This window comes from Cydia fagiglandana, chromosome 9, assembly GCF_963556715.1.
Source record: "Cydia fagiglandana chromosome 9, ilCydFagi1.1, whole genome shotgun sequence".
Lineage (NCBI taxonomy): Eukaryota > Metazoa > Arthropoda > Insecta > Lepidoptera > Tortricidae > Cydia > Cydia fagiglandana.
Genome location: NC_085940.1, coordinates 15,076,642 through 15,148,730, shown reverse-complemented (window position 1 = coordinate 15,148,730; position 72,089 = coordinate 15,076,642). Strand labels below are relative to the sequence as shown.

At 38.2% G+C, this 72,089-nt stretch overlaps 4 protein-coding genes across 4 annotated transcripts; 2 read left to right on the top strand and 2 right to left on the bottom strand.

Annotated features, from left to right (window-relative positions):
* Positions 1–406: 406 nt before the first annotated feature.
* On the bottom strand, positions 407–3,379 carry LOC134667708 (alpha-(1,3)-fucosyltransferase C-like). The gene is made up of 2 exons (XM_063525131.1): positions 2,337–3,379; positions 407–698 (listed from the first exon to the last, which is right to left on the bottom strand). Exons 1-2 carry the CDS (start codon positions 3,272–3,274, stop codon positions 425–427), a joined length of 1,212 nt encoding a protein of 403 aa, XP_063381201.1. The 5' UTR covers positions 3,275–3,379; the 3' UTR covers positions 407–424.
* Positions 3,380–18,018: 14,639 nt separating this feature from the next.
* Positions 18,019–19,032, top strand: LOC134667783 (uncharacterized). Its single transcript, XM_063525193.1, has one exon. The coding sequence runs from the start codon at positions 18,019–18,021 to the stop codon at positions 19,030–19,032; it is 1,014 nt and encodes a 337-aa protein (XP_063381263.1).
* Positions 19,033–40,647: 21,615 nt separating this feature from the next.
* On the bottom strand, positions 40,648–45,114 carry LOC134667453 (alpha-(1,3)-fucosyltransferase C-like). Its single transcript, XM_063524869.1, has 2 exons — positions 44,029–45,114; positions 40,648–40,966 (listed from the first exon to the last, which is right to left on the bottom strand). The coding sequence occupies exons 1-2, from the start codon at positions 45,039–45,041 to the stop codon at positions 40,687–40,689; spliced, it is 1,293 nt and encodes a 430-aa protein (XP_063380939.1). The 5' UTR covers positions 45,042–45,114; the 3' UTR covers positions 40,648–40,686.
* Positions 45,115–64,288: 19,174 nt separating this feature from the next.
* LOC134667656 (uncharacterized) lies at positions 64,289–65,506 on the top strand. The gene is made up of 2 exons (XM_063525078.1): positions 64,289–64,534; positions 65,213–65,506. The coding sequence occupies exons 1-2, from the start codon at positions 64,289–64,291 to the stop codon at positions 65,504–65,506; spliced, it is 540 nt and encodes a 179-aa protein (XP_063381148.1).
* Positions 65,507–72,089: the final 6,583 nt, after the last annotated feature.

The window sequence follows — 72,089 nt, the reverse complement described above, 5'->3', positions numbered from 1 at the left end:
CCGAAAATCGCCAGGACAGAGGTGAAAATTTTTGTATGAAAACTTGCAACTTTAAATGCATTTTTTATCGAAACTATTGCATTCTAAAATGAAGTCAAAATCAGTCCATCGACTCAATTTTTTGCAAGCTTTCTAATGGTACCTCACACGATTCTTACAATTGAAAATAAAATTCAGCCTACCCCTCTTAACCCCTAAATTTCCCCCTAAAATCAGAAATAAGCAGTTTCGACTTATTCACAGTGTTAGTGATGGTACTTGCCATAACTATTCCAAATTTCAGGTACCTACATCAAACGGTCTTTGAGAAAAACGCATTTAACCGATTTGCAAGACCGAAGTGATCCCATAAGAGCACCGTGAACAAAGTTTTGTACGGTGCTCTAATATATAGATTCTCAAAATAAACACAGTAATCAGCCCATTACAAACACCTACTATGTGGATCATTCCACCACTCTTTAAAGTTCTTATATATAGAGGTCTTTTCCACCATCTCTTCGTTGTTGAGGAGGCTGCAGAAACCGCAGTAGTCATCTGTCTCTGCGTTGTCATTTCTTCTGTAATAGGAATAATGGTTCTTCCATCGGAAATATTCTTTATACTGATCGGGATTGTCTATTAGAAATTTCATTTTCTTTGCCAAAGCTGTAGGCCCTAGCTCTCTTGCGTTCAAATAAATTCCATCTGGCATGAATCTGAAAAAGAAAATAAAAGCATTTAAATACAACGATTTCCTCGGACTTTAGGACTTGCATTGTCTAAAATAAAATGTCTTTGTTGAAAAGTAATCCAGTAAGAGGGTAGGTCGCTTGTGGGTTGACCAGTGTCCTGTTTATTAAAAGCTTGTAACTTGTAATACACGTGGAAGTCCCTTTTTAACAGCTTCTTGCTTCAGCTCAACTTGTAATAAAAGGGACTTCCACTTGTATTACAAGTTACAAGCTTTTGATAAACAGGCACAGATCTGAAAACCCGCAGCACGTCATGTGGCTACTCCATGAAGATGATACTTGCGACATATGGGACCCTAAAAATAACTAATATACCTACATACATGGTTAATACTCCGATTTTAGGGTTCCGTTAAGTTAATTAAACTTATAGTTAGCAGTTCCAGTTATTATTTACTTGTTATATCTCACATTGCAGATAAAATAGTAAAATACAAACTGCACAGGTCTTTTAAAAATTATTGGGGTTATCTATGAAAATATATTATGCTACCTAAGATCTGCTTCACTTGTGTGGCAGACAGAACTAGACGATTTAATTTTAGACATAATAGTTGTACAATCGACGTCCAAAATATATTTACATTTTTCGCCTTGTTACGAAGGAATAAGTGTAAACATATTTTTGACTTCGACTGTACTACATTTGTACTGTATATGGGGCATTATCTATGAAAAGGGACCTTATTGTCGATGGTGCTTACGCCACACAGCGTCGCGCGGCATTGTATTTATATCGGAGCATCGTTAATAATGGCGTAAGAGCCATCGACAGTAAGGTCCCTTTTCATAGATAACGTCACATATTTTGCCAGTCTTACGGCGTATTAGTCAGCATTAAATTGTTGGTGCCAAAAGAAGCCAATTATATCGACCTAGCAACCCGCCCCGGCTTTGCACGGCTTAACGAATTATACACAAACCTTCCCCAAGAATCACTGTATTGATAGGTGAAAACCGCATGAAAATCCGTTCAGTACTTTTTGAGTTTATCGCGAACATACAAACACACAAACAGACAGACGCGGCGAGGGACTTTGTTTTATAAGATGTAATTTGCAACACAACCTCATTTCCATGGCAACAAGGGTGATTCCGATTGCTAACTGCGCATTAAAGCACAACTTGGATTGAAATTTAAATTTTAAAGCGAAAATAATCAAATTAACTTTCATTAGCGCGAATGCCCCATTAGGACATTGTTACTTTCTGGTTAGCCAAGACAAACGCATATATGCCCCTTGTGGCGCCGTTCAATTTCAACGTATGGTTCGTTTTTTTAGCATTGGAAAGAACTCCACGGAAGCAAGCGTGCAGTTTTATCAGGCTCGTTATTTGTTAATAATTATTGAATTATCTAATGTAGCATGGTCAATACATAGGTATAATTTACTTCAAATTATTACCGCTAAAAGTGCCGGATTTGGAACCACAAGCTTACTTCTACGAAGTTCTTTCTAATGCTAAAAAAACGGACTATAGTTGCAAAAACAAATATGCAAGGGAAAACGTTAACAGAATAAAAATCACAGGAAGCGAAACGATTGCATGCTGACCACCTAATTTAAATGCGTATTTAAACACAATGAATATGTAATGTACCTAGTATAATTAGCACCTCCATAGACAATAGGTATTGCATTGTATTTCAACGCAGATAACAGTTTTTCAGTCACATAATCCTCACTGTGTGAATTCTCGAATGAGAGATAGAAATAATAATCTGTTTTTATTTTTTGAAAACACGCCTCTTCGTCGTCGCGGCTGCATTTATAGGGTCCACATTTTCCGTAGACATCTATCGATAAATTGTAAATCTGTAGTTCTTTTTGCAAATCTTCTGCGTACTTCTCTCGACCACTTCGCGTGTTACAGTTGGACACAAACCACGCTGCTGCCTTGGATTTGTTTTTCAACTGTACATTTAACTCTTCACTCACAGGGTCCATGTCTTCTAACCTCATCCAATGCATATCTTTCTTCGGACCTATCACATTATTATTTGCATCTCTTACTATTATATACCCCCATTTACTTTCTGAGTCTAACTTGTACGTCCACGTCCAGTTAAAAAAGTTATCCAATATGTGAGAGCAGAATGGATAGTTATCAGCTGATTCTATGTTAGTAAAAGCATATTTCTGATGCAGCGATCGCTTTTTAGGTTTTATTTGTTCAAGAGGCCAAGCGATGATTTCGGTTCCCGAAAACGCAATGACGTCAAACTTGGAAACGTCCCCCAGAAAATTCCTATCGCTAGTGACGTAGCAGTTAGTAAACTGGCACTTTCGCTCGATAAACGTCTGCTGGCCCACACCCATATACACAAATGGCACATTTTTCGGATTAGTCCACTGTAAAATATATTTCATTCTCACACTTTTTCCATGTTGTTCATCGATTGTTGTCCAATTTTGTTCTATTTGGAAGATTTTGTCTAACTGTTGTTCTGAATGTTGCCATTCTCTCAAGGTTAAATAAAGGAACAGTATAACGAAAAGGAACGATGCTAAGATGAGTAATTTCGCTAGGTTTCTCATTGCGGAGATCACAGATGCACATGGTTATAGTGAGCGGGAGACGGACGCGCGCGCCGCAACGCTCAGACTAGCACTGACTGAAGAAATAACACCGAAGTAAACATGGGGTATCTGATCACCAACCCAATCATGACGTAAGCTGAAATGTGCCGAAAATATTAGAGCCTAACGGTTTGCCATAGTTATGATGTATTTGGCTGCTCAAACGCGGTTGACATACCAAAGGTCAACATTGTTAGGTGTGGACTTAGCGTTTTTAGAGAATATTTTACAGCGAAAACAAAGACAAGAAAGTCGAATATTTGGATTCTGTACGTGCATTGTGCACTGTTCGGTACTTACTTACATAGACTAGATGGAATTATATTTAATTCACAATGTTTTATTATTTTCTCTAGTTTTGGACATAAAATAGTTCAATAATATACTGTAGTGACGTCACTTTGAGTCATCGCCCTGCTATTTGCGAGCCCAAGGTCAGCGCAGGAGAACCGCCTAATTTGCGAACAAACCGCTATTCATTTCCTTCTAACCTATGAAGTGAACTATATAGTTCCATAGAAACCACGCATTGTGTATCAAACTCAAGCCTTATAAAAATTATCGTCACGCAACCTTCAACAGCCACTACGGGGTGCCTAGTTTGTGCGCATTGCGAATGTTCCGTTATTTCGATTATGACCTTTAAAGCTTAGACGTTAAGGACTTCTGAAAACATATCAGCTAGAACTGTCAAATTGGTAGTTGCCAGACATTGTGGAACCATGGGAGTGAGTACTTACCTAAAGGAAACACGTCCTAAAAAGGATGCTTTCCAAATTCCGATAATATATTAAATTTTAATACGAGTATTTTGTTCATTAGTATAATAATAAAATAATGACGTCAGTAGGTAGGTACCTACTAAAATAAATAATAAGAATAATTTTGGGGTAACAGAGTTTCGGATGGGATGGGATATAGGTAATTCAAAACAGGCGGCCTAGCCAAGGTGACAATCGGTTGAGCTTCGCCTTCGAATCGCTTCGTGTCTCTCTATCGCTCATCCATATTATATTAGTGTGACAGTGGCAGTTGCGCGCGTTTGGATCGTTACGGAGCGGTAGGATCGGATTTTGAAATAGATAGGTATCTATTGATATCTTTTAGACATCACCAAGATACGATAACGATATGTTTAAGATCTAACCTGTCAAATTTAACATTTGGGCGATTCTGGAGATACTCTTGAACGATTTCCACAGGATATGACTTAGAGATCCAATTCACATCTAATAGATATCTTACTCTATCTAACGTAAAAGTGACATTAGTTGCCCGAATTGCGCTGCAAAAGAGAACTAGGTAGTTGATATCTAAACTATAACGTATCTAGAATGGATCTAGTACGTGTCGTCTCTTGTGAATATCTTGACGTTCGAATACGGCAGCGGGCCAGTACTCGTAGGTATGAAATGAAGCCTTACCAACATATAGGTAAGTAGGTAGATCCTACTTAAAGGAAGTTTAGGCGCACTAGTTGCTATAAAATATAATTGATATTGGCTACAATGACCTTGGAACAAGGTATCCCCAGTATATAAACTATTTCTGTAATCTCGGGCATGTTGTGGAACATTGCCAATGTATTTATTTTAAAAATAATTTGTAGTTGCAGGCAACATGAATGATATACCACTACTCATCCTGCAGGCGATAATAATTGATTTAAAAATCAAGATTGATACAGATCAATCATAATGTTCTTAACGATTATGCGACCATGATGCGACCGAAGCGAAGTTAATATATTGCAGTGGCCAAATGGCGTTGGCAACTGTCAAAGGTTTGCATAGATGGCGCCATCATAGCTTGCCCCTTTTTCTATGGGGTAGGGTATTAAAAAATCAAAAAATTGACACAATTCTAGAGATTGACAGGGCAAGCTATGATGGCGCCATCTGCTAAAAACTTCGACCGGCCAACCCCATTCAATGTAAAACTGAAAAAACGGTAAGTACCTAATTAAAAAGGAACAATAGCTTTAATTATGGCTCGCCTCACGAAGCGCTTGCGACAGAAGATAGGAATATCGCGCGCAATAACATCAACATCAACATCAACATCAACAAAAAAGCTTCTGCAAAATCATTCTCGCGCTCAAAACCCCTATGTATTATAATGAACACAACGTAATGGCTCTTCTACACGATGGGCCGACGCCGGCCACTCCAAGGGACGCATTTATGCGTTAGAGGGAGCAAGTAATATTGCTATCTCATTAATATTCTACCGCATGGCTGCGTTCCTTGGAGTGGCCGACGTTGGCCCATCGTGTAGAGGAACCATAACATAAGTTTGGTATCAGATTTGTATAGTGTTTCTTTTCTGAATGCTTTAGGGATGCGTTATTAGTAATTATAATGAAAATTTGAATTCGATCTAAAATTGTCTTATAATGAAATAATTGTAATACATACCTATTAATAATGAAAAGAGGCCCGGATCGCGTGTGGATACATATCTATGAATATTAGATACCTATTAGCAATAGTTCATAGTTCAGGGGCAAACTAGTTAAATTGAAAAAATGGGCCTAAATTGGTCTAAATGGCAGCGCTTGTAAGAAACGCGTTGGTACTGAATCATTACTTATTTATAACGTGGAATAGATAGGAAAAAGAGGAAATCTATGTATATGGATAAGGTAATATCAAAATTAAATACCTAATGTAAATGCTCTATATAGTTGTTCAATGTTGATGTTTGTGGATTCAGTTGCCACAAAACATAATATATGCCGCCATACAGCGCCATTTTATTCAGCTGTCAATTTCGGGGGCACTATTTTTTCTTAGACTTTACTCATCTTCCTATACAATCAATGAAAATTTAATTTTGGTACCTAGGTAATAATATGAAAATTAAGAGTAAGTACAAAGTTGGCTCCTTAGCTAAACTTGGAGTGCCAGGGCTAGGGTTGCCATATGGAAGAATTAAATGTCCTGATAAAAATCCGGACATCACCCTAAAAATCCGGACATTTCTTGTAGCAGAGATTTGGCGTAGCTTGAACGACGCCCCGGCGGCGCGCTGCTCTCTGCGGTGTACTCTATCGTGGATCTACTTTTCCCTTTCCCTTCGCCCGATCCTGTAGATCCTGAGATCCGAGGAGGGGTCCTCGGGCGCGCATTTTATTTTTATAAGGTCATTCCTAAAAATCCGGACACATGGCAAGTCCGGCCGCAATCCGGACAAAGGGTCAAAAATCCGGACATGTCCGGACAAATCCGGACGTATGGCAACCCTAGCCAGGGCCCGTATTAGACAACATGCCAATCGCTAACGATATGTAGCGAACGAAACGCAACTGTCACTGTCACACTAATATGGAAGAGTGATAGAGAGACACAAAGCGATTTGATTTGGATTCGATGGCGAAGCGATTGTCACCTTGTCTAGGCCGCCAGTACGGCTACCACCGCACAGTCAGCAGCAGAAGTTGCAAAGCGGGCCATGTGTTCAAAATGATCTTGACACGACTTTATTGTTAAGAGAATAAGAGCGTGTCAAGGTAATTATGAACAGCTCGGCCGCTTAGCAACTTCTGCTGCTGACTGTACCACCAATTTGGGGAATTTGACACTAACTAACATAGTCGCTAAGCGTGTGCGTACTGCGTACCTAACTTACTTTCTACGTATCTCGCTCGTACTCATATAATTATAGTATAAACAACATTATTTGCGGTATTTGACACATTATGACTGACGTATATAGAGATGTAACTAACGCAAATCGATTGTCACAGCAAGCGATTACGATTGGATGGCACGTAGACTGAGGTATCGAATTGTGACGTATAATGAATTTTTATTTGAGATTTAAATAAAGCTAGAATTATATGGTTTTCCCGCAAGCTAAATGCATTTAATACACCGACCGAGTAGGTCGCACCCACTGTCAAAATTGAAACTAACTGGGGATCTATTTTAAAGTTTATTTATGTTATTTCTGTGTCAAATTTGTTGTCTGTTAAGTGACGATAAATATATCCATATTTACAGTTAATTATCCACCTTTTCCTTATTTTTATTAAAAGAAAAATGAAAAATTCATATCGATTTATTTAGACGACTACCGATTCATGACGGTGGTGTCCGGCCAACCCTAAAATTAAAAAAAAAAAGATGTAGAACGTAAACGTTCGCAGTGCAGTTGTTTTCCTTTGTGATTTCGATGTGCAAGACATTTTACGTAGTATTGCTGTTGTGAGTGACAGACGTCAAATACCTCAAATAATGTTGTTTACACTATAGTACGAGCGAGATGCATTGAAAGTAAGTCACGCAGACGTTAGCTTATTAGCATGTGTATTGTAATTATTATGTCAGTTTGACACTGCTAAGGCAATCGTGGCACAGATAATAGTGTATAACAATTTTTCATCGTATTTTCACGGAAACGTACGAACGTGTCTTGCTATTTCAGTCAGTCTCAGTACAAAAATTACTGAGGTTGACTGAAGTAGCATGAAAAATACGAACGTTTCCGAGAAAATACCTACGATTGAAAACAATTCTGTGGCCCTAGTGAATAAGGGTACAAGTCTCAGGCAGCGCAGGAGCAAAAGGATGTAAGTTCCACGTAACACTTATGCCCTTTTACACCTAATCTGTGTGAGACTTGTACCCTTTTTCACTAGGGCCACAGAATTATACACTACATCTGTAAGCCTTTCTACAATACTGATAAGAATAAGTGGATAAAACTGTTTTATAAGTAGGGACTTATATTTTGGGTTAAAAGGGCTGAATCTCAGCTTTTGATTTGTTTTTGAATTTGGAACCTGCACCACGAGTCGCTGACCTTCGGCGCGATTCGAACTTTAAGGCGATATGATTCGACTCATCAACGAATCTGAGGGGGTGAGGTGCGCGGCAAACCGTGAAGCCCCGCCCGCGCGTCCCGAACCGCTCGACGAGCAACGTGAGCGCGCGCTGTGCGCGGCGGCGATAGCCAACGGGTCACAGTATAAGGATCTTATGATGGCAGTATTTTAACCATACCGTGCAAGGGTCACGTTTTTATACTTTTTATTGTATATGTATATATTTTTTGCATTACGTGTTTCTGATCATTATATTTAGAATTATTATTTTTACAGAGCCATGTGTACTTATTATTTAGTGATCGGTAACAACGTTTTAATTTAATGACAGCGTAGTAGAATTAAAGTACCGAAAGGAAATAAACATTTTAAGGTGACGGTCAATTAAGGTAAGGTATTGTTCATATAAAGGTAAGGTATAGGTAGGTAGGTAGGTAGGTAGGTAAGGTAGGTAGGTAAGGTAGGTAGGTAGGTAGGTAGGTAGGTAGGTAGGTAGGTAGGTAGGTAGGTAGGTAAGGTAAGATAGGTAGGTAGGTAGGTAGGTAAGGTAAGGTAGGTAGGTAGGTAGGTAGGTAGGTAGGTAGGTAGGTAGGTAGGTAGGTAGGTAGGTAGGTAGGTAGGTAGGTAGGTAGGTAGGTAGGTAAGGTAGGTAGGTAGGTAGGTAGGTAGGTAGGTAGGCAGGCAGGCAGGCAGGCAGGCAGGCAGGTAGGTAGGTAAGGTAGGTAGGTAGGTAGGTAGGTAGGTAGGTAGGTAGGTAGGTAGGTAGGTAGGTAGGTAGGTAGGTAGGTAGGTAGGTAGGTAGGTAGGTAGGTAGGTAGGTAGGTAGGTAGGTAGGTAGGTAGGTAGGTAGGTAGGTAGGTAGGTAGGTAGGTAGGTAGGTAGGTAGGTAGGTAGGTAGGTAGGTAGGTAGGTAGGTAGGTAGGTAGGTAGGTAGGTAGGTAGGTAGGTAGGTAGGTAGGTAGGTAGGTAGGTAGGTAGGTAGGTAGGTAGGTAGGTAGGTAGGTAGGTAGGTAGGTAGGTAGGTAGGTAGGTAGGTAGGTAGGTAGGTAGGTAGGTAGGTAGGTAGGTAGGTAGGTAGGTAGGTAGGTAGGTAGGTAGGTAGGTAGGTAGGTAGGTAGGTAGGTAGGTAGGTAGGTAGGTAGGTAGGTAGGTAGGTAGGTAGGTAGGTAGGTAGGTAGGTAGGTAGGTAGGTAGGTAGGTAGGTAGGTAGGTAGGTAGGTAGGTAGGTAGGTAGGTAGGTAGGTAGGTAGGTAGGTAGGTAGGTAGGTAGGTAGGTAGGTAGGTAGGTAGGTAGGTAGGTAGGTAGGTAGGTAGGTAGGTAGGTAGGTAAGGTAGGTAGGTAGGTAGGTAGAACCTTAATCAATCGGGGTGAGAGATTAGCATTTTACTCTTAAATACGACAACCTGATAAGAAAACGCAAACATAATCGAAAAGTTTGTATACTACATTGTAAAACACCGGTTGAGTAAAGAGTAATTTTTTTTTATATGACAAATGGTATTCGGTTTTTGAGTATCAAGGCATACCTAAATAAAGAACACTATTCAATAAATTTCAGCAAATCGCTTGAATACATCCCGAAAAACAATACATTAAAGAAAAATAATAATAAAATCATAAGTCAAAAACTGTCACTAGTAGGATGTTGATACTCAGCAAAAATATCCTTCATTATAAGAGGTACTCACAAAAAAAATAATTTAATTTTTTTTTATCGGGTTTAGGGAAAACTCAGTTAAAGGTCAGATGGAGGAGCGGATGATGTAATTGAATTGATTGGCAGAGCTAGACAAAGATAAGTCTGCAACGATTCTGATTTGGTCTAACTTTTAACTTTTTTCATATTATGAGAAAGCCACATAGTGCTTTCGGTGGGGGGTGTTTAGTATTCATCCTTAATACCTACTGCTATACTGATTTACTTGAGGTAGCGAGGCTACTGGCCGGCGACACACAAGCAATGGTCTAAAAAGTAATAACTAACGGTGTCAGTGTCACCAAAACATCGCGACAGAAAGGATATCTGAATTCGCAAAATATACCATAAAACAGTGCCTTGAAATAACGAGGAAGCCAGCAGCGAGCAATCCACCCGCCGAGGCCTCTGCCAGCTGCAGACCACAAAATCCCGGTAAGCCCTTCTACAATCTGGTAAAGCAGTATAGTGTAGCGAAGGAACTAACTTAAAAAACTACAGTCCACTGGCTTTACGCCACACGTACATACCGTAATGTAACAAATTATTTTCAATATTATGTTTTGTTTCTTCCAAATATCTATTAAATAATTAACTGATTGTTGTTGAAAACCTGTTCAAGGACGCCGAATTTATATCTACTATTCCACGTCCTTGAACAGGTTTAAAACATCAATCACTTTCTTTTTCTACCAGATATGGTTCAGTCAAATTAATTTCTTCTACCTTTCTTAGATAAACTCTAGTTCTACCTAAATTAGCCAGACTCTAAAACCAGTACAGGCAGCAGCAGAAATAGATAAGCAGAATAACATGTTCAAAATGATCGACACAGACCTTATTATCTTGACATTTCCGTGTCATCATTTTGATTACTAGGCCCCGTAGCTATTTCTGCTGCTGACTGTACAATCCAGTAAATTTTAGTGAAACTTTTATATTTTTATTCAGTCTAGCGTATGCTTTATGTTTATTTATTACTATCGACCCGCCCTGGCCTCGCGCGGGTTAACAAATCGCTTAATAATCCTATAAACTTTTGTATAGGATTTTGCTTTGTTCGTCATTCCCGCAGCTCGACTTTCGGCCTCGCCCAAAATTACTGGGGGTGGAGCATGCTTGGACATTCGAGATAAAGCTCCGGGCCTGACGACCCTCCGCGGGGTCGGCCTTCAGCCTCCTTCGGGCTCGCCTAACCTACTTGGAAATTTGAATTTGGCCTGTGTCCGCCGCCATTTTGGATTTTTCCTTTTTTTTTTCACATAGTAATCTTGGGCCTCCAAGCTCGCCGCATGCCAAATCTCAGCGCACTCGGACCAACATGAAAAAAATTAAAAAAAAAAGTCGCCCTGTGTGAATTTTTTTAAATGCAGTTTGTTTTGTCTTGGGGCCCTCTATGACATTTGGTCGAGCACCCCCCACCCATCTCGCACCGTAATATGAATACTTTTTGAGATATTGGGGAAATTAAAGATCTCTACTTTTCCCCCCTTTTTTTGCTTATAACTTTTGATATTTTGTGTGTGCTACTACACGCTTCGAATACATTTTTCTAGGCATTATGACGAATCTAATGAGGTATCACACGTATTTTTAGGAGTATTATCTCTATTTTTCACCGTGTTCAGTTTCTCGAACAAGACTAATACAACCAAGCACAAGATGAACTGCCTGTAGGCACTTGGAACTCTCAATTATATTTAATTCATGTCGACCGTGGTCAAATATTAAAATTAGTGATATGTATTTAGTTATTAAATAATTGTATTGCGATATGCCTATTATGGTAATTTTTTCAATTATTTCAATTTGACATTTTATATTTATATAAATTTATGATTATGATGATGAATTTGCACGCTTGACGGGCCTGGCACGTTGCATGCGATCCAAAGCCGGGCGCCTTCGGCATCCTCATACTAAAAGCGTAACACTATACATAATTATATTGTAACATCCCCATACTGTGTCAATCCAAATAAATAATTTCTGATTTTCAAAGGAGTCAAAGAGCACGAAGGAATATAATCATTTTGCAGATCGGACGTAGGTATATCAGTAAAGGTGAAATACTGTAAATATATCATACTTACATACTCACAATTATATTATCTAGGAATATAATATTATTTACCTACATTGAAATTGGTTGCTGACCTAGTGAAAATACTGAAATATTTTAACTGTTGATGTAGTAAAGCTAGGCGCTTTCAACCACCTCGTAAAGTATTAGATGCTTCTGTTATCAGAAAGTGTGTTTTTATAGCACTTAGTGACTTTTTCTTACGTTTCATATGCTTTGTTTCCCATTGTTTGTAAATGGTAAAATCACGTGACCGCGCGGAACACACTGACACAGGTCCGTCCTCTACAAGCGCTGCCGCGCGACTGAAGAGGGCGTAAGTGCGTTCGCGAGTGATTGCGCTTGCGGATTTAGTAGGTATTGAAACATAGAAATTATTTTAATGATGTTACCGAGACAAAGTGATCCAAAACGTCTAGATTATCTTATTACCAATACATTTGTGTAAAAAACAAGTCAAAAAAGTTTGTATTGTAGATATCGTTTGGATTTATTGTTAAAAAAAGGCGTAACTTTGGAATTTTTTTCTATCGAGCAAAGTTTATCTAATCATGTTTTTGAGACCCAAAACGTATCTGCCAGATCCTTAAGTATAAGATATATTTTTTTCACAATTTTAAAACATTGTTTCTTATATTTCTAATGGATTCAAAAAACTGGTTCGCTTAGCTCCTACGGAAAAAGCACGCCTTAAGATATCGTGCCGTTAGACATTCACTAGATATGAAATAGTAAAGATATGTGACGTTCCACGAAAAAAGGTACCTTATGGCGGCTGGCGCTTACGCTTATTATTAACACCGCTCCAATATTCAGTCGGGGCAATGGTCCCTTTTGCCGTGGAACGTCACATATCTTTACTATATCTTATCTAGTGCATCTCTATTTCATTTTCCGAATCGCGCCGCTTGTCAACACAACAGTAGATTGCGATACCTATAAGACTAAGAATAAGAGATGTTTATTAGCACAAATAATAATAACTAATAACATAAATATTTGTGCCAAAAGGTCCTCACTCAGCTTATATATGTCAGTATTGACATTGTCTGTGACTCGTGGTAAGGGTACTAATCTGCTTAATAAAAGTTAAAGGCATCTGTGACCCAGCAGGTTACAGGTTAGGTTTATCGTTTATTAAAACCATCTAAAACTTCTCACCGTCAACCCCTTTCATCATCATCATTTCAGCCTATATACGTCCCACTACTGAGCACAGGCCTCCTCTCATGCGCGAGAGGGCTTGGGCTATAGTCCCCACGCTAGCCCAATGCGGATTGGGGACTTCACATACACCTTTGAATTTCTTCGCAGATGTATCAACCCCTTTAGGTATCTCTAATAATTAGGTACCTACTTGATAGGTACGAGTACGAGCAAAGAGAATTTGAAATAGAGAGTTACTGTCATGGTAAATGATATAGCTACAATACATTTGCAGTAAATGATGGCATTAACATTAATATTTAACAAGTTAACACATATCAGTGAAAGAATAAGGATGAAAGTCAAGTGGCGTTCTAAGAGTTTTAATCTTTTGTCGAGAGATGGCAGTACAGTGGCTAAATGTACACTCTATTTTCTTTTGTACGAGTATACATATAACCTGTAACGCCTGGTAAAAACTATTAGCAAATGCACCTTGCATAGTGCAATGTGATGTGCATAGTGATTTCACGACAAATAATTTCATCATCAGAAATCATGAATCTAGTATTAATCTGGATTGGGCATGAGTGGTGAGGATAACTGACAGAACGGGATAGTCTTATGTATCTTTCAGTAGGAGTAGCAGCGAAAGCGCTATTATTGTTTGTCCTTGTCACAGTCTCACATTTTATTTGTTCCCCACCTTTTTTTTAGTATTGATAATGGTGGGCAAAAAATTAATTCGACCAATAACAGTGTCGCATTTGCGTATGTTTTGTCCCTCACGGAGGCACGCGTATACCACTTCTATAAGATGCTACTTCTATGTCAGAAATAGACTAGGTATAGTTAAGGATGACTCACGTTAGACCGGGCCGTGACCGGGCCGGAGCTTCAGGAGCTTCGTTTTCTATGGAAAGCACCACGTCACCAGTCGTCAAGAAAATGATATGTCGGACGCCTCATCCCGGCCACGACCCGGTGTAGCGTGAGTCACCCTTTATAAGACTATAAGTGTTCTGTATCTTTATATTAACTATGTATAAGTGCCAACAGGCGTGGCTCACTCCGCGATTTCATCGCTTTGCTACAGGTAGCTACAAATACATCCGTCCACACCAATTTTGGTGGCTAGCCATAAGCCGCGCGTGGCGCTGTCGCCACCTAGCGGCCATATCTGTCCTGATCGTAACAGACGCGTTTAGAGTGAGTCTTCTGTGCCTAGTACTATTATTTATTCCGTGGTTTAAGTGCCATTGATAAGTAAATTATCCTTCATTAACAGTCCAACGATATATCGCTGATAAACATTCTGTTTGCATTGAGTCATGCGTTTTGCTAACAGACGAGTTTACACAATACTTACCTACGTACACAAACTACAGTGTTCTCTTTATATTTAAATACTAGATGAAAACCCGGCCACGCTCGGGTAAAATAAATAATAATAAAGGTAATACTCATTTTGAATTAAGTAACCTATCTCATCTCAGAAAACTTTAAATCCGTAACATACAATTATAACTCTAAAAATTTACTATTCCGATATATCTAAAAACAAATAATTATGTAATTAAAAAACCTAATCCGCTTTTCTGGTAGCAGTTCGGTTCTGTAAGGGTCGCAGTTCTAACCTAACCTAACCCACTTCTGGTTGCAGTTTGGTTCTATAAGGAATTAAGGATCACAGTTCTAGCCTGACCCACTTTTCTGGTCGCAGATCGGTTCTGTGAAGGCTGCATTTATAACCTAGCCCACTTTCCAATCTCAAAAGAGGGAACCCTTTTGTACCTACCCTTCATGGCACTAAAGTGAAAGTATGGAAATTATGCGATTTCATTCTTTAATATGAATGCCTATCCGTTAATATTCAATTCGTTCACAAAAAAAATAAAAAAAAACTGGATAAGTGCGAGTCGGATTCACCCACCAAGAACAGAACACTTTTTAGTAAGTATTTCTTGTTATAGCGGCAACAGAAATACATTATGTGTGAAAATTTCAACTGTCTAGCTATCACGGTTCATGAGATACAGCCTGGTGACAGACAGACAGACGGACAGTGGAGTAAACTGAAATAGAGGTTCCGTCACACCAGCGCATTTTCAGAGCCGGGCCTGAGCGTTTTATATGAAAAAGTGGCGCGCCCCGCTCACGCGCCGCACGCCAAACGCGCCTGTGTGACGGAGCCTTAAATGTCATATACCTACTATTGTAAGAAAAACCGGCCAAGTGCGGTTCGGTCTCGCGCACGAAGGGTTCCATACTTTTTAGTATTTGTTGTTATAGCGGCAACAGAAATACATCATCTGTGAAACTTTCAACTGCCTAGGCCTATCACGGTTCATGAGACAGACAGAGGGACAATGAAGTACATCTGAAATAAATGTCATATACCTACTAAGAAAAACCGGCCAAGTGCGAGTCGGACTCGCTAATAGGTTCTCGTTTTTAGTTACCCTTCAGGTACGGAACCCTAGTAAGAGTGTAATGGATTTGTAACGGGTCAGCAATGTGAGTCCCTTGGAGAAGCAGAGGTCTAGTCTAAACTCTCACTTACCATCGGCATTAACAGCCTTGTATGCTTGTTTGCCACCAACATGTCATATTAAAACATATTAATAAAAATTTACTCATTTTATCGGTCATATCCAGCCTAGCATTGCATTGGCCCCGCTTAAATATTTTAAGAGTGTAATAGATTTGTAACCGGTCAGCAACGTGAGTCCCTTGGAGAAGCAGAGGTCTAGTCGAAACTCCCACTTACCATCGGCATTAACAGCCTTGTATGCTTATTTGCCACCAACATGTCATATTAAAACATATTAATAAAAATTTACTCGGTCAGCAATGTGAGTCCCTTGGAGAAGCAGAGGTCTCGTCTAAACTCCCACTTACCATCGGCATTAACAGCCTTGTATGCTTGTTTGCCACCAACATGTCATATAAAAACATATTAATAAAAATTTACTCATTTCATCGGTCATATCCAGCCTACCATTGCATTGGCCCCGCTTAAATATTTTAAGAGTGTAATAGATTTGTAACCGGTCAACAATGTGAGTCCCTTGGAGAAGCAGAGGTCTAGTCTAAACTCCCACTTACCATCGGCATTAACAGCCTTGTATGCTTGTTTGCCACCAACATGTCATATTAAAACATATTAATAAAAATTTACTCGGTCAGCAATGTGAGTCCCTTGGAGAAGCAGAGGTCTAGTCTAAACTCCCACTTACCATCGGCATTAACAGCCTTGTATGCTTGTTTGCCACCAACATGTCATATTAAAACATATTAATAAAAATTTACTCATTTCATCGGTCATATCCAGCCTAGCATTGCATTGGCCCCGCTTAAATATTTCTTTAATTTGTTTTTAGCATTTGTTGTTATAGCGGCAACAGAAATACATCATTTGTGAAAATTTAAACTGTGTAGTTAATCTAGTTATCATGGTTCATGAGATCTTGAGATACAGCCTGGTGACAGACAGACGGACAGCAGAGTCTTAGTATTTAATAGGGTCCCGTTTTTACCCTTTGGGTATGGAACCCTAAAAAGTGACCAAGGCCTCCAGTGCTTCAGGCTGGAATCAAAGCAGCGTCCTCTGCTATCGCAGCAGGTGCCTGTGCCATTCTGCCACCGGGCCACGGCGGCATAGGTCGAATTTTTGTTTATACTAAACACAATACTCCCATGGAACGCTTTGAAGTTCAAATCTCGTTACGTTACGATGGCGTTTGCACTTTGCACTATGTTCGGTAACTATTTTTTATTGTTAACACACACAATACACTATTTAACAGGTTTTTATCACGTATTTTCGAATAAATTAGTAATTCAAAACACCCCAAAGCCGAATGGTTTGACGTCTAGGCAGTGTTGCAATCGTCTTAAAAGCCGTAACAGACTATCGCACGTTCTGGCTTAAAAAAAAATGTAATAATTTTACCGGTATACATATCCATATGAAACGAAACTTAATGCAAATAATAACCATTATACATACCGGAGTCATCAAATAAACAGTAATATTCGTCTTGCTTTTTATTTAAAAAAAAAAACGACCAACCTAACTTGTAAGCATGTTTGTAGTTTCTAAACGCAACAAACGCTGTCAAATGACAATCAACAAATTGAACATTTGCATTCTTTGTCGAAATTTTTTCACTTTTAAATGCAAAATACTCGACAATACGAATTTTGCGGATACATGTTCTCGATTCAAAAGTGATATTTTTTCAAGCTCTTTCGATTGAGCATAATTTCATTTAGGTCTACCGTCAGAGCGGCTCACGATTATTTATAAAGACCAGCAGACACTGCATTATGATACACTTACGAAGGGCACGAAGGTCATCACATAGGGTGACTGCTATAGTAACAGAACTGGCCACTCACAACTATAAGGAGAAAGGTGCATTATAAGTAAGCAAATATAAGTATTTGGAATATATTTTGTGTGTGAATGATAGACAGCAATGCCCAATTGCGCATAATTTCTTTGACGGGCTGGCTGGGTGGCAAAAGTGCGCACGATTTGCTCCCGGTTATAATTACTCGTAACCAATGTAAACACTTTCCTTACCACTAACTTCCCGTGTGAACAAGTTCAAGTGATAGTGAGTTGTATTTTAAACATTAAATATTGTAACTAAGTGCGTTAAAAGTGCGAAAAACTAGTAAAATTGTGCATCTCACACCGTTGTACCCGCAACAGCAAGATATAGATAACCAGTTATCGCTACGCTATAGCCGCACGCAAATTCCACGGTTGCGCCGATTACATAACGTCCAGTTTAGCGCAGCGCGTCGGAGGTCAACACTGACTGGATACCGCGCGCGTCACTGAGATAAGGCGCTCAAAGATTACTCGCGCGTAGACTGATCAACAGCGTGGATTGCCTCAGCGAGGTTTTGTGCAGATAAAATTGCGGCGTGCAATATGGACTGCGGAAAGTGCACGAAGACCCTGGCGGATAAAGATGCAATCAAATGTACATCCTGCACACTCAACATGCACTACTGGTGTGCCGGCTTATCGGCTGAAGACTTCAAAAAAATTTTGCCGATGAATAAAATAAAATGGAAATGCCTCACTTGTAAAGCCAAAAAGCAACTGGGCTCTGGATCTGCCAACTCTCCAAAGCAGACCATTCAGACCATAGAGCCTGGCGCATCAATATTAAATATCGACAACGATGCACTAACTGAGTACTTAGACTGCAAATTCAAAGTGTTAAGTGAACAATGGCGTGCAGATATCCGTGAGGCCATCAGTGATCTCACTGACACTTTTAAGGCAGATGTCCAGGAACTTACCTCACGAATCAATACCTGTGAAGAAAACTTACAAAAACTAGAGCAGAAATTAGACTCGACGTCGCCGCCTGAAAATGACACATCGCTAAGGGCCGAAAATGAACAACTTCGAAAGGACATGGAGGACCTCCTAGAGAAATTAGATGACATGGACCAGTCCGCACGACTGTGCAATGTAGAAATTCAAAATATTCCTGAAAGAAGAGGTGAAAACCTTGTGCAAATGGCCAGCGACATAGGACGTATGCTTGGAGTCGAGTTGCCTCCCGAAAAAATCCAAGCAATTCATCGAACAGCTCACAGCGTCGCCAGTGATCGCCCGAAAAACATAGTGTTGCAACTTACCACTCGACGGCTGCGCGATGACGTCATTGCTGCGGCCCGCGCTCGCCGAACACTGACCACCGCCGACCTACTGCCTGCCACTAGTGCTGCCGAAGTGGCCAGCGTACGGCGATTTTATGTCAACGAGCACCTCACTTTAAAGAAAAAGATTCTTTTTGGCAAAGCGCGGAAAATAGCTAAAGAAAAAGAATATAAATATATCTGGGTCAAGAACGCTAATATTTTGTTGCGAAAAACTGACGACGCTCGCGTACTCCATATTCGCAACGATAGTGATTTAATGAAAATATGACTATTCCTAAGTAATAATACGTGTGTCAAAAATAATATCATTATTATTGCATTTAAGTTTTCCTGCTGCATAAACAAATTATTTCTAGAAACTGGGCGCTATGTACTTAAATATTATGTAAATACTTTGCCAGTGTGCACTACTCTCACTGTATAGCGGTAATCTCTCCGTTTACTATCAAAATTGTAGTGGTCTTAAATCTAAACTGGATAACCTACGCTTAAATTCGTTGTTATGCACATATGACGTCATTGTACTAGTAGAGACTTGGCTCAATGACTCCATACATGACTCTGAAATTTTAACTGATGACTATGTCATTTTCCGACGCGACCGTGATTTTCAGGCGACTAACAAGAAAACTGGCGGAGGTGTACTCGTTGCTGTTAAAAAAGGTATTGCAGCCACAAGACAAACGGAGTTGGAGGCGAGTGACTTAGAGGAGGTAATCCTTTTGTTTCAAAATCGCAAGAATACTCTACTGCTGTCCGCATGCTATATTCCGCCTTCCGCCAGAAATATTACATACGAATCCTATATGACGCGTATACAAAATTCATATTTAAAGTTTAGTCCGTGTTCACTGTTCTTAATCGGTGACTTTAATTTACCGAAAATCAGCTGGTCATTTATTAACAACACCCCCCCTAGTTCCCCTCTAGATACTGACAATGAAGTAGCTAAACTACTTGCGTGCACCATGGCATTCACAAATCTTAAGCAATACAATAATGTACTCAATGAAAACGGCAGAACCCTGGATCTAGTTTTCAGCAATGTACAAAAATGTGACTTGGCGATATCTGCTGATCCCTTGCTCGACTCGGTTCCACACCATCCTCCATTAGATATTTCATGCAACATGTTGGAGCCTAAGTCAATTCGATCCACACAAAGGCGTAGGTACAACTTTTACAAGGCTGACTATAACAAAATCATTTCCGAGATCAATTCTATTGACTGGATAACCGAGTTCCGCGACTTACACCCCGAAACGTGTGTCTCTAAATTCTACAACCATATAAACTCAATTATAAAATTACATGTTCCTTTATTAAAACCTAAGTCTAAACGTTTTCCTGTTTGGTTTTCAAAGAGTCTCATAAGCACACTTAGGCGAAAACAAAAGATTAGGCTAAGATGGAAAACGTACAATTCACCAAGAGATTACCAAGAATTTAGCCTGCTTCGCTCTCGAGCCAAATTCCTCTTACGCCGCTGCTTTCAAAACTACATCAAAAATACTGAAACCTCTCTGTTAACTAACATAAAAAAAATTTGGAAATACACATCTAATCTTAGACAATCGAATACAGGCTATCCCGAAATTATGAAATTAGATAATATGTGCTCGAATTGTCCAACACAAATTTGCAACATGTTCGCGGATTACTTTAAATCAGTTTTTGAACCGGCATCACTAAACGCTTACGACACAAGTGCTCTTGAGCAGAGTGACGCTGACAACTCTATTACCCATTTAAATAACATGACTTTTTCAAAACATGAAGTTCTTACCACATTAAAGAAAATTGACGAGAATAAGGGGCCAGGTCCCGATGAGTTGAGTCCTGTGTTTATCAAACGTGCATGTACGGCTTTAGCAGTTCCGTTACAGATAATATTTAATAAATGTATGCATTTCGGTATATTCCCGGATCGGTGGAAATTGGCACACATCACACCTGTACATAAATCGGGCGCTAAAGACAATGTGCAAAATTACCGGCCTATTTCTATCTTATCATGTATTCCTAAAACATTTGAGAAATTGGTTCACGGTCGTATATCTAAAATGTTTAAAAACTATATCCTGGAAGAGCAACATGGATTTGTCAAAGGTAAATCAACGTCTACTAACCTCGCTCTATTCGTCAACACCTTATTCAGGACTCTTGATAAAAATGTTCAAATAGACACAATATACACCGATTTTCAAAAGGCGTTTGACAAAGTTGACCATCTGATTTTACTGAAAAAATTATCCTACAACGGAATAAAGGGTAACCTTCTCAGGTGGTTCGCGTCCTACCTCCAAAACCGCACTCAATCTGTTGTAATCAACGGACTGGTTTCCTCATCTACAATCGTAACTTCCGGTGTGCCGCAAGGCTCAATTATTGGTCCATTCTTATTTGTCTTGTTTATTAACGATATCTCACTGTGTTTCAAGAATTGTAACTTTCTGTTGTATGCCGACGATTTAAAAATTTATAAAAAAGTTCACACTTACGAAGATGTTCAACTAATTCAAGACGACTTGAACAGACTCGATGATTACTGTAAGATTAACAAGTTATGTTTAGCATACAACAAATGCAAACACGTAATATTTACTAGAAAAAATAATGTACTACGTAATCCTTATAAACTAAATGAATACTCACTTGAAACAGTAGATAAAATCAAAGATCTAGGTGTTATTCTTGACACAAAGTTGACACTAGATACTCACATCGACCATATACTCAAAAAAGCATACCGAATGTTGGGCTTTGTTATGCGCGTCACTAAACCCTTCAAACAGAAGCTCAGCCTGACTTGCCTATACCAAACTTTAGTTCGTTCCAATCTTGAGTACGCGTCAGTTGCATGGAACCCTTTTTATAATGTATACTGCAATAAGCTAGAAATGGTACAAAAAAAGTTCTTGCGATGCCTTAATATTCGTCTGAAGAGCCCGCGGCACTCTTATGATGAGCTTTTAATTAAATACAACATGCTATCACTACGGGACCGACGTTGCATCGCCGACGCAATAATGCTGCGTGACGTATGTGCAGGTGAATTGGACTGTCCAAGTCTCCTATCTAAAATATACTTTCGAGCTCCTCCTAAACTAACGCGGTCCACACACCTCTTCAGTCTTCCGAAGACAAAGACTAACGCCGGAAAACGTGCACCTATATACAGACTGTGCGACCACTACAATAAGTCTCTTCTCGACCTTGATCTCTTCTCAAAATCCCGCGCCCAGTTTAAGGCAGCAGTCACAAATTTATATAGAAACAAATAGGTAACTTCTTCCTTCCTATTACATTAGTCTAAGTACATACATAGTATAGTATATTCTACAACATAGGTATAGTCTCACTTAACATTTGAAATATTGTGAACCGCATGTTAGTTAAGTATTAGGATTAGGTAAGTGGTATAAATATACATATGTTCTCTGTGAGATACGTTTATGGAAGCATCTGTATTTAAGGCCATTTATGTAACTTTAAGTTTTATGTTCATCCCATGTATGTTTTTCTGTGTTATCTCCTCAATAAATAAATAAATAAAGGCGTTCTACACATAAGTTATGCACACCCTATCACCCTTTTATGCGATACTCCATGGAAATTTCATAAAATTATCTTTTCACCACACCAGCTCGGAAAGGCTTACTTTGCACTTCAAAAACTGATAGCAAAGTTGCATTTTATTCACATGTGAGACAAAGTAATCAAATGCAAATTTTTGGTTGGTTTCTTATTTTTGCTGCTAGAAATGACTTTTAAATGATGATTTTGGATGATATAGTAGTTTATGTGACTGCTACATAATGAAAGGCATTAAAATACGAGTGTGGGTTTAAGAAACGAACGAAGTGAGTTTCTTAAAAGGATCACACGAGTGTTTTAATGCCTAATTATGTACAGTTACATACACTACTTTATCTACACACATATTATTACCTTTATTATATATTCACTAACCTCATATTTCAACCGACATCCATCGTTGCTGTCTGACTTAACTCGCAGATTTGAGAGGTGGCGGCTCCTAAATATCTTTTTATCACTCGTTTTACACGATACTTTTGCTTAAAGTTTGTTTAAAAACAACTATCAAATCAATTTTATAACCTAAAACTAATTAAAAGATGAAACTGTAAGTCAAATGGCGGTAAATGAAAACTTTTTTTCACAAATGTCACGCATCCGTAGTTTTTTTTAATTCATAGACAAAAGAATGAAGTCCCTATTCTCATGCCACTCGAGATCAAATGTCGTACGGTTTATATTAAAAAATATACCGAATTGACGTTTCGTATCGATAATTGTTTTAATATCTATGGATACTAGAATAGACACCCACTTGAGTTTTGACAGCTGTTCCAAATTTAAAACTCATAACCTTACAAAAATCTGTAAAGTTATAACTTTAAAGTACAAATTTTACCTACTACCACAGATAAGAAAGTTCTCATAGTAAAATTGGTTGTGATAATGCTGGTCATTTCCTACGGTTTCTGAATGCATTTTAGAGCAGTAATGATATGTGCGTAGATAAAATATTTAATAACATTCATTTGGATTTGATTTGGTTTGATTTTGTTTGATATTTTACATTTAAGATTTGCTTCAGGTTGGTGTGGTGAAAATTTTTGTGTTTAACAAAATTTGCCCCCGAGTGAAATCTTTCGCTTGCTCGGGTATCAATATTAGCACGAGCGATTAAACAACAACTTTGCCCCCTTGTAAAACAAATAACTATTGTATATACTTCAAGCAATTTGTCTTTGTATGATTGAAATGAGACAGTCCTTTAACAAACTATACCTTGCCGGGTGCGAGGTCCTTGAGGCCGAGCAGCGAGATCTTGTCCGTGGGCTGGATCTTGTCGTAGTCGGCGGGGTTGGCGAACGTCAGCGGCAGCATGCCCTACTTCTTCAGGTTGGTCTCGTGAGTGAAGAGTGTGTTACCTTGCCGGGTGCGAGGTCCTTGAGGCCGAGCAGCGAGATCTTGTCCGTGGGCTGGATCTTGTCGTAGTCGGCGGGGTTGGCGAACGTCATCGGGAGCATGCCCTGCTTCTTCAGGTTGGTCTCGTGAGTGAAGAGTGTGTTACCTTGCCGGGTGCGAGGTCCTTGAGGCCGAGCAGCGAGATCTTGTCCGTGGGCTGGATCTTGTCGTAGTCGGCGGGGTTGGCGAACGTCACCGGCAGCATGCCCTGCTTCTTCAGGTTGGTCTCGTGAGTGAAGAGTGTGTTACCTTGCCGGGTGCGAGGTCCTTGAGGCCGAGCAGCGAGATCTTGTCCGTGGGCTGGATCTTGTCGTAGTCGGCGGGGTTGGCGAACGTCATCGGGAGCATGCCCTGCTTCTTCAGGTTGGTCTCGTGAGTGAAGAGTGTGTTACTTTGCCGGGTGCGAGGTCCTTGAGGCCGAGCAGCGAGATCTTGTCCGTGGGCTGGATCTTGTCGTAGTCGGCGGGGTTGGCGAACGTCACCGGCAGCATGCCCTGCTTCTTCAGGTTGGTCTCGTGAGTGAAGAGTGTGTTACCTTGCCGGGTGCGAGGTCCTTGAGGCCGAGCAGCGAGATCTTGTCCGTGGGCTGGATCTTGTCGTAGTCGGCGGGGTTGGCGAACGTCACCGGCAGCATGCCCTGCTTCTTCAGGTTGGTCTCGTGAGTGAAGAGTGTGTTACCTTGCCGGGTGCGAGGTCCTTGAGGCCGAGCAGCGAGATCTTGTCCGTGGGCTGGATCTTATCGTAGTCGGCGGGGTTGGCGAACGTCATCGGGAGCATGCCCTGCTTCTTCAGGTTGGTCTCGTGAGTGAAGAGTGTGTTACCTTGCCGGGTGCGAGGTCCTTGAGGCCGAGCAGCGAGATCTTGTCCGTGGGCTGGATCTTGTCGTAGTCGGCGGGGTTGGCGAACGTCATCGGGAGCATGCCCCGCTTCTTCAGGTTGGTCTCGTGAGTGAAGAGTGTGTTACCTTGCCGGGTGCGAGGTCCTTGAGGCCGAGCAGCGAGATCTTGTCCGTGGGCTGGATCTTGTCGTAGTCTCGTCTCGGTCTCGTGAGTGAGCAATTGTATAATTTCAGATCAGGCAATATTTGCGTACACCGCTCATTACTCGCATTAGTTAAAGCGTCAATTTGAAGTTAACTACCGGATACAAATTATTCTAACACATATTTCACAGCCCACATCCCACATGCTGTACAAAAACGATTTACAAACTAAACCACTACGCGGATTTTTATCATTAACATAATGGGTTATTTTCCCACGTAGTCGCTAAGCCCGTAAAAAAAGCGGCCAAGTGCGAGTCAGACTCGCCCATTAAGGTAGCAGCAAGTAACATAATAAAATTGAGTTTTACGATTTATGACGATTAAAAAAAAAACTACTTACTACATCTCGTTCAAACCAATTTTCGGTGGAAGTTTGCATGGTAATGTATATCATATATTTTTTTTAGTTTTATTTATCATTATCTTATTTTAGAAGTTACAGGCACACATTTTACCACTTTCTAAGTGTCTCTCGCGCAAACTATTCAGTTTAGAAAAAAATGATATTAGAAACCTCAATATCATTTTTGAAGATCTATCCCATGGGTATCTATGTAAACACGTATGGGTTTGATGAAAAAAAAATTTAAGTTTCAGTTCTAAGTATGCCCCCATACTTACTGTTTTTTTTTTTGTGATAATTAAGATTATCACACAAAAAAAAACAGTAAATTTTTCATTAAGATGCGGTTCACAGAATACATCTACTTTAGTACAGTCATTATAGATTTTGACCCGTGAATAATTAGTTCCTGGATTTTTTTTCGTAGGTCCCTCGGGGGGTCACTGGGAGTGTAAATTCAAAAAGTAGGCTTAATCAGGCTCCTGCGTATATTCAAAAAATGTTTTTTTTCCAAAAAAACGGTTTTGTCTTCAATAACTCGGCCATTTTTGATTTTACAGTAAAACCGTAAGGACAAAAATTGTAGGAAATTTGATTCTCTACAAGTTAATCCAGTCATTATATCGAAAAAACCGACCCTTCCCGTGAATAATCAGTTCTTGGATTTTTTTTTCGTACGTCCCTCGGGGGAATCACTGGGAGTGTAAATTAAAAAAGTAGACTGAATCAGGGTCCTGTGTATATTCCAAAAACGGTTTTTCTTGAATAACTCGGTCATTTTTGATTATACAGTAAAACCGTGAGGACAAAAATTTTAGAAAATTTGATTCTCTACAAGTTTGGTCCTCACAATTTTTCTTCTTCGATAGTTTGGAAATAAAATTTGAAAAAAGCGACAAATTCAAAATATTTTCAACATCTCGTTTATTTTCAACTTTACGACATAAATGAAGAGGACTAAACTTGTAGAGAATAAAATTTTGAACAATTTTGGTTCCTACCTTCTTTCCCCCAAAATCGATATTTTAGAAATTAAACCTGAAAAACGCGACAAATTCAAAATATTATCATTATCTCCTATGTTCCACGCTTTACGGCATAAATGAAGGGAAACGAAGTTGTAAGTAGAGAATCAAATTCTGAACAATTTTTGTCCTCACGGTTTTACTGTAAAATCAAAAATGGCCGAGTTATTGAAGATAAACCGTTTTTTTGGAAAAAAAACCATTTTTCGAATATACGCAGGAGCCTGATTAAGCCTACTTTTTGAATTTACACTCCCAGTGACCCCCCCCCCCGAGGGACCTACGAAAAAAAAATCCAAGAACTAATTATTCACGGGTAGGGTCGGTTTTTTGGATATACTACACTACTTACCAAGACTGACTACTTACCAAGTTTCAACAGTATAGTTCTTAGTTTCGGAAAAAAGTGGCTCTGACATACAGACGGACAGACAGACAGACAGACAGATGACGAATCTATAAGGGTTCCGTTTTTTGCCATTTGGCTACGGAACCCTAAAAATGGAGAACGTTCGTGAAATCATGAATGAATGTTATTAACTCGGAAACGCCGATGGTTAATATAAATCGTTCATTCATCTCTATGTATAAGCATACCTGTGTAAGCCTTTTTAGGGTTCCGTACCCAAAGGGTAAAACGGGACCCTATTACTAAGACTTCGCTGTCCGTCCGTCCGTCTGTCACCAGGCTGTATCTCACGAACCGTGATAGCTAGACAGTTGAAATTTTCATAGATGATGTATTTCTGTTGCCGCTATAACAACAAATACTATAATTTTTAAGAAAAAAAAACCGACTTCCATGGGGGCCGATGAAAGATTATTGTAGATGGTACACTATGTAGAAAAGGAGGTAAAACCACCCACTTTTTTACTAGCATTTCGCTTCTGTATAATGGCTCCTCTACAGGATGGGCCAACGCCGGCCACTCCAAGGGACGCAGCCATGCACTATCACTTGCTCCCTCTAACGCATAAATGCGTCCCTTGGAGTGGCCGGCGTTGGCCCACCGTGAAGAGGAGCCATGAGGGTCGTAGTTCTAGCCTAACCTAACCCACTCCTCAGTTCGAACCTAATCAAACCCACTTTTCAAGTAGCATTTCGTTTCTGTAAGGCTCGCAGTTTTAACCTAACCTAATCCTTGTTCGGTTCTGTGAGGATCGCAGTTCAAACCTTACCTAACCCACTTAATGGCGCATGCCGTGCGGTGTACGGGGGTTTAAGCGGGAGGGGCTAGTAAGATTGGCATCATCGTACTTTATACCTACATTAATTTTATGGTAGGTAATCATAGTTGTTTATTTAGTTAAGGTATCATAGTGGTTTTCTGGGTCAAGGTCCGGGTCCGAGTCCGGGTCAGAGTCCGGGTCCGTGTCCGGGTCCGAGACCGGGTCCGAGTCCGGATCCGAGTCCGGGTCCGAGTCCGGTTCCGAGTCCGGGTCCGAATCCGGATCCGAGTCCAGGTCCGGGTCCGAACCGGATCCGGGTCCGAACCGGATCCGGGTATGAGTCCGAGTCCGGGTCCCAGTCCAAGTCAAAATCGAAATTCGTAATCACCAAACGTGTACCATGCGTCATCGAAGAGTTCTGTTCTGGTCATCATCAGCAGTTCCACTTCATCAAATGCGACAGTTTTGAATGTAAATGCTTGATTTTATGATGACAATACAAAAAAATCTATACGTATGCCTTTAATATTTGAGGAGTTCCCTCGATTCCTTATGGATCCCATCATCAGAACTCGAGCTTGACAAAAATGTGGCTTAAAAACTTAACTTGCTTAACGAACATAACGAAAAGGAAAAATCGCCAAACGTGAACTATGCGTCGTTGAAGAGTTCTGTTCTGATCATCATCAGCAGTTCCACTTCATCAAATGCAACAGTTTTTAATGCAAATGCTTGATTTTCTGATGTAAATACAAAAATCTCTATACGCATGCCTTTAAGATTTGAGGAGTTCCCTTGATTCCTCATGGATCCCATCATCAGAACTCGAGCTTGACAAAAATGTGGCTTAAAAACTTAACTTGCTTAACAAACATAACGACGAGGACAAATCGCCAACCGTGAACTATGCGTCGTTGAAGAGTTCTGTTCTGATCATCATCAGCAGTTCCACTTCATCAAATGCAACAGTTTTTAATGAAAATGCTTGATTTTCTGATGTAAATACAAAAATCTCTATACGCACGCCTTTAAGATTTGAGGAGTTCCCTTGATTCCTCATGCATCCCATCATCAGAACTCGAGCTTGACAAAAATGTGGCTTAAAAATTTAACTTGCTTAACAAACATAACGAAGAGGACAAATCGCCAACCGTGAACTATGCGTCGTTGAAGAGTTCCGTTCTGATCATCATCAGCAGTTCCACTTCATCAAATGTCACTTTTTTGGATGTATATGCTTGATTCGTTGATAAAAAACCAAAAATCACTATGTGTATGCCTTTAAGATTTGAGGAGTTCCCTCGATTCCTCATGGATCCCATCATCAGAACTGGATTTTGACAAAAACGGGACCAATCTGTATGCATATACATTCAATCAAAAAAAGAATTTTCAAAATCGGTCCAGTAATGACGGAGTTATGGAGTAACAAACATAAAAAAAAAAAAAAAAATAAAAAAAAAAAAAAATAAAAAAAAAAAAAAAAAAAACATACAACCGAATTGAGAACCTCCTTCTTTGAGATTTGGAAGTCGGTTAAAAAACAGAATAAAATAAAGATTTAAATGGGGCTCCCATACAACAAACGTGATTTTTGACCAAAGTTAAGCAACGTCGGGCGTGGTCAATACTTGGATGGGTGACCGTCTATTTTTTTGCTTTTTTTTGTTTTTTTTTTGCATTATGGTACGGAACCCTTCGTGCGCGAGTCCGACTCGCACTTGCCCGGTTTTTTTTTAACGATGGGGAAGTGCGTTTACGCATGCCGCCTGGTTCAGGGGAACTAGGGATTAGTGGAAGACTAATGTCTAAAACCACCATCGAATGCAGACTCCGTCTTGCAGTGGCGATCCGCGGGGTTCTACCAGTACAATTAGATACCTGTGTAATCCTATTGTAATATGTATTCATCTCAGCCATAAGACGTCCACTGCTGAACATAGGCCTCCCCCTTGGACCTCCATTCGTACCGGTTGGAAGCCACCCGCATCCAGCGTCTTCCGGCGGCTTTAACAAGGTCGTCCGTCCATCTTGTGGGTGGACGTCCTACGCTGCGTTTGCTAGTCCGTGGTCTCCACTCGAGCACTTTTCGACCCCATCGGCCATCTTCTCTGCGCGCAATGTGGCCTGCCCATTGCCACTTCAGCTTGCTAATCCGGTGAGCTATGTCGGTGACTTTAGTTCGTCTACGGATCTCCTCATTTCTGATTCGATCACGCAGAGAAACTCCGAGCATAGCCCTCTCCATAGCTCGTTGAGCGACCTTGAATTTTGAGATGAGGCCGATAGTGAAAGACCACGTTTCGGAGCCGTAAGTCATCGCTGGTAACACACATTGATTAAAGACTTTCGTCTTCAGGCACTGAGGTATGTCGGACGAAAAGACATTACGTAGTTTCTCGAACGCTGCCCAACCGAGTTGGATTCGGCGGTTGACCTCCTTCTCGAAGTTGGACCTACCTAATTGGACTACTTGTCCTAGGTAGATGTACGAGTCAACAACTTCGAGTACCGAGTTCCCAACAGAGACTGGGATGGGCACAACATTGGCATTTGACATAAGTTTCGTCTTGTCCATGTTCATTTTCAAGCCCACCCGTTGTGAAACTCGGTTGAGGTCATCGAGCATCATGCTGAGTTCCTCCATCGACTTTGCCATGACTACGATATCGTCGGCAAACCGAAGGTGAGTGATGTATTCGCCGTTGATGTTGATGCCAAGTCCTTGCCATTCCAGGAGCTTAAAGGTGTCTTCCATTACGGCAGTAAACAGTTTCGGAGAGATAACGTCTCCCTGCCTTACGCCTCTTTGCAATGGAATCGCCTTCGTGCTCTGCTCCTGTACTCGGACCGACATGGTGGCGTTACTATACAAATACTTCAACACTTCGATGTACCGATAGTCAATATGGCATCGCTGAAGAGACTCAAGCACCGCCCATGTTTCCACCGAATCGAAGGCTTTCTCATAGTCCACAAACGCTAAGCATAATGGTAAGTTATACTCTTCGGTCTTCTGTATAACTTGCCGCAGCGTATGGATGTGGTCTATGGTACTATAGCCTTTTCGAAACCCGGCTTGTTCGGGAGGCTGGAAGTCATCAAGTCTGTGTTCGAGACGGTTCGTGATGACCCTTGAAAACAGCTTATAGACATGGCTCAGAAGCGTGATGGGTCTGTAGTTCTTCAATAGGCTGTTATCACCTTTTTTGAAAAACAGCACCACCTCGCCTCTATTCCATGTTTCAGGCGTTTTGCCCTCGCACAAGACGGAATTAAAGAGCTTCTGGAGGACTTTAAGTACCGGTGTTCCACCCGCTCTCAGAAGCTCTGAAGTGATTCCGTCTTTGCCCGGCGCCTTGTTGTTCTTAAGCTGCTTCAGGGCCATCCTAATCTCGTACAGACTGATGTCCGGGATATCTTCGGTATAATGTCGGGACAGCTTGGCTCTTGGATCTCCTACCAAGCTGTCGACGGGCTTTGCGATCGAAGTGTATAACTGTCCATAGAACCTCTCGATCTCGCCTAAAACCTCCGCTTTGCTCGACGCTATGCTGCCATCTTCCCGTTTCAGCCTCGTCAGCTGGCTTTGCCCAATAGACTTGTCCTTTGCGAACACTTTGGAGCCTTGGTTTCGCTCAATAGTCTCTTTAATACGGTTAGTATTAAAGAGACGCAGATCATGTCGCAAGGACTTAGATATACGTCTATTGAGTTGCCTATATGACTTCGCGTCATCGGGAGACTGCAACTTTAGCGAGCGTCGTTCAGCCATGAGGTTTAAGGTTTGCTCGGTCAATTTCTGAGGTCTATCTTTACGGCGGGGTCTAAAAAACTTAGACCCTACTGTGTGGACAGTTTCCACTAGCCCGTCGTTGATTTCGTCCACTGAAGCCAAGTTCTCTAGGCAAGCAAAGCGGTTAGAGAGCTCGAGTTGAAAGCTTTCGTAAGAAAGCGTTGATTGTAATATGTATTATTCATATGAAAGTATGTATATTTGGATGTGGATTCCTCTTTCAGTGGGGCTTCAACACTTCACTATTACAACATATCAAAACAGACGTATAAAACGGATGACATTCAAGAAAAATCTTGATGGTGCAATTCAGACTTTCAGATACTTGTAACAGCGCCATCTAATGTTAGATTAGTACACTATAACTATTCCTAGTCCAAACTGCTTGATATGGGTGCAGCCAAAAGCAAAAAGTCAGGAAAATTAACCCTCATTGCTATGAATAAGAAGTTCAAATGATATTGACAACTATGGGGGCGCTTTATGAACTGGGGTGTCTACCATTACATACGCTTTTGGAGTCGCTGATAACTAAGGCTTAGGTAAATAAAATTGCAGATATGACTAAGCGATATGATAACTAATCTTATGATATCAGTTTTATCCGTCCATCAAAGTGAAACGTTGTATGGTTATGGTTACTAATTAGTTAGTATACAGTGCAGGGTGCAGGTATACTGATCTGGCGGCCTAGCCAAGGTTACAATCGCTATCGCTTCGACAACGAAAACGATTATGTCTCTCTATCACTCTTCCATATTGACAGTTGCGTTTCGATCGCTACGGAGCGTAAGCGATTGGCATCTTGGCTACGCGGCCAGGACCCCTATTCGACAAGCGACGTTTGACGTATCGTGTTGATTTCCCGTTGATGTGGGAAAAATCATAAGTTCTCGAATACGTACAATGTCATAATTTGACATTAACAATCCACAGTTAGGGTGACAAGCAAACCAAACCGAACCACCCTTAGTTTAGAGTGGAGTTTTGGTTGTACCAAATGATATTATCCACCGTTGATGGAATCAACACTCAGTATGCAATAAAATCAACTGTTGATTTGACGTGGATGCGAAATCTGACAGTTGTACGTGTCGAATTTGGCCCCGTTCTTCTGAGTATCAATACTTACTTGATTATTAATTATTATTTTTGTTAATTTTGTTTAACACGTTGAAGAATTTACGGCGCGATTCGGGAAATGATTTAAAGATTCACTAGAATATGAAATAGTAAAGATATGGACGTTCCACGGAAAAAGGTACCTTATGGAAGCTGGCGCTTACGCTATTATTAACGCCGCTCCAATATTCAGCCGGGGCAATGGTACCTTTTGCCGTGGAACGTCACATATCTTTACTATTTCATACTAGATATGAAATCTCTAATTCATTTCCCGAATCGCGCCGTTAGTATCCTTTAATATAGGTATTCTGCACGGTTGATGCCGTTCATTCAATCACAAATATCCTCCTAAGGCCCAGCCATACAAATTAAAAATCCAAAATTTGTCACTGAAATTTGAGCTTATAGTGTAAGAAATAGGGTTGATTTTGCGTTGTTGGTAAATGTAACGAAACAAAGCAAAAAGCGACTCTGTTCCAATTGAATCGGATTTAAATTTCATCGAACGGAAGAGGTGCTTACTATAGGTAGGATCTTGGGCCTTAGGAGGATAGAGTCAAAAGTGTCAAAACCATTTATAACGACATCGAACGGACCGGTAGGTCCGAAAAGTACCTATGGTACGGATGGTCGTCATAACCGTTAAGACAGAAACTAACAACGCAAGCTACACATATTAACACAACAACTTTAAAAAAAATCAAATGTTGTGTCGGGACCTAAAGATCTTGGCCGAGGACCGTGAAATTGGTTAAATACTAAATACGTCAGCCTTGGATGACAAAGGACTAAGGAGGCACATTAGTCACTCTCATGTTAATGATTGCATTCAATGCTGTTGACTGTTAACAGCTCCACTTCAAGACCTAGTATGCAGCTGTGCACTTACACGACTATAAGAATGATCAGTATATTTAGCGCGTTATAATTTTAAAATACGTAAAATAGTGAAGTTAGTTAAGGCGATATGATTCGACTCATCAACGAATCTGAGGGGGTGAGGTGCGCGGCAAACCGTGAAGCCCCGCCCGCGCGTCCCGAACCGCTCGTGAGCGCGCGCTGTGCGCGGCGGCGATAGCAAACGGGTCACAGTATAAGGATCTTATGATGGCAGTATTTTAACCATACCGTGCAAGGGTCACGTTTTTATAGTTTTTATTGTATATGTATATATTTTTTGCATTACGTGTTTCTGATCATTATATTTAGAATTATTATTTTTACAGAGCCATGTGTACTTATTATTTAGTGATCGGTAACAACGTTTTAATTTAATGGCAGCGTAGTAGAATTAAAGTACCGAAAGGAAATAAACATTATAAGGTGACGGTCAATTAAGGTAAGGTATTGTTCATATAAAGGTAAGGTATAGGTAGGTAGGTAGGTAGGTAGGTAAGGTAGGTAGGTAAGGTAGGTAGGTAGGTAGGTAGGTAGGTAGGTAGGTAGGTAGGTAGGTAGGTAGGTAGGTAAGGTAGGTAGGTAAGTAGGTAGGTAGGTAGGTAGGTAGGTAGGTAAGGTACGTAGGTAGGTAGGTAGGTAGGTAGGTAAGGTAGGTAGGTAGGTAGGTAAGGTAGGTAGGTAGGTAGGTAGGTAGGTAAGGTAGGTAGGTAGGTAGAACCTTAATCAATCGGGGTGAGAGATTAGCATTTTACTCTTAAATACGACAACCTGATAAGAAAACGCAAACATAATCGAAGAGTTGTATACTACATTGTAAAACACCGGTTGAGTAGAGAGTAATTTTTTTTTATATGACAAATGGTATTCGGTTTTTGAGTATCAAGGCATACCTAAATAAAGAACACTATTCAATAAATTTCAGCAAATCGCTTGAATACATCCCGAAAAACAATACATTAAAGAAAAATAATAATAAAATCATAAGTCAAAAACTGTCACTAGTAGGATGTTGATACTCAGCAAAAATATCCTTCATTATAAGAGGTACTCACAAAAAAAATAATTTAATTTTTTTTTTATCGGGCTTAGGGAAAACTCAGTTAAAGATCAGATGGAGGAGCGGATGATGGAATTGAATTGATTGGCAGAGCTAGACAAAGATAAGTCTGCAACGATTTTGATTTGGTGTAACTTTTAACTTTTTTCATATTATGAGAAAGCCACATAGTGATTTCGGTGGGGGGTGTTTAGTATTAATCCTTAATACCTACTGCTATACTGATTTACTTGAGGTAGCGAGGCTACTGGCCGGCGACACACAAGCAATGGTCTAAAAAGTAATAACTAACGGTGTCAGTGTCACCAAAACATCGCGACAGAAAGGATATCTGAATTCGCAAAATATACCATAAAACAGTGCCTTGAAATAACGAGGAAGCCAGCAGCGAGCAATCCACCCGCCGAGGCCTCTGCCAGCTGCAGACCACAAAATCCCGGTAAGCCCTTCTACAATCTGGTAAAGCAGTATAGTGTAGCGAAGGAACTAACTTAAAAAACTACAGTCCACTGGCTTTACGCCACACGTACATACCGTAATGTAACAAATTATTTTCAATATTATGTTTTGTTTCTTCCAAATATCTATTAAATAATTAACTGATGGTTGTTGAAAACCTGTTCAAGGACGCCGAATTAATATCTACTATTCCACGTCCTTGAACAGGTTTAAAACATCAATCATTTTCTTTTTCTACCAGATATGGTTCAGTCAAATTAATTTCTTCTACCTTTCTTAGCTAAACTCTAGTTCTACCTAAATTAGCCAGACTCTAAAACCAGTACAGGCAGCAGCAGATATAGATAAGCAGAATAACATGTTCAAAATGATCGACACAGACCTTATTATCTTGACATTTCCGTGTCATCATTTTGATTACTAGGCCCCGTAGCTATTTCTGCTGCTGACTGTACAATCCAGTAAATTTTAGTGAAACTTTTATATTTTTATTCAGTCTAGCGTATGCTTTATGTTTATTTATTACTATCGACCCGCCCCGGCCTCGCGCGGGTTAACAAATCGCTTAATAATCCTATAAACTTTTGTATAGGATTTTGCTTTGTTCGTCATTCCCGCAGCTCGACTTTCGGCCTCGCCCAAAATTACTGGGGGTGGAGCATGCTTGGACATTCGAGATAAAGCTCCGGGCCTGACGACCCTCCGCGGGGTCGGCCTTCAGCCTCCTTCGGGCTCGCCTAACCTACTTGTAAATTTGAATTTGGCCTGTGTCCGCCGCCATTTTGGATTTTTCCAATTTTTTTTTCACATAGTAATCTTGGGCCTCCAAGCTCGCCGCATGCCAAATCTCAGCGCACTCGGACCAACATGAAAAAAATTAAAAAAAAAAGTCGCCCTGTGTGATTTTTTTTAAATGCAGTTTGTTTTGTCTTGGGGCCCTCTATGACATTTGGTCGAGCACCCCCCACCCATCTCGCACCGTTTAAAAGTTGCCATACAAAATTAAAATGACCATTATTTCCGCCATCTTGGATTTTTTCCAAAAAAAAATTTTCATAGGAATTTAGGGGCCTCTATCTTCCGCCATGCCAAATCTCAGCGCGCTCGGACCAACTTGAAAAAAAATAAAAAAAGTCGGCCATTTTGAAAAAAATTAAATGTATTTTGTTTTGTCTTGGGGCCCTCTATGACATTTGGTCGAGCACCCCCCACCCATCTCGCACCGTAATATGAATACTTTTTGAGATATTGGGGAAATTAAAGATCTCTACTTTCCCCCCTTTTTTTGCTTATAACTTTTGATATTTTGTGTGTGCTACTACACGCTTCGAATACATTTTTCTAGGCATTATGACGAATCTAATGAGGTATCACACGTATTTTTAGGAGTATTATCTCTATTTTTCACCGTGTTCAGTTTCTCGAACAAGACTAATACAACCAAGCACAAGATGAACTGCCTGTAGGCACTTGGAACTCTCAATTATATTTAATTCATGTCGACCGTGGTCAAATATTAAAATTAGTGATATGTATTTAGTTCTTAAATAATTGTATTGCGATATGCTTATTATGGTAATTTTTTCAATTAATTCAATTTGACATTTTATATTTATATAAATTTATGATTATGATGATGAATTTGCACGCTTGACGGGCCTGGCACGTTGCATGCGATCCAAAGCCGGGCGCCTTCGGCATCCTCATACTAAAAGCGTAACACTATACATATATTGTAACATCCCCATACTGTGTCAATCCAAATAAATAATTTCTGATTTTCAAAGGAGTCAAAGAGCACGAAGGAATATAATCATTTTGCAGATCGGACGTAGGTATATCAGTAAAGGTGAAATACTGTAAATATATCATACTTACATACTCACAATTATATTATCTAGGAATATAATATTATTTACCTACATTGAAATTGGTTGCTGACCTAGTGAAAATACTGAAATATTTTAACTGTTGATGTAGTAAAGCTAGGCGCTTTCAACCACCTCGTAAAGTATTAGATGCTTCTGTTATCAGAAAGTGTGTTTTTATAGCACTTAGTGACTTTTTCTTACGTTTCATATGCTTTGTTTCCCATTGTTTGTAAATGGTAAAATCACGTGACCGCGCGGAACACACTGACACAGGTCCGTCCTCTACAAGCGCTGCCGCGCGACTGAAGAGGGCGTAAGTGCGTTCGCGAGTGATTGCGCTTGCGGATTTAGTAGGTATTGAAACATAGAAATTATTTTAATGATGTTACCGAGACAAAGTGATCCAAAACGTCTAGATTATCTTATTACCTATACATTTGTGTAAAAAACAAGTCTAAAAAGTTTGTATTGTAGATATGGTTTGGATTTATTGTTAAAAAAAGGCGTAACTTTGGAATTTTTTTCTATCGAGCAAAGTTTATCTAATCATGTTTTTGAGATCCAAAACGTATCTGCCAGATCCTTAAGTATAAGATATATTTTTTTCACAATATTAAAACATTGTTTCTTATATTTCTAATGGATTCAAAAAACTGGTTCGCTTAGCTCCTACGGAAAAAGCACGCCTTAAGTGAAAGAAGCCTTTTTAAGAAGCTTTTATTAGGTCGACCTGTATGTAACTAACTATGTAATGGAATCTAAGATAACTAATTTAACCATCTTCCAAGGATCGTAGCGTCATGAAAATTGGCAGCTATATGTAGTTCTGATGACAATACAATAATATGGTACTGTCGAACTGATCTGATGATGGAGACAAGAGGTGGCCATAGGAACGTTGACCTGTATGTAACTATGTAATGGAACATAAGGTAACTAATTTAACCATCTTCCAAGGATCGTAGCGTCATGAAAATTGGCAGCTATATGTAGTTCTGATGACAATACAATAATATGGTACTTTCGAACTGATCTGATGATGGAGACAGGAGGTGGCCATAGGAACTCTGTGATGAAACAACGCAACCTAATTGTGTTAGCGGTTTTTAAAATTGTCGCGATGAGTATTAGTTGTCTGTCGTAAGAAAAGTACAGTCAGCGATAAAAGCTTGTACCAAAAATGAAATTTTTGCTAAAAAAGTATGACGACCGGTGTGGCCTAGTGGCTAGTGATGCTGCCTGTGAATCCGACGGTCCTGGGTTCGAACCCCGGTAAGGGCATTTATTCGTGTGATGATTACAAATATTTGTTCCGAAGTCATAGGTGTTTTGTATGTATGTAACTAAATAAATATTTATTTATCTATATAACTATGTACATCGTCGCCTATAGCAGCCATATTACAAGCGATGCTTAGTTTGAGGCTAGGTTGTGTAAGATGTCCACAGATATTTATTTATTTAATATGTATTACTAAATCATAGGTATTATTAAAATTAAACTTTTCTCTCTCTCTCTCTCTCTCTCTCTCTCTCTCTCTCTCTCTCTCTCTCTCTCTCTCGAATCAGCGTCATGCAGTCAACTCAAAGCAGACCAATATCTTAGGGCTCCGCTACACGATGGGCCAACGCCGGCCACTCTAAGGGACGCATGTATGCGTTAGAGGGAGCAAGTGATATTGCTCTCATTCTACCGCATGGCTGCGTCCCTTGGAGTAGCCGGCGCTGGCCCATCGTGTAGAGGAGCCATTAGCATCCGCCTCAGTCAAACGGGTCTCTTTAGGGAGTTTAAGGTATAACAAACAAAACTCGATTACGTAAATATTTTTAATTTGATTTTTACAAATCCACTATACATATACGAGTATGTACTTATATAAACTTACCTATTAAAAACTAATCACAGCTTGTCTATAACGATTATAACCAAACGGTAACTTACTGACGTGGAGAAAATACATTTATTACATAAAAGATGTATACAGTTACCACTGTATATACCTATTGCCTGTTGTTACCGGGTTCTATTGTTCCACTAAAATTTCTTTGTAATTTTACATGTATGTAAGATGTATGATTATTGGTGCAATAAAGAATATTTACTTACTTACTTACTTATATATTTACTAAACTAAATTAATATCTAAAATAGGCCCTTGAGGCATTGTACCAAGAATGCTGGCGGCATTTCCTCGCTGTATCGCGATGCTGATACGTTGTGCGAGGAAGCCGCCAGCACTTCGGTCACCAGTTATAGTATGAGTTTTCTCAAATGATTTTTCTCGCTTAAAACAAACGAAAGCCATTGTTTCTTTTATGACTAGCCTAAGCTTCCAACTTCGACGCGTAAGGGTCTCCCCTGATATATCGACGCGCATTCGGCAAAAGCCGATAGGAAAAAGCTTTATGTCCACGCAATAAGAGCGAAAAAGTCGTCGTTCGGCTCGGCTCGCATCGGCCGGCGCCTGCCGACGCGTCGACGGCTTTTGCCGAATCCGCGTCGATATATCAGGGGAGACCCTAACAAAACAACAACGCCGTTTAAAAAAAACAACTGTAGAGTCAGACCAAGAAAAGTCTGCAGCGGATTTGATAGCTCACGCAGTGCAAGTATTATTTTAAACGTCAAACTTCTATGAAATGATGACGTATAAATAACACTGGCACTGCGAGGGCTATCAAAATCGCTGCAGACTTTTCGTAGCTTAACTCTATCGCGATTAGATTAGGCGTAAAAATCATTTGAGAAAATTCAAACTATACGTCAACCAGATAGTTGTGTTTGCTCAGAGCAAAAAAAGGTCAACCACGGCGTTGCATGAACAAGAGATTTCCTTTAGAGCCTAAGCAAATTAGAAAAATCTGCGGAAATAATTCGTGTAGTTTTTATGCGATATGAGCAAAAATATGAAAAAAGGTACCTTCAACCCCCATCTACACCCCCAGCACAGCCCCTACCCTCGAGGACTTTTAGTATGTTTATCTGGACACCACAAGGTATGCGTGTACCAATTTTCAAAACTACACGAATTATTCCCGCAGCTCGCCCAAATTTGGCTTAATTTGACGTGGCTATTATCAGGATTGGTCCTTATTACCCAAGGATGGATTTAAGAAGTGGAGCCACCCAGATTTTAGATGCAGGTGGGGGGGGGGGGTTTAAGCGTCTGCGACGTTTGAGGTTAATAATTTATTAAGTTTAGGTTCTAAGTCAAGTTTAGTATCATTTTCAACTAAATCAAAGATATAGACATAGATTTCATCGAAATCGGTTCAGCGTTTATTGATTTCCCATACAATCTACACCTTACCTTTCATTTTTAAGGTTTTTTTTGGAATAAAAACTATCCTATGTTCTTCCCCGGCACTCAAACTATCTCTATACCAAATTTTATCTAAATCGGTTCAGCGGTTATTGAATCCCCATACAAATTTCCTACTCCCTTTTCACACCCTTAAGGGATGATTATTGAGATTAAAAGTATGCTTTGTTATTCCCTGGGACTCAAACTATCTCTGTATCAAATTTTAACTAAATTGGTTCAGCGGTTTAAGCGTGAAGAGGAATTTAAAAAAAAGTATTTTTTTCATGTTTTATATGTTTTTACTTCGGAATGGTGTCATTATGATATCAGAAATGAATTCGGCACTCCCGATTTATACGGAAACGATACCAAACTTGACCTAGTAGCTTAAATGATACAGCTATCAAGAACAAGTTGAGAGCCCCCCCCCCTAAAAATATACATCAAAAATCTCGGTGGCTCCACTTCTTGAATCCATCCCTGGGTCTTAAGGACCAATCCTGCCAAAGGAAATCTCTTGTTCATGCAACGCCGTATATTAGCTCCAGCGCCATCCGCTAAGACGCTTCGTTGATAACAATGATGAGTAGTTTTGGCAATATAATAATATGGCTGTTTCGTCGATACGTTTTTGCAAAATGGCCTTTGAGGTACGCGACATAAATTGCATTTTAAGTATGACTCATGTTTCGAGCCGGGGCTTTCAGCTTCTTCGTTTTCTATGGAAAGCATCACGTGATCACCGGCCATTTCGATGATCACCAGCGATTATATTCAGTCGCTGATGATCACACCCGGCCCGGTCTAACGTGAGTCATCCTTTATCTATTAACCAGAACCACGACAATGCTCGGGGTCATTCCACCAATCCTTAAAGTTCTTGTATATGGACGTCTTTTTCACCATCTCGTCGTTGTTGAGAAGAGCGCAGAAACCACAATAGTCGTCAGTCTCAACGTTCTCGGCTCTTCTATAGTAAGAGTAGTGGTTGGTCCATCGGAAATACTCCTTATACTCGTCGGGATGGTCTATGAGATGTTTCATCTTTTTAGCTAATTCTTTCCGCCCTAGTTCTTTTGCATTCAAATATATTCCGTCTGGCATGAATCTGAAAAAGAAGAAAAACGTAAGATACGTCACGTTTACCCACAGACCTGTCATTTCGTATGACGGTCCAGACAGTTATTGAAGTGAAAACTTCTTTAGCGGTTAGTTTCCCTCTAACTGGTGCTAATAAACTCGAGTACTAACAGTGATGTGCTTAGCGGTTTCAAATAATGCGACGAAATAACGCTAGACGGCGTTAACCTACATTATACATAGTGCTGCAGACATTTTGCACTAGATGGCGCTGTTATTAATATTTTTCCTGCTGCCAAATACTAGGTATTTCATTTTATTAGAGTTAAGCAACAGGCAGTTTTCTGTGGCCCAAGATGCTATTGTGGTGTGATATCTTGGTTTAATTTCTCTATAGCATTGTCAATGTCGGCTGGCTTATGACTCCTCTACACGATGGGCCAACGCCGGCCACTCCAAGAGACGCATTTATGCGTTAGAGGGAGCAAATGATATTGCTATCTCATTCTACCGCATGACTGCGTCCCTTGGAGTGGCCGGCGCTGGCCTATCGTGTAGAGGAGCTCTTACATGATATATACACTTGTATGTCATCTGCATATATGTGGTATTTGCAATGCGTGATGTGGGACCTTATATCTGTGGGTATAATATGAACAGGAGTGGGCCGATCACCGATCCCTGCGGAACTCCTCTTGTTAAAAGTGAAGAACCGTCACTGCAACACACTTTCACAATTTGTGATCGATTATGTATATAGCTTTCAAACCACTTTACAGTTTTATGATCAAAACCATAAAAACACAGTTTGGATAGAAGTAGATTTATATTCAAATAATCGAATGCTCTTGAAAAATCGAGGAGAACTAGAAGATTGCACATTCCTTTGTCTTGAGTGTCCAAAATGTTATCAGAGAAATCGAGTGAGGCAGTCACAGTGCTACGTCCCTTCCGAAAACCTGATTGAACATCCGGTAGAATATTATTGTTTTCTAAGTAGGCGGTTAGCTTAGCGGTTAGGTAAGCATACAACCTTTTCCATTATTTTAGACAGACAAGGTATCTTATAGGCCTAAGATCTGTAAGCACGGACGGGTTCGCTACTTTGGGAAGGGGCTTGCGACTGCTAACTTCCAGACATCTGGAAAGGTAGAATGAAAATGAAAGAATGAAATGAAAATGAAGAAATTTATTAATATTTTGACGTAAGACATAACACGCTTCGTACGACGGACACGTGTCCTGATCGAAAAACTGTTACAATGTCATTGAGTTGATTGAGTTTTCACTTCCGTTATTTTTGCAACCCGTTATTAGGGTTCCGTACCCAAAGGGTAAAACGGGACCCTATTACTAAGACTTCGCTGTCCGTCCGTCCGTCCGTCCGTCCGTCCGTCTGTCACCAGGCTGTATCTCACGAACCGTGATAGCTAGACAGTTGAAATTTTCACAGATGATGTATTTCTGATGCCGCTATAACAACAAATACTAAAAACAGAATAAAATAAAGATTTAAATGGGGCTCCCATACAACAAACGTGATTTTTGACCAAAGTTAAGCAACGTCGGGAGTGGTCAGTACTTGGATGGGTGACCGTTTTTTTTTTAAATTATGGTACGGAACCCTTCGTGCGCGAGTCCGACTCGCACTTGCCCGGTTTTTTTTTTTATATAGAGTGTGTAGCTGTCACGTAAAATGTAGGTATTGTATTTACAATCACAACACGGGATTGTTATGACATTTAGGGTACTTGTTAAATTGGAAATTCTATAGCGTAAGTACAGTCAACAGCAGAAGTTGCTAAGCGGGCGAGGTGTTCAAAATGATCTTGACGCGATTTTATTGTTAAGAGAGAGCGTGTCAATGTCAAGGTAATTTTGAACACCTCGCCCGCTTAGCAACTTCTGCTGCTGACTGTATTAAGCAACCAATTTAGGTTTATTTTGTTTTAAGTATTTGTTGTTATAGCGGCATCAGAAATACATCATCTGTGATATCCTGGATGGTTCATGAGACACAGCCTGGTGACAGTCAGACGGACAGAGGAGTCTTCGTAACAGGGCGGGATTCTTCGGGTATGGAAGCGTAAAAACCATTTCGGCGTGATTTTGCGTAGATAACTATTATCTATTCTATAACTACATATATGTACAAAATATATGTAGGTGCCTATGATATAGAGGTATATGTCCAGTCAAATGTTAAAATATTTAATGAGATTCAGATTCGGTTAACAACTCTAATAACTTAATAAGATATCCTTGGGATGTGTGAACCAACCAAATAAATGGCGCAATAATCGCGAACAGTGATGGTACTTAGTCATTTCGGCTGAGTACTTAGAATAACATTGTATACAATAATACAATACGAAGCATACAATCACCACAATCCATAAAACGCTGAACTGAAATTAATCGGTAATAACCGTAACTTCAATTATACAAGCAGATAAGAAAGCGGATCAAATCAAAAGTTAATTCGCGATTCTCCAGTCACATCAGGCTTTACATCAATTAGGTACAATTGCCCATACTGAACCTTATTACAAAATGCATAAGGTCCACCGGTGGATAGATAAGAATGTTCCTGTTTCTACTATCACGTACATAATGAATTTTTACTGTAAACAAATACATTGTATGAATTTTAAGGGTTATATCTTGTTTTTAATTTGTGCTTTTACTCAGCATTAACTTTTTTAGGCAATTTTTATCCAATTTATGTAGTAAAAACCTGTAGGTATTCCTGCTAGGTAATCTCTCCGCTTGTCATAAACATTCTTTGTTTTTATTTACAATTTTCTTGGTTTAAAAAAAAAACATCATCAGGTGGGTGATGTGTGAACTCTATCTTTAGAGTTAGACCAAAAAAAGTCTGCAGCGACTTTGACAGCCCTCGCAGTGCCAGTGTTGCTTTAACCTATGAAATTATGACGTATAAAAGCGTGGGCTATCAAAATCGCTTTTCTTGGTCTAACTAGAGTTACCTACCACTACTAGGTTAGTGGTACTACAGTAGGTAACTATTATGGTGGACCGATATCTAACTGCTAATTTTATATTCAATACAACAATATCGTTTATTACCTTGTATAGTTAGCACCTCCATAGACAATAGGGATGGCATTGTATTTCAGGCCATGTAATAGTTTTTCAGTCACGTAATCTTTACTGAATGAGTTCTCGAACGACAGATAGAAATAATAGTCCCTCTTTATCAATTGAAAACATTCCTCTTCACTGCTTCTTTCGCACTTGAGCCGCCCACACTTGCCGTAGACATCTACTGTTAAATCATAAGCTTCTAATTCCTTTTGCAAATCCTTAACGTAATACTCTCGATGGTTTGTTGTTTTACAGTTAGACACGAACCATGCTGCTGTTTTGGTTTTATTTCTCAACTGTGCCGCTAATTCTTCTCTGACAGGGTCCATATCCTCTAATTTCATCCAATGCATATCGACATTTGGGCCTATTATTTTATTTTCAGCATCTCTAACAATTATGTAGCCCCATCTACTCTCAGAGTCTAATCTGAAGGTCCACGTCCAGTTAAAAAAGTTATCTAACCTGTTGGAGCAAATCGGGTAATTCCCTGCTGACTCTATACTTGCAAAAGCGTACTTCTGATGTGGTGATCGCTTCTGAGGCGTTAGTTTAGCATTAGGTGTGTAGGAGACTTCAGGTCCGGCAAATGCAATAACGTCGAACTTGCTAACGTCTCCGAGTAAATTTCTATCACTGGTAACATAACAATTAGTATACTTGCACTTTCTGTCTATAAATCCTTGTCGACATTCACCCATATACACAAAAGGCACATGTTTCGGATTAGTCCACTGTAAAATATATTTTAAATGACTATTACTAACCACTGTATTTTTTTCGCCTAGATCTTTCTCTTCAATTTTTTCACTTTCACTGGCTTTAACATTTTTTTCCAACTCTTCCACAATTTTTTCCAAATTTTGTTCTATTTCAAATATTGTATTTGATTGCAATTCTTGTCGTGTCCTTTTCATTTCGTTTAAAGTGTGATAGAGGAAAATGATGAAAAACAAGAATGACACTAGGTAGAAAGATCTCGCTAGGCGCCTCATGGTGTAGGATGCGTGTGCGCATGTTTCTGCGCGGGGTGTGGGAGACGCGCGCGCCGTGGCGCTCCGGTAGGCACTGGCTGAAATAAACGCGATATCTAATCGGTCTTATCAGTATCACTCTAGCATATAGATCATCCTCAAATACGAGAACGATAGTTATTTATTGCTAAATAGTGCAGGATATTGGAGTTACCGATAACGAGTAGATATTTAGAAGTTCAATTTCACAATAGGTACAGACATAGGTAATAAGGTACTGTTACACTAAACTCACGAACACATTCTTATTTTTATAGAAATAAAAATAAAAATAAATACGAGTGTATACATTATACATAGGTATATGTTCTTCGTAATTTTTAGTAGCACTCACAGTCTCACATACCTAAATGAACAGAATATAGGTCGTACAATACCTATTACTCCAATGAAAAATAAGTATGATCTAACGAGCTTGAATAATAAATACATTCCACATACACTTAAACACCTGTGTAAATGACACATTGTGATGAAATGTAAAACAGCGAGATACACTTTCTGTCAAAGGGTTTAATTGCCTCTTTTTACTTCAACACATAATCCGCGACCGTACTGAGCCTACATGTGTGTTTTCTTTAAAAGGTCGGCCTTTCGGTCCTTTGTTTCACTTTAACCTCTAGCCGCCCATACGTCAAACCTTGCCAAGCAAAATGAAATTTTATTTTGTCAACACAAAGTTCAAATTAGAATGGAACAGGAGACCTTTTTATAGGCCTCTGGGCGGAAGAGGTTAATCCGCTTGCCCGACGATTCATGACCGTCCTCGGTTCTATTCTCTTTGCTTTCCGAGCGCGCGCGAACTATTTGAACAACAGATGTAGTGCATACATAATTGTTTTTCTTCGTATTTTCTAGAATATACTCGTATTTGTCATGCTACTTCAGTCAACCTCAGTACTTTTTGTACTGATACTGACTGAAATAGCAAGACACGTTCGTACCTATTCGTACCGTTTCCGTGAAAATACGAAGGAAAATAATTATGCATTACATGTGCTTACTTACGTGTGCTTATGTATAGGGCCATAAATTACCTTTTGTTTTGAGTTGCATGTATTTTTTTAGCTCAGTACCAGGCGTGGCTCACACCGCGATTTCGTCGCTTTGCTACAGGTAGCTAAAAGTACATCCGTTCGGCCCCAATTTTAGGGTTTGATGCCATAAGCCGCGCATGGCGCTGTCGCCACCTAGCGGCCATATCTGTGCTGATCGTGACAGACGCGTTTTGTTCAGGGACAGGAACCGGTTACCTTAACCGGGGTTTTTCATAGGGTTATTTTAGAAGCGGTTATAAAAACCCCTACCATAACGGTAACCGTCTGAAAAGGTAACACTTTGATTCGGTAACCGTATCAGATACGGTTAACCTCTGTTACCGGTAACCGAAATAAAAACCCAGTCTTCGGTTACCTCATTATGAGGTTTTTGACCAGTTCAAACGATTGTAATCTTTACGCACACTTAAATTCAACTTGTTATTGAATAACCGAGGTTGGCATGGGCGGTCTATGAAGCCAGCACAAACAAGTTTTTTTGCCGTTCCTGTGGTGTGTTCTTATTATAAATCTTACGAGTATTATCAGATCTGGGGGACCTAAGGTAGGTGGGTAAGTTTTATTTATTTATTTTATTAGTTTTAGTTTTAATTTATTTAGTTTATATTAAAAAATAGATACAATAAAAAAAAAATAACCAAAATAAACAAAATAACCAACATAATAAAACAAATAAAATAAATAAAATAAATAAAATAAATAAAATAAATAAAATAAATAAAATAAATAAAATAAATAAAACAAATAAAACAAATAAAACAAATAAAATAAATAAAATAAATAAAATAAATAAAATAAATAAAATAAATAAAATAAATAAAATAAATAAAATAAATAAAATAAATAAAATAAATAAAATAAATGAAATAAATGAAATAAATGAAATAAATGAAATAAATGAAATAAATGAAATAAATGAAATAAATGAAATAAATGAAATAAATGAAATAAATGAAATAAATGAAATAAATGAAATAAATGAAATAAATGAAATAAATGAAATAAATGAAATAAATGAAATAAATGAAATAAATGAAATAAATGAAATAAATGAAATAAATGAAATAAATGAAATAAATGAAATAAATGAAATAAATGAAATAAATGAAATAAATGAAATAAATGAAATAAATGAAATAAATGAAATAAATGAAATAAATGAAATAAATGAAATAAATGAAATAAATGAAATAAATGAAATAAATGAAATAAATGAAATAAATGAAATAAATGAAATAAATGAAATAAATGAAATAAATGAAATAAATGAAATAAATGAAATAAATGAAATAAATGAAATAAATGAAATAAATGAAATAAATGAAATAAATGAAATAAATGAAATAAATGAAATAAATGAAATAAATGAAATAAATGAAATAAATGAAATAAATGAAATAAATGAAATAAATGAAATAAATGAAATAAATGAAATAAATGAAATAAATGAAATAAATGAAATAAATGAAATAAATGAAATAAATGAAATAAATGAAATAAATGAAATAAATGAAATAAATGAAATAAATGAAATAAATGAAATAAATGAAATAAATGAAATAAATGAAATAAATGAAATAAATGAAATAAATGAAATAAATGAAATAAATGAAATAAATGAAATAAATGAAATAAATGAAATAAATGAAATAAATGAAATAAATGAAATAAATGAAATAAATGAAATAAATGAAATAAATGAAATAAATGAAATAAATGAAATAAATGAAATAAATGAAATAAATGAAATAAATGAAATAAATGAAATAAATGAAATAAATGAAATAAATGAAATAAATGAAATAAATGAAATAAATGAAATAAATGAAATAAATGAAATAAATGAAATAAATGAAATAAATGAAATAAATGAAATAAATGAAATAAATGAAATAAATGAAATAAATGAAATAAATGAAATAAATGAAATAAATGAAATAAATGAAATAAATGAAATAAATGAAATAAATGAAATAAATGAAATAAATGAAATAAATGAAATAAATGAAATAAATGAAATAAATGAAATAAATGAAATAAATGAAATAAATGAAATAAATGAAATAAATGAAATAAATGAAATAAATGAAATAAATGAAATAAATGAAATAAATGAAATAAATGAAATAAATGAAATAAATGAAATAAATGAAATAAATGAAATAAATGAAATAAATGAAATAAATGAAATAAATGAAATAAATGAAATAAATGAAATAAATGAAATAAATGAAATAAATGAAATAAATGAAATAAATGAAATAAATGAAATAAATGAAATAAATGAAATAAATGAAATAAATGAAATAAATGAAATAAATGAAATAAATGAAATAAATGAAATAAATGAAATAAATGAAATAAATGAAATAAATGAAATAAATGAAATAAATGAAATAAATGAAATAAATGAAATAAATGAAATAAATGAAATAAATGAAATAAATGAAATAAATGAAATAAATGAAATAAATGAAATAAATGAAATAAATGAAATAAATGAAATAAATGAAATAAATGAAATAAATGAAATAAATGAAATAAATGAAATAAATGAAATAAATGAAATAAATGAAATAAATGAAATAAATGAAATAAATGAAATAAATGAAATAAATGAAATAAATGAAATAAATGAAATAAATGAAATAAATGAAATAAATGAAATAAATGAAATAAATGAAATAAATGAAATAAATGAAATAAATGAAATAAATGAAATAAATGAAATAAATGAAATAAATGAAATAAATAAAATAAATGAAATAAATGAAATAAATAAAATAAATAAAATAAATAAAGGTTACCTTAACTGAATGAAAACCTGTTAAAAACCCTTAACAAAGATAGGGTTACCGTTTCAATAAGGTTACCATTACAATCAGGTAACAGTATGATAGGGTTACCGAATGATAAGGTAACCGAATCGATTGGGTTACCGAATTGATAGGATTAAGCGTAAAGAGGGGTTTTCCGGTCCTTGGTTTTGTTAGAGAGTGAGTCTTACTATTATTTATTCTGTGTCAGTACTAATAAGAGACTCCGTAGAAAGAGTATTATAGCTCTTCTGCTGATGCTCATCTGTGACGAGTAGCCTAGTAATCAATGCCTATACTGGTTTGTATCAGGTTGTTAACATAAATGTTTTTATCAGTGAGCGACGGCAACATGAGATCCTCCGATAGCTAGATAGACCTTAAAAACCCTTTACACAGGTAGGCTTTAATTTGCTATAGGTACATTCAGGTCACCGGATATAGGCACTGTGTTAATTAGGTGAGTAACTCAATTCTGTTTTACATAGGAAATATTGACTAGGTACCCCTGAGTGTAAGGTTCTTTCGATAGCGTGACGTGACGTACGCGTTAAGTGTCATTAAATTATGAATGGGATTTTGACTTTCCAAAACATCTCGGTTGGCACGTTGTTCAAAATCGCTATCTGTGTACATCAGTTTGTCACTGACATAAACGCCGTCAAGAACGTAATTTACTTTCTATACAGTAATTTACTTTATATTCACTCGCATATTATATAGTGCAAACAGGATGTATAGAAAGTAAATTACGTTCTCGCCGGCGTTTATGACAGTAACAAACTGATGATAACCGTACTGGTTCAAAAACGTTGGGGAAAACTGGCGTCTTTTCTGTGGATATTACAAAAGTTAACGATACGTATACATTTTTATAAAACTTACAACTTAGGTTACAAATATACCTACCCAAGAATGATTTGCATCATGGTGGTGAGGGAAGGACATTTTATTGCAGTACACTTTTTTGTGTGTTCCTGTTCCTATTAAATGTAACGTATAATATAACGTAAAGTGTAGTATTATTTTAACAAAAGCAATTCTAATTCGAAACAAACAACACCTACTTGATTTATCAACTTTAAGATCAAGACTGTGATAAAAAAATCACTGACAAGAAACCTAATAAAATAATTCTAAAGGGCATCTGATAGTACCTAATTTGTACTACGCACATTAGGAGATTGAGCCCGCCCTGAGACCCTCGGCGGTTGCTGAAAGGTGCTGCTAGATAAAGCTTGGCTGAAGGGCATCACTCGTACACATCTCGTGTTTATTTATTAAGTTAGTAAGTCAATATGTACAACTACTTACTTATAGTCTGTATCTTTAGGTATTTAAATTAACAATTTGTACATTTTTGGGTAGTTCTATCATTTATTGGTTAACCAACCAAATACAAAACCGCCTGGATCCGTCACTAAACGACGTGGCTTTGACCTACATTATTTGATCATGTAATGTTTGCATCAAATCAAATGGCTTAAGATCGTAGGAAGTTTTAATTATTGATCCATTTTCTCATACATGTATAATAAAAATTCCTTCTTTCATAACAACAATATATTTCTTGATCACAATATTCCGTTACAGTTCAATCTCCAATCACCTTACTTCACAATCGTCCTCCCTTCACCTCTGCCCGTAACCGAATGCCCGTTAACCGCCATGCCAGTCGTCCTTTATTCTTTTTCCCACTACCTTCTATTTACAAAGGTCAACTATCAATCACGTTACTTTTAAATTTATTAAATTATAGATTACCAATGATTATTCAACTCTTTATTTCATTAAATCTGTTTCTAATAATTAGTAATTTTAATGAATCTTACACTCGCCCATCCTGACATTGTGCATGTCCTCATGCACAGTCATACTAATCGCGTCTGTCATCTAATCTTACACTCGGCATGTCAAATCATCGGGCATTCAGTAAGAAAATTATTAATACTTCATTACCCATTTAATACAATTTCTTTGTCTGTCTATATACATTTTTTTTTTTATTATTTATTGAATTCATCTAGGTATATCTTCACATTATTATTTCAAATCCAATAAATATATCCATCTAGATATATAAGTTTTTATTAATGTTACACATACTACTACATAATATAAAGTACTTACTTTTTTTTTTTAAACAAATCATCACTACATATAAAGTACATTACTTAACATATTAGGTTGTTTTTTTTTTCATTATTTCTCTTGTTTTTTCTGTTTTTTTTTTATCACTCTCATGACACAAACGTGTCTCACAACATACCATTTTTTTAATCAAATTTTATATGTAGCACATTATTCCTCTTGTTTTTTGATTCCATATTTTCTCCATTCCATTCCATTTTTCATTCCATTTTTTTTTGTGCTACTTACTGAATCACTCATGACACAAACGTGTCTCACAACATAACATCCTCTATTTCCGTCTTTTTTTTTTATCGTTACCATATATCCATTCCTCCATCCATAACAAATTACCAATTCAATAATTCAATAATCCAATAATCCAATAATCCAATAATCCAATAATAATCCAATAATCCAATAATCCAATAATCCAATAATCCAATAATCCAATAATCCAATAATCCAATAATCCAATAATCCAATAATCCAATAATCCAATAATCCAATAATCCAATAAACCAATAATCCAATAATCCAATAATCCAATAATCCAATAACTCAATAATCCAATAATTCAATGATCCAATAACTCAATTATCCAACAACTCAATAATCCAACAACTCAATAATCCAATAACTCAATAATTCAATAACTGAATAAGCCAATAACTCAATAATCCAATAACTCAACTCAATAATCCAATAACTCAATAATCCAATAACTCAATAATCCAATAACTCAATAATCCAATAACTCAATAATCCAATAACTCAATAATCCAATAACTCAATAATCCAATAACTCAATAATCCAATAACTCAATAATCCAATAACTCAATAATCCAATAACTCAATAATCCAATAACTCAATAATCCAATAACTCAATAATCCAATAACTCAATAATCCAATAACTCAATAATCCAATAACTCAATAATCCAATAACTCAATAATCCAATAACTCAATAATCCAATAACTCAACAATCCAATAACTCAATAATCCAATAACTCAACAATCCAATAACTCAATAATCCAATAACTCAATAATCCAATAACCCAATAATCCAATAACTCAATAATCCAATAACTCAATAATCCAATAACTCAATAATCCAATAACTCAACAATCCAATAACTCAATAATCCAATAACTCAACAATCCAATAACTCAATAATCCAATAACTCAATAATCCAATAACTCAATAATCCAATAACTCAATAATCCAATAACTCAGCTCAATAATCCAATAACTCAACTCAATAATCAAATAACTCAACTCAATAATCCAATAACTCAACTCAATAATCCAATAACTCAGCTCGATAATCCAATAACTCAACTCAATAATCCAATAACTTTACTCAATAATCCAATAACTCAACTCAATAATCCATAACTCAACTCAATAATCCAATAACTCAACTCAATAATCAAATAACTCAACTAAATAATCCAATAACTCAACTCAATAATCCAATAACTCTACTCAATAATCCAATAACTCAATTCAATAATCAAATAACTCAACTCAATAATCCAATAACTCAACTCAATAATCCAATAACTCAATTCAATAATCAAATAACTCAACTCAATAATCCAATTACTCAACTCAATAATCCAATAACTCAACTCAATAATCCAATAACTCAATAATCCAATAACTCAGCTCAATAATCCAATAACTCAACTCAATAATCAAATAACTCAAAACAATAATCCAATAACTCAACTCAATAATCCAATAACTCAGCTCGATAATCCAATAACTCAACTCAATAATCCAATAACTTTACTCAATAATCCAATAACTCAACTCAATAATCCATAACTCAACTCAATAATCCAATAACTCAACTCAATAATCAAATAACTCAACAATCCAATAACTCAGCTCAATAATCCAATAACTCAACTCAATAATCCAATAACTCAACTCAATAACCCAAATTACTCAACCCAATAATCCAATAACTCAACTCATAATTCAATAACTCAACTCAATAATCCAATAACTCAACTCAATAATTCCAATAACTCAAGTCAATAATCCAATAACTCAGCTCAATAATCCAATAACTCAGCTCAATAATCCAATAACTCAGCTCAATAATCCAATAACTCAACTCAATAATCCAATAACTCAACTCAATAATCCAATAGCTCGATAATCCAATAACTCGATAATCCAATAACGCGATAATCCAATAGCTCGATAATCCAGTAACTCTATAATCCAATAACTCTATAATCCATTAACTCGATAATCCAATAACTCATTAATCCAATAACTGCTTAATCCAGTAATCCAGTACCTGATCAATCCAGTAACTGATCAATCCAGTAACTCATTAATCCAATAACTCACTAATCCAGTAACTCATTAATCCGTAACTCACTAATCCGTAGCTCATTAATGCGTAACTCTTTATCCGTAACTCATTAATCCGTTACTCGTTTACTGTAACTCATTAATCCAATAACTCATTAATCCCGTAACTCATTAATCCCGTAACTCATTAATCCCGTAACTCATTAATCCCGTAACTCATTAATCCCGTAACTCATTAATCCCGTAACTCATTAATCCCGTAACTCATTAATCCCGTAATTCATTAATCCCGTAACTCATTAATCCCGTAACTCATTAATCCCGTAACTCATTAATCCCGTAACTCATTAATCCCGTAACTCATTAATCCCGTAACTCATTAATCCCGTAACTCATTAATCCGTAACTCATTAATCCGTAACTCATTAATCCGTAACTCATTAATCCGTAACTCATTAATCCGTAACTCATTAATCCGTAACTCATTAATCCGTAACTCATTAATCCGTAACTCATTAATCCGTAACTCATTAATCCGTAACTCATTAATCCGTAACTCATTAATCCGTAACTCATTAATCCGTAACTCATTAGTCCGTAACTCATTAGTCCGTAACTCATTAGTCCAGTAACTCATTAATTAAAATAATCCAGAAATTTTATAATTCGATAATATTATACTTATCATCATATGTAGGTATTTTCATCATATCGTTATATTACTTGCCACTTAAGCGTCAGTTGCACCAACCACAATTGACGAATTGATCAACAGCAATCAGCAGAGCTTTGCTTGCTACAATAACCAAGCTAAAATATTTAAAATGCAACGAACTTCTTAAAACCAAGGATACTGAAAGCGAATCAATACACGGTTATAACGAATACTTTACTAGTGTAGGCCCAACCTTGGTTATTCAATCAACACCAGCCAAAATTATCCCGCCAACATTATAAGAGTTATAAGATTGAAAAAAAATTCCCGTCAGTTTGTTTCTCTTATTATTCTAATAATAATTAGAAAATTGTAGATTTCCCGGATACGCGGAACTGTCCTGTCGGGCCGCACACATGTGTTAGGGTTGAAGAACAAGTCAGTAATTTTAAACAAACAACTTTACATATACTTGGATTAACTTTGTTTCTAATCTACATTAACGACTTGACTTTCTTGGATCTGACCAATGCAGACGTTGTGCTACGCTGATGACACGGCAATACTATTTCACGGTGCTTCCTGGGATGCAGTAAGCGCCTTCCCAGAAAGCGGTCTAGCTTTGGCGACGAACTGGCTTCAATACAATTTGTAACTCTAAAAGCAGACTAAATTAACGAGATATGTGTGCGTGTATAAAACTGCTGCTTCCGCCTCGTGGTCTCTTAAATGTGTCAAAAGTTTATTCATATTTAATATTAGGTTAGGTACCACTGGTACCTACCACACGTCATGTAATTGTAAAACAATAGAAAAACTTCGTCTATAAAGTACTTAGGTGTTATTCTGGATGAGCAGACTGACAACCGACAGAGGAAGATGAGAAACTCAACTTTACAGCGTACATTCAAACCACAGCTAAATAGTGTCAGGAAATAACCTAACACTCATTTAAATATCTTTGAAATGTCATGGATATACCACAGCGCAAATCAACCTATATTGCCCTAGCTCAACCCATTATTACGTAGGTAGGTGCTAATATCGGTGTATAGCGTATAGCGCATCGATCGTTATTGTTTTTTTTTTCTTTTTATATACCTACTAAATTATGAACAAATACTGAAGAAACGTAACTTAGTCTTTCCTTTACCAGCGTTAACGTCACATTTTGCCAAAAGAGGAAACAACCAAGATCAAAACTTATGAATTAGGCTAACGAGCCCCATACAACTAACTTGAGCGAACTACAGGACACCACAGCATTGCCTGGACAACGATTCCACCCCCCTAATCTGTGAACCCGTACCTCGAGACAACTTTCGTCAATACAAATAACTTTAAGGTACTGTACCAAAATATTCGCAGTTTAAGCAATAAACGACATCTATTAAAATCTACAACTGAAGACGACAAAGATATACAAGCCATCCGTTCCTGTCCTGTGCGGCTTCCACGTGAAAGCGATCCTGGCCGTTGTCCTTCCGTGTTGATCATCGAAGCCATCTCTCATTGCCTCGGCCGTGTCTGCCGCTGCTGCGGCTTCGACGGTTGCGACTCCGCCTGTTGTTCCCCGGGGACTGGCGGCGGTTGCGACTTCGGCTTCGACGTTCTTGTCCATCATCAGATTTCGATTTTCGGCCACGCTCAGGAGTTTTCAAGGGCCGCCTGGATGTTTTTTCCTCATGGTCCATAGTCTGGAACTCGAAAACAACACCAGCAATGGAAGAGTTCTAAATCTTTGGATTGTTAATAATAGACAAATATAAATTGTTCTTATTAAGCTAAATTCGACTGTTTTATTTATTTATTTAATTTACGTTACTGCTTCCGGGGTAGAATGCGGGACGTTTAAAACAGATCTTAAATCCAAAACAGATCCGTATCCCGGTACGGATCCGGAACACAGGCTTTTCGAAACGGGAAAATTCTAGAACTGGTACAGAAACGGAATCTAGAACAAATTCGGGATCCGGCACTGATCCGATACCAATCCGGCACAGATCCGGTACCAATCCGGCACTAGTCTGGGACGGATCCGGTACGAATCCAGCATGGATCCGGAACTCATCCGGCACAAATCAGGTATGCACCCGGCACGGTTCCAGTATCCGGCACGGACCCAAATCCAGAAACGGGTACATACATAGACTAAAAGAATTCGATCTACACCTGTAAATAATCATAAAGGTATCCGAACTATTCAAAATAAAACGGTGTTCCAAAGGTTTCACGCTACCCGCGATGTAATGAATGCTTTAATTATATTATGGATAGGCATTACAGCAAACACTAAAAAAACCTAACTGTTGGTCTTGAAGAGAAAACTTGCAGTATAATTGCTCTCGAATGAACAAATAGGCCGAAATGGGTTTACGCAATTATTTTGTTCTTGATAAAATTAACGGTGTCTTTGTTTCTAAGCGCCCGTTAAACATAAACTTCCTAACATAGGAAATATGATATGATAATTAATTTCAACAAAACAACAACCAATATAAGTGTTACTAATATATGTATAGGTATATAATTATAATAATTTTACACCACTGTTACTATTGTAACAAATTAATTGGGTAATTAAGATTTAACTCGATCAGTTCTAATATTAATACCTACATAATATAATACATTCAGGAATACCATAGTGACTTGTAGGTACTTACCACTTCTGATGTATAATAAAAATTCCTTCTTTCATAACAACAATATATTTCTTGATCACAATATTCCGTTACAGTTCAATCTCCAATCACCTTACTTCACAATCGTCCTCCCTTCACCTCTGCCCGTAACCGAATGCCCGTTAACCGCCATGCCAGTCGTCCTTTATTCTTTTTCCCACTACCTTCTATTTACAAAGGTCAACTATCAATCACGTTACTTTTAAATTTATTAAATTATAGATTACCAATGATTATTCAACTCTTTATTTCATTAAATCTGTTTCTAATAATTAGTAATTTTAATGAATCTTACACATTGTCACAGTGACAATAGTATGAGGTCTCTGGCTAAATCATCATCATCATCATCATCATCATCATCATCATAATCTCAGCCATAAGACGTCCACTGCTGAACATAGGCCTCCCCCTTGGATCTCCATACGTGCCGGTTGGAAGCGACCCGCATCCAGCGTCTTCCGGCGGCCTTAACAAGGTCGTCCGTCCATCTTGTGGGTGGACGTCCTACGCTGCGCTGCGCTGCTCTAACTAAATATCAAGGACAAATGAAGCGATGAATGTCAGAAAACTTTTGGACAAGGGCAGCGCACTACCAATCGTCGTGATGATCCTGATGTGCATTATCCTCCTGTACAATTTTCTGTATTTTCCAAAATCTATTTTGAATTTTTATTGTGTAACTTAGGATTCCAATTTCAAAAACAAAACAATTGCTTCTGGGTCTCGGGAGGTTATGGTACCAAAATATTAGGCATAAGAGACGGATTCTGTACCCATGTGTATGTAAACCAGAGCGTTGTTAAATAAGTTGGTATGCCGTGAGCGGAGCCCACATATTGAAATGAAAGTGGTATTGACATCTTTGCTTCCGAACAAGCCTCAAGGGCTGATTTAGACGGCTCGCGAACTCGCGTGCGATTCGATTTTAGTTACATTGCGGACAACAAGTTACGTCCAATTTAACCGACAGATCAAAAACAGGAATGTAATGAAACTCGCATGCGAGTTCTCGCATCGTCTAAATGAGCCCTTAAACTCAGAGGTACGATAGTACGGCTTAGCGACGCGTTTCGGCGGGCACTGTTGCATGCCCAACTGTTGCTCGGAATCCAACCGTGTGCGCCATCCGTCCACGAAACCATTAAACTAGGATGCTGTTACAACTGCTAACCGAAAGAGAGTGAGTCAAGAGTATGGTGAACCAATATAACTCCTCGAAATTCCAACCAATCCAATCGCCAATAGCGACTAAAAATTCAAGTGAATGAAACCGTTTCCATCTAAATACTTCAATATAACTCCTCTTTATTTTAAGAGGCGGAACGCAAAATTTTGAAATTGTAACATAAATAGGAAACTTTCACAACAAGTGCAATACCTATAAAGGTTCTTCAGGTTAGAGGTAGCAATGTACAAATTGCAGAACATTCCCAAAAAGCGGAAACGTTCTCGAGAATGTTCTCAGAACATTCCTGCAACATGGAAATTATTGTTTAAACAAGAGAATATACTTGAAATAAAGTTTAAATAGGCATAACTTAAAACTAAATCTTATTATGCATATATTATTGTCTATTACAGTTAGCTATTTTGTTGATGTGATAAATTTACCAATAAGTTGCTTAAATTCTCACTTTATATCAGAGAACATTTCGACTTTCGACAAATTTTTCCAAAATTTTTTTTAGTTTCATTAGAATCTAGAGGCCTCTATCTCCCGCCATGCCAAATCTCAGCGCGGTCGGACCAACTTGAAAAAATTAAAAAAAAAAAGTCGGCCATTTTGTTTTTTTTTAATGCAGTTTGTTTTGTCTCGGGGCCCTCTATGACATTTGGTCGAGCACCCCCCACCTATCACGCACCGTTTAAAAGTTGCCATACAAAATAAAAGTGGCCAGTTTTCCGGCAATTGTAGCATTTTTCCAAAAAAAGTTTTTTCATAGGTATCTAGGGGACCCCGAGATTCCGTGACCAAAATTTCAGCGCGCTAGGACAAAATTCAAAAAGTTTTAATAAAAAGTAAGCCATATTGAAAAAAAATGGCGGCGTCAAAAACTGCCAGGGTCCCTCTATGACATTTGGTCGAGCACCCCCACCTAAGTCTGACCGTTTGGCCGGGCCGTCATACATTTTTCTGACCGGAAGCGGACGACCAAAAGTCGGAATTTTCTGGGGGTAAGGACTACACCTAAACTATCGTGAATATTCATGGTATAAACTACGATAAATAAATAAATTCTCGTTCTCGAGAACATTCTCAGAAGTTACCGAGAATTTCTCATGTGGAAAGTTCTCGTGCGTGCATTGCTAGTTAGAGGTAATTTAAAAATTACTTTAACCCCTAACACCCTTTATTGCTTGAAACATGTTCTACTTGCCTAATAAATTTCGGCAACAGCTGTTGAAAAACTTAATAACTCCCAAATTGCTTATATAATTTATCTTTCGACAAATTAAATTTACGACTTTGGCATACCACTTAAATTTAAATGTGGATACTTACTGATGTTAAAACAAAGTTTAGAGGAGTTGGAGTTCTCAAAATCGATAAAGTGGGGCTTGGAAATATCTACTTAACTTCACGAACACTTGAAATGAGTGAAAGAGGAGGGCTGCGGTGCCGATTATCGCATCAGGGGTTGTAGCTGTGAGGAAATCAACATTATCAACAAACGACGATTTTATGAACGATTGTCACATGGCTAGACCGGTAGACCCACAGATCTTCGGAGGTCAGAGCACAGACGGAGCACAAAACTTTAGCGGACAATCCTGATGTTCATATAGTTTACTTGCATAAAACAAATATGAATATTTCAGTGTGTGTGATATGCAATCTTTCGCATGCTGTTGTTAAAAATAAACAAACGTTTAGAACAAATATTTTATTCGTTAATTTAAAGACAGTTACATGGATAAAATTTACTTACTATTATTAAATTTGAAAAGCTTACAATGCACAGACATTCATTCAAAATTATATTCTTACACAATCGTACATTCAGTGAACATTTCATGATCTGTCCTATCTCCAGTACGATATCCGGTGGCTGGGATAAAAGACGTTTCCGGGCCCGACCGACGGAGAGGGATTACCGACACACCTATTTCATGTCTATGGAACAGGTATATAACGCAGCCCCTCGTAGTAGAACTAATACCGTCTTTACCTTAAGGGCACACGGGGCCCGTGCCCAAGGCCCCCATCCTCAGGGGGCCCCGAAGGACAGACAGTAACAGTATATTTGATTACCCATAATAAACTAGCTGTTGCCCGCGACTTCGTCCGCGTGGAATCTTATCTTCAACATTTTACATCTTTAGTACCTATAATTTTCATATCCAAGCAATGTTGAAATTAAGTACTTTTCTTTTTTAGCAAGTTGTATGAAGTTTTAAGTCTAGTGGATTATGATGTTGGTTGCTGAAATTACTTTTTTTGTATTCTCATAATAGGTACCTACGCCCTTATACAAAGATTCAAGTTCGGCACTCACAAAATATCTGATCTCCATACAAACTTTCAACCCCTTTCTCACCACCTTGGGGGATGATTTTCAAAAATGCTTGAATTAGCTTTCATGTTTTTTAATTTAATACCTTTTTTTGCAAAAAGTTCAAGTTCCTAGCTTAAAATTAAATTTACACCCCAAGACCCCTTCATTTCATCCCCTTTTTAACCCCCTTTTTCCAAAAACGTTGCAATTACTTTTTTTGTAATCGGCTAATATGTCTTTCTAAGAAGTTTCAAAGCATTTGTAATGGATTCAAACTTTGAACCCCATTTTAACCCTGCTAGGGGATGAAATTTACAAAACGCTGTAATTGCTTTTCCTGTCTTCTAATAATATCCCTAAATACAAAGATTCAAGTCCCACACTCGGAAAAAAGTGTTTGATATCCATACAAACTTTCAACCCCTTTTTCACCACCTTAGGGGATGAATTTTCAAAAACGCTAAAATTAGTTTTCTTGTATTTTAATAATATATCTTTTAACGAAGTTTCAAATTCCTAGCTCAAAAGAAAACTTTGACCCCATACAAACTTTCATCCCCTTTTTAACCCTGTTAGGGGATAAATTTTACAAAACGCTGAAATCACTTTTATTGTCTTCTAATAATATCCCCAAATACAAAGATTTAAGTCCCGCGCTCGAAAAAATTTTTGATATCCATACAAACTTTCAACCCCTTTTTCACCACCTTGGGGGATGAATTTTCTAAAACGCTGAAATTAGTTTTCTTGTTTTTGAATTTCATACGTTTTTACAAAATTTCAATTTCCTAGCTTAAAATAAAATTTGCATCCGAAGACGAACTTTCATCCCCTTTTTAACCCCCTCAGGGGTTGAATTTCCAAAAACGTTGCAATCACTTTTTTTTCTTATCGGCTATTATGCCTTTCTAAGAAGTTTCAAAGCATTTGTAATGGATTAAAATTTTCAACCCCTTTTTAACCCTGTTAGGGGATGAATTTTACAAAACACTGAAATTACTTTTCCTGTCTTCTAATAATATCCCTAAATACAAAGATGCAAGTCCACCACTCGGAATTTTTTTTGATATCCATACAAACTTGCAACCCCTTTTTCACCACCTCAGGGGATGAATTTTCAAAAACGCTGAAATTAGTTTTCTTGTATTTTAATAATATATCTTTTTACGAAGTTTCAAATTCCTAGCTTAAAAGAAAACTTTAACCCCATACTAACTTTCATCCCCTTTTTAACCCCCTTAGGGGTTGAATTTCTCAAAATCGCTTCTTATCTCTTGTACACTTTATAAATGCAATCTGGTGTGCAAATTTCAACTTTCTGGCTTTTGTAGTTTCGGCTCTGCGTTGATGAATCAGTCAGTCAGTCAGTCAGTCAGGACACTTGCATTTATATATATAGATAGATAGAAGGTCATGGTAAAAAATGTTAGTTTAATTCGCTGTCTTTACTTTGCAAATGGCCCCAAATTCTTATGTGCCCACCATAGTTAATTGGCTCTGAATAGAACCCGCGTACTTGTAAGAGTCTTCTACCCAGCGTTATACCGGCATTTTGCCACGGTTCATGGGATCCTGGGGTCCGCCTGCCAATTAATCCCAAGAATTTACTTAGGTAGGTACTAGTTTTTACGAAAGCGACTGCCATCTGACCTTCCAACCCAAAGGGGAAACTAGGTCTTATTAGGATTAGTCCGGTTTCCTCATGATGTTTTCCTTCACCGAAAAGGAACTGGTAAATATATAATGATATTTCGTACATAAGTTCAGAGAACCCCCAATTGGGTTTTCTGTCGATAAGCCACAAGCACAAATTCAGATTTAAATCGAGATTGAACACGTAAATATACTGGGCCAAATTCGACACGTACAACTGTCAGATTTCGCATCCACGTCAAATCAACCGTTGATTTTATCGCATACTGAGTTATGATTCCATCAACGGTGGATAATATCATTTGGTACAACCAAAACTCCACTCTAAACTAAGGGTGGTTCGGTTTGGTTTGCTTGTCACCCTAACTGTGGATTGTTAATGTCAAATTTTGACATTGTATGATTTTTCCCACATCAACGGGATATCAACACGATACGTCAAACGTCGCTTGTCGAATAGGGGTCCTGGGTGATTTTGTTGTCTGGCCATAGGTACTCTAAGGGGTGTAAATGTAAAATCTTACGAAACAACTAAGTTTTCTGTTTTTTTTTCGGATAAACTAAGCCAGCGTTCGGATACTTGAAGTTCTACTGTATAAACAATAATAAGGACGCTGGTAAAACTTTTTTATAGTAAGAGCTAAAGGCTCCTCTTCACGTTGGGCCAACGCCAACGCCAACGAGGGACGCAGCCAGGCGGTAGAATGAGATAGCAATATCACTTGCTCCCTCTAACGCATAAATGCGACCCCCGTTGGCGTTGGTGTTGGCCCAACGTGAAGAGGAGACTTAAGAGTTGTAAGTATTTGACGGCACGTCCCTACCGAGGCTTATTATCAACCGAGCGAGAAATGTGAGCCAAACGTCTCCTAGACGTCTATATCACTTCAATTCAACCCGACCAGCCACGCTCGACTCGACCTTATTGCTTTACACGTACGATTGTATGCAGTAACCCTCTGTGTAACGATGGACCTTATTACAGAAGGCATAAGGTCCACCGATGTACAGTTAACAAGGTGGACGATGGTATACCTAGCTGTCAGCTGCATGAAATGTTACGTGAGGTAAGCTGCGTTTTACGTGTGCAGAGATTTATAAAGTTTTCTTGGGTCTTGGATGTTTAGCTTTATCACCAGCCTATGCAATTTTTCAACCATAACAATGATAGTCAGAGAAAATCTGAAAATATAAGAGATACAGTTCGTTTTTAGGAGTTACGAGGGCAATTTTAGAAAAATAAAAAAACTCTCATTTGGTTGAAACATATACAGTCCCACAGATCTTTCATCGGACAAGGGTTTTGGTCTAACGCTAGTCTTTAGATTGAGGACCTTTGGATATTAGTGTTATTAGTATCCTAAATGCGTGTAGGTTTCCTAACCGGTGTTTTCCGTCATAAGTATGAACAACAACTGGACATTTTCTTTTTAGTAGAGATGCACCGGATATCCGGTTACTATCCGGTATCCGGCCTATCCGGCCATTATTTTACTATCCGGCCGGATACCGGATAGTGACCTACTATCCGGCCGGGTACCGGATAGTAGCATTGCTTGATTTCGGAGTAAACAAATTGGATTTAAGAAACAGACACGGTCATAATCGTACTTGTTTATTATTTTAAAACAATTTAATCATTCCACTGACTTACACGCGCACTCATTTCGAACCTAGAAATGAGTCCGCGCGAACGTTTACGAGGAAACAGGTCAAACCTGCAGAATGCGCACCTGAAAAACCGAAATGTAGGTATAGTTTCGCCGGCCGAATATCCGGCGGCCGGATACCGGATATTCGGCCAGTGTCCAGGCCGGATATCCGGTATCCGGTATCCGGCCAAACAACTATCCGTTGCATCTCTACTTTTTAGGTCCTAGAACGTCATTAACGCAAGCCGTGGTAACCAAATTTAAGCAGCGTCCACTGAGCCTCTACTCTATTATCTATTAGGCACTAGAGCGGAGTCGCTATCATAGCGTTCACTTAGTTTGCACCCATATGTGACATTCCACGTCGCATAGCACCTCATTAGTATTGGAGCGGCGTTAATAATAGCGTAAGCGCCAAACGCCAAAAGGTACCTCAATAGGTACCTTTACCCGTAGGATGTCACATATAATAACTTACACTTGAAATCTAGATATATAGACAGACTAATTTCATTCTTACTTCGGCTGTATGTCATAGACAACCACTAAACATCACCGAGACAGATGACATCATAATCATAACGCTTTGACAACAGAGCAAATTATGTTAATTTGATAAATTTACAAGTTTTTTGTAATACTTACCCAAAAAAAATGGACACGTAAATTCAGATAAATATTCCTACTGCCATAATCCCGACTTTTTAAAAATAAACAAAAATGGAGAATCGGGAGGATGGGGAGAATCGGGGAAATCGGGAGTATTGGGAGAATCGGAGTAGAAGGAGCAGAAGGCGGTCCGGGAGAAGACGTGAAGTCTACCCAGATTCCAACACTTTATTCGGCAATAAGTGTCTGATCACTACTGCACTGGTCTTTGCGTTTATCATGCTTCACTACAACTGTAGGAACTGCTACGCGAAACGAGAGCTGATGAAGATTACGAGCAGTGTCGAGGATATAGCGGTAACTGACACGAGTTCTATTTTAGTACCAATATATTAGTAGGTAGGTTACTAACTTATAAGACGAAGACGCTTTGGCGCTTGGTGACCATTAAGGCATTGGCACGCCAGAAACTTAATATATTATACATTGTCAGTCTTATAGTTTTCTATGACTTGATCCCTCTCACATCCTATAAGCTTAGTCAATTTGTGTATAGTCTTATAATTATTATTTACTGGTATAATATACGTGTATCCCTTGCTTTTAGATTAAAGTGTCTTAAAGGGCCTCTGCACTGTTAGCTTTGGCCCCACGTACGCCTCCCAAAGGTCCGGGACTCCATGGTCCCAAGATATGGAAAAGACATACAAATAATAATAATTTAGCCTATACACTTCCCACTGCTGAGCAATTATATCGTCGGGTGACAAGCAAAAGTCAATAAGTACCACCACAAGTTCATAGCCATAGTGTACCATATTAGTACTAAAAGAAGGTCGACTTCTATTGACATTTTTTTTTAGTAATTCGTGACTTTTGCTTGTCACCTGACGATAGATTACCAGTAAATAATAATTATAAGACATTATTTACTGATAATACTTATTTATTTTACGTAGGCAAAGTTGAGACTATTTAGAACCCATTAAAATCTATTCAATCATTATTTAAGCAAATCTGTATTTTTGTTCACAGAAACATATAAAAACTATTCAAAGAGACTACCAGCATATAGAAAACAGACTTGCGTTATATTCCCAAGAAATACCAAAGCTGGAGGAGCAGGTGTCATCATTGGAGTCATTGGCTGAAGCAATAAACATCCACAGATTCGGTTGGAACCCTTGGGTGCACGCTGCGTTACCATACGTTGACGTGAACTTGAATCCTTTCAACTGTACTCTCATTCCAACTAAAAATTCAACTAAAATTAATAAATGCTATCGGAATCTCAAAAATAATAGTACGAAAGTAATGTGCACTTTTTGAATTAAGTGCTAAACAGAATGCGTGATCTTCATTTGTCTGGCAGAGCTCGGTAACAGCTTAAAGGAGTAATCATTTAAAAAAATTGATCATTCTGAGTTTGCAGCATTTGCTTCTATTTAATGATTCTTCAAATTAAGATATTTCTGTCAAGTGTTCATTCGATCGCATAAATGTAATAAAACAAGATATGTATACTTTTATAATGCCATTTTTATTTGTATAAGTCTATAGTGATTTTTTAAGCGTTAGTAATAGGGTATCGTCTTGGGTCGTCCCATTCGTTTTTCGTCAAGTTCTTAAATTAGTCCTATTCTGCTTTCGTCACTCATGCTACATTCGTCACAATCGTCGGTGGCTTTCAATGTAGAATGAGTGACGAAAGCAGAATAGGACTAATTTAAGAACTTGACGGAAAACGAATGGGACGACCCAAGACGATACCAGTAAAAAACTATGCGATCTCGACGTGTCTTTTAATTGAAAAACCCTTTTCATCAGTAATCATTAACTATTACTTTCATAAGCAAGAGAATTTAAATAATCGTATATGATATGATTCATAATTGTTACATATTTGCCGTGACTTAATTTTCAAAAGTGTTTTTCAATAAAAAGACACCTAAATTTTTTTGCCTTTATCCTAATGCTAAAAAAACGAATTATATTTCTAAGCAATACCTAGTAAATGTGAATGTGCTGCATAGCATTAGCACAACCATAAGCAAATCAAATACGATCATATCATGGCTCCTCTACACGATTGGCCAACGCCGGCCACTCCAAGGGACGCATTTATGCGTTAGAGGGAGCAAGTGACATTGCTATCTCATTCTACCGCATGGCTGCGTCCCTTGGAGTGACCGGCGCTGGCCCATCGTGTAGAGGAGCCATCATATGTTCCATTAGGTTTGTCAAACAGGGTAGCTGATAAGTCTCCAGTTATTGGCAGAAGAACTGCTTGGTATGTACAATCGGTTTTGCGTGTCATTCTGAAAATTTAGGACTTTATAATGCTTTTCGCAATCAGTAATACATTCGGCCATGCATTTACAGAACTCCGTTTCATCGTCCGCTTTATCAAGATCGGAACATTTGAGTAAACGCTCAATAAAGGATGCCCTCTCAGTAATAGTGGTTTCATCGTTTACTGGAGTATTCCATTGCTGCACAAAGTCATTTGCTCTATTTTTGAAATTATTTATACAACGGTTTGCCTTTTCTTCAACGTACGTAAAATCTGATAGTTTTTTTAAGCATTTTAAACAAGTTTGTTTTTGGTCACGTAGGACGTCTGACGATGCAGGGCTACAGGATTGTTTGTCTAGAATGCCTTGAATTTCATCTCGCAGGGATCCATAGGCTGTTCCTATATTGTTGATGACTGTCTGTAGAATAAAACGTATCCAATTAAAAACAAGTCTTAAGCGGTGTGATTTAAATAATTTAATTCTTATTTGTGGTATTATCTATGAAAAGGGACCTTATTGTCGATGGCGCTTACGACACTAACATCGATGAGCACAAAACGTAGTAGTAGAAAATTGGAGATTCTGGCCCTTTTTAGTTATTTTGATTTCCAATTCAGCAATTAAGTTTCTTTGATTACTGAATCATTCAATGTTGCTGTCTATCCAATACGGAGGTCAATTTATGTTGTGTGACACTGATGAACTGATCAGTCATTGGGTTTAATGTCCCTTTGTAGTTTTTTTATAAATAACTCGTATACGGTGACTTGTAGCAAAAAATGTTCTGATACATAAGTAATCTACATCAAATTGTCTACATTAAATATTCTATACACTTTTTCGCTAGGTTCAATATTTAAAAAAATATTTAAGGTGGAAAGTTAATTATGATCAATTGTCAATAGTTTTTATAAATAACTCGTAAACGGTGGCTTGTACAAAAAAATGTTCTGATACATAAGTAATCTACATAAAATTTTCTACATTAAGTATTCTGTACAGTTTTTCGCTAGGATCAATCTTCTTCTTCTTCAACCTAGCGTTTTAGCTAGCGTCCGGTCTTCAGCATCCTCTGGTATGAGATTGTTCTCTTCCATGTCCGTTATCACGACGTCTAGCCAGCGCTTCTTAAGCCTACTACGGCCGCGTGATCTAGGGCCTTGGACAGTGAGGTTAAGGCATCTATTTCCGACGTAATCCACCGGTCTACGTCGTATATGGCCATACCATCGGAGGCGACTTTCCTGCAGCTTATCCACTACGTCACGGATTCCGAGGCTGCCACGGATGTGTTCGTTACGTATGCAATCTAGTCGCGTAACGCCACACATCCATCGCAACATCTTCATCTCCGTGACGTGAAGCTGCTGGACATGCCTTCCGAGGATAGGCCAGGTCTCGCTACCATATAGTTGGTATTTGTAATATGGGCCTTGTTGCCTGAATTAAATATCTAAATAAATAAATAAAGACTGGTCGGATGATGCTCTTGTACACAAGGCCCTTTAGCTTCACTGGTATCCTGGGGTCGAAGAGGACACCGGTTACTTCTCGCCATTTTGCCCAAGCAGCGCTAATTCAGGCTTGGACGTCGTGATCGATTTCACCCGATTGGTGCAGCATGAACCCAAGGTATTTTAATTTATTCGTTTTCACGACAAATTCGTCTCCTACCTTTATGGGGTCAGGGTCCGTGCCGCCACATGCCATGTACTCGGTCTTCGCAACATTTAGTTTTAGACCGTCGTTTTCTAGCACACCCTTCCATTGGTTCATTTTATGCTCCAGTTTCTGTTTGTCCTCATCTGTAAGTGCAATGTCGTCAGCGTACATGATAAGCCATGGAGATGGTTCGTGGACTTTCGCTGAAACTGTTGTCTAGCACTACGCTGAACAGAAAAGGACTCAGGGCTGAGCCTTGGTGAACACCAACTGTGATCGGGAATGGGTGAGTAGAGTATCGCCAACGGTGGTCCTTACTATGGATTCCGAGTTGTGGTACATGTCTCGAATCATGTCAACATAGGTTTGTGGCACATTCTTCTCCTTCAAAGCCCACCAGATTACCTGGCACGGTACGCAGTCAAAAGCCTTTTGTAGATTCAGAAAAGCCATATGCAAGGGCTTTTTCTTTTCTCTGTAGGCTTCGACTAGCATTCTTAGGGCAAAAATGGGATCTATAGTGCCACAGTCAGGACGAAACCCATACTGACATTCCGAGACAGTGCACTCTTGCCAGAGCCTTGAGTCGATTACGCGCTCGAAGAGTTTCATGGTGTGACACATGACCTTAATACCGCGGTAGCTTCCACAGTCCTGTACACTACCTTTGCCTTTATAAATTGGTGTTATAATGCTCAATCTATATGAGTTGGGCATCTTGCGTCTGATGAGGATGCGATTAAAAAGGTCGGTAAGTATGATCACACCACGAGGGCCTATCGCCTTCCACACTTCAATATGTATGTCGTCAGGGCCCACGGCCCTTTCGGTTTTTCATGTTGCGAAGGCAATTTTGTACCTCGTCTGGTATAATAGGGGCAACAAGTACAAGATTAGGGGGCAGTTCCGGAGGAGACACATTTGCGTGTTGCGTGTTCAGTAACTCGTTAAAGTAGCTACGCCACCTCTCGAATAACTTTGCAGTTAGATACTTTGCTGATTTGGCTCCTTCTTATAAATAAATAAATATTATAGGACATTCTTACACAGATTGACTAAGTCCCACAGTAAGCTCAAGAAGGCTTGTACAAATACTTAAATACATAGAAAACACCCATGACTCAGTCACTCATGACTTATGAGTAGGTAGTCTATCTGGGTGGAGTGTAACCCACTCGTGTAGGTTATGAGGTGCTCAGGTTTCTCTTGGAAGAAATTATTCAATTACCTTTATTTACCGACATTTCGACACAGGTTTCACTGGTCATGGTCGCGGCTAACTGATGTCCCATTAAAAAGCAAGTAAATAAGTTAGTTAGTACTGTAAGTTTTAAATATTATATCACTGAAGATAGTCGTCTTTTTTAGATGTGATGTGACCATAACAATTTAGGTTTTTTTTTTGTTTTTATTTACGTAGTGGGTGAAATATGCTTCTTTCTCGCGTTCAATGCTTAAGGTAACCAGATTTCTCAGCTGTTTATAATAGTTTTTATGCTTGTCTAAATTAGAATTATGCGCTCTTTTAAATGCTTCATCACGAAGTAACATCATGAATTTGATATTATCAGTTATCCATGGACATTATTCGTCTGCAATACGTTTGCGTCTTAGAGGGCTGTTCTTATCAAATGTTGCAAGAAGAAAACGATTAAACATTGAAACCATGTTATTTACATAACTTTCTTCGAGTTTCTTATGCCACGGGGTCCAAACTATATAGGATTCCAGAGTTAATATCTCAATATCTTTTAAGTTTCTAGTCATTAAATACCGCGGGGGAATTTCGATTTTCCTAATACTTATATTTGTTGTAACAAGAGCATGATCGCTTAGAAGTGGGTTGGGTTGTGGGTCCTCGCACCGATTTATTGAAAGCTGCGCGTATTCACCGTGCAGTCGACACTTCGGACTTTGGTCTGCCGGGTAATCCGAGCAGGTTTTACGTTAATGAACGGTTAACGAAACAAAACAGATCGCTTTTTTACCAGACCCGACAAGAGTGTAAGCGGCTAAACTGGCAATATCACTGAACGAGAGACGGGCGAATATACGCTCGTCGTAATAAGGATTCTGCCGTACGACGCATTAAGTCGGAAATAGACATCAAACAGGTTTTTACCAGTGTAATTGTTGGCTGAATATTTTGAATAAATATATTGACAAAAACCAAATTAGAAAAATTATATGCTTCAGCGAATGTTGCCGGATGTTTTATGGTTTTTCATCTATCTCTCATTCTATCATCATCTAGTTATAAAGTCGTAGCCATACATTGTAGTATCCGTAAATCCTGTAGCATAATAATTTTCGCCTCTTTAATGAATACCGATATATATGTCGAATACCGATGGTCCTAAAGGCGGTGGGCGCGTGGGGGCAGCACCTAGATGTATTACTTCACAGCTAAACCAGTATGCTATCATTTCTACCAGTGCATGAAATAAACATTCGGACTCGTTAACCATACTAGTGCCTACTATATTTCAGTACTAAATAATAAAAAGAACTAATTTCTTTAAGGATGTTAACGGATTACTTTCAAAATAAAAAGATCACATGAAACCGTTAAAATCTTTATTCAAGTCAAACTAGGCCGGCTACAACCCTAGACATCTGACCTAAGAAGATTTAGATATGGGACCGGCAACAAACTCAGAGGGACAAATCTTTTCAAAACAAGTTAAAACAACACATAACACATCCTTTCTTTATTTCACAAAAGTAAGCTACTAATGAAACATAAGAAACCAAAATAACACTTGAAATAAAACACTTAGCTAAATGGTTAAACAACGCTAGATTCTATAAGCTATCAGAATAATCCTTCAGGTATAAGCCTTCAGGAACGTAGCGAGTTAGGCACGAGATATGGCTAACGATAACGTCCGATCTCTAGCGCGGTCCGATCAAGAAGAACTACCAGCGGCGGAGCCACACTGCTCCCGCCTCAAGTCAAGTTGGCAAACCTGCTCGACCAGTCTACCAACATATCGATAAAAATGCCACTCGTGCCTACGCTCACTCGAGAGAAACCTCTCGACGTTCCAAAGCCTTCTACCCGTCATCTTAGTTCAACAACACGCCAATAGATGGCATTACTCTCTACGCAACTTTATTTCAACAACACGCCAATAGACGGCGTTACTCTCTACACAACTTTATTTATTTTGTTACAACCAAATAATACGTAGCTCAACATTGCTAATCGATCTAAAATAATGAACTATAACGCTGCAATAAGTCTTTCTTGTGTCAGGCTCCGACACGGCCATCCTGCGCTACACACGTCCTCGTGTGTGAGTGTATGCATTTGATTCTGTAACAAAATACTCAGCACAGTATCTCATCGCTCGGTCATTCCTGACCAACAATTTCGGTCTCACTCAAATTACTATTAAAATCAAACTTTATTACCAATCAAACCAGAAAAAAAATAATTGGTCAAAATTACTTTAACAATCCCCAATTCTCTAGTCAAAAATAGTCCATCGAGCAACGACTAACTAAAAATTGTCATCAGTAATCATCGCCGCTATCGAGTGGATACACTCCAATAATCATCGCCTCCATCTGGCGGATACTCTCAAATGTACGTGAAAACAGAACAATCTCAAACATCAAAAACACAAATCACAACAGCTCTAATTCATTGCTCGACAGTATCACTACTATTGTCATCAATATCAATTAACGGGGAAATTATCTGGTATAAAAAAAAATCTTTGGTCATATGTGATAATTACCATTATAGGACATCTCAAAATAAATAGCACACTGACTTAATAATGCCAATTTTACTCATATCCTCATATGAACACAGTACATCAACGGGAATTCATTTTTAACAAAACAACACCAGTCCTTCGGTGCATAGCCAGTCCTTCGGCAGATACCAGACCCTCGTCAGAAGTAACCATCTCAGCCGCGTAAGTGCTACTCCTCGCAAAGAG

Excerpts from the sequence above, each read along its gene's own strand:
- LOC134667453 (XM_063524869.1), bottom strand. The coding sequence starts at position 45,041 with ATGAGGCGCCTAGCGAGATCTTTCTACCTAGTGTCATTCTTGTTTTTC. Across the intron at positions 40,967-44,028 it reads GGAGGTGCTAACTATACAAG|ATTCATGCCAGACGGAATAT; the intron begins GTAATAAACGAT and ends CTTCTTTTTCAG.
- LOC134667708 (XM_063525131.1), bottom strand. The coding sequence starts at position 3,274 with ATGAGAAACCTAGCGAAATTACTCATCTTAGCATCGTTCCTTTTCGTT. Across the intron at positions 699-2,336 it reads GGAGGTGCTAATTATACTAG|ATTCATGCCAGATGGAATTT; the intron begins GTACATTACATA and ends TTTCTTTTTCAG.
- LOC134667783 (XM_063525193.1), top strand. The coding sequence starts at position 18,019 with ATGGACTGCGGAAAGTGCACGAAGACCCTGGCGGATAAAGATGCAATC.
- LOC134667656 (XM_063525078.1), top strand. The coding sequence starts at position 64,289 with ATGGAGAATCGGGAGGATGGGGAGAATCGGGGAAATCGGGAGTATTGG. Across the intron at positions 64,535-65,212 it reads GCAGTGTCGAGGATATAGCG|AAACATATAAAAACTATTCA; the intron begins GTAACTGACACG and ends TTTTGTTCACAG.